We start from the raw sequence: 55,503 nt of genomic DNA on the forward strand, positions 1-55,503 counted from the left end.
GTTGTAAACTTCCCCTGAGCAATTGCTAGTATTTTGCTTACATTCTGGCAAAAACCATGTGATAATCTTGAACACAATGAAAGAGACAAGATGGAGCCTCAAAAACAAAACAGATGGGACTCCTCTGAGGAAGATATCAAGTAATGTTGTTAATATATGGGTCTGGAACCAAAATCATTATTCAGAAAAGTCCTCCAAGTCCACATACACGACATATTCACTGAAAACTGTTTCACATGTAGTTGTCCTATGCACATTTGATTCTCTGTGAGCCAAGTTACTCCACATAAACTCTCTGTGAGCCAAGTTACTCCACATAAACTAAAAACTGTCTAAATATCATGTGATATGCCAGTCAAGAAATTGTGGGGTTTGCTGAATAATAATAAATATAGAGGGGGTGGGATTTGCACTATTTTTCTGCACCAGTTGCTGGTATTTAAAGTACCGGTAAGTCACTAAAAACTGCAAATCCATCTCTAAATTCATTGCACTGCTAAAAAGCATCTTGTTAATTGACAGACTACCAAATTACTTTAGCTGTAGTTAGGTAGACTACGATTTCTACAGGGACAACCAATAGGGCTTCTCCTAGCAGTTGCTCGTTTATTGGCCATGAATAGTACAGAAAAAAATAACCCCTTTCTTTCATTTACATTGTAAATTACCAAATAACCCCCACCCTGATGAATCTAAGCAGTACAAATGTTTCTGAGATTCAAAGTATCAAACCAATGCTAGCCTTGGCTGTTACGTGCACAGGAAGTGACTATTTGATAGTCTGAGACCATTAGCTACTTCCAGATCTCTTGGGTGTAAGTAAATTAACAAAGAATACACAAATGCTATAGTTTCTGAGAGTCACGGTCCAAGATGCCGCAACTTAAAGCAGCTGTTTCCTCGGGTTCATAATAATTATTTTTCACACAAGAGCCAGTGCCAGAGACATGAGTGTGCAGATGATGTCACCAATTAAACCATACTCTGTGAATAAGGATTCATGTTTACAGATCCTAATGATTTCTTCAGAAGTCATATCCAGTTGGAACTGGCAATACTGAGTAAAACACTTGTGAGGTTGTTCCTTGTACACAACGTCTCTGTTGCCTTGTATCATCAAGCAAATCGTTGTCTGCAGCGTCCATTCCAGAGAGAAGGGATTTTGCCAGGCTGCTCAAGGCTGAGTGCACTCCGGTTGTGATAGGATCCTAGGAGTACTACTCGCAGGCCAACTTCCCATCAAAGCTGGATAGAGCAATGGCAAAAGCTTGCACTGCACAGAGCGGGTAGTTGTAGTCCATGGTAAAAGCATCATCAGATACCCGGCCAAACTGCATGACGATATAGTCAACTATAAGAAAGTGGATAAGACACTATCAGTTCAGGAGATGATCAAGAACAGGTTCGGTTTTAATCTTAGATGAAGAGCAACAGTAATTACAGCTTTTGCTTCTCTCACTGCCTAACGCAGCACAGGTGGATGGAGATGAAGTACTAGATTGTGGTACCACAGTATACCTCTGCACAGGAACGTCACCCACACCTGATCAAATGCTTTGAGAAGCCACACTCCCATCCTAAAAGCAGGGATGATGCTACATGGAAGAGCTCTATGCCCACCTGAACATAGACTACATCACTATTGCAGACTCCACAATAATTCTCATAAGTGGAGCATACAAGTGGTAATCTAGCAAGGGCCCAAATACTAGCATCAGCCTTCACAAAAGTTGGTTGCACTAAGGAGACAAGGAGAAGAGTTTGGATTTATACACCACTTTTCTCAATGGTATCAAAGCAGCTTACAAACTCCTTCCCTTCCTCTCCCCACAACAGACACCTTGTGAAGTAGGTGTGGCCAAGGGAATTCTGAGAGAACTGTGACTAACCCAAGGCCACCCAGCAGGCTTCATGTGGAGGAGCAGGGAAACAAAACCAGTTCATCAGATTAGAGTCTGCCACTCTTAACCACTATACTATGCTGGCTCTCAAAGAGTGCTTGTGGTTTTCCAGAAATAAGTTGTGGAATTCTTACCAATGCTGTCCCATGTCAGTGACCTACTCTCCAGAGTGGGAGGCAGCAGAAAGCACAGCTCACAGAATACCTGAATATTTTTATTCCCACATCTGTAGGGAGGTGTTATAACTCAGTGGTAGGATATGAGCTTTGCACGATGAAGGGCCCCAATTCCTAGCATCCTCAGGTAGCTGGTGTTGGGAAAGATATTTCTCTGCAAGAAACCCTGGAGAGTCAGTTGCAACCAATATTAGTAGACAACAGGTGGACCAGGGATCTGATTTAGCAGAAGGCAGTTCCATGTGTTTACTTACCGTGTTTCCCCAAATATAAGACAGTATCTTATATTAATTTTTGCTCCCAAAGATGTGCTATGTCTTATTTTCAGGGGATGTCTTATTTTTCTGTGTCCTGTTCGTCGGGCATGCTTCCAAACAAAAACTTTGCTACGCCTTACTTTCGGGGGATGCCTTATATTTTGCACTTCAGCAAAACCTCTACTATGTCTTATTTTCAGGGGATGTCTTATATTCAGGGAAATAGGGTATTAGTTCCCTCTATATAACTGAGCGGAACCTGAGGTCACCAGAGGATCCTTTCCAGAGAAGTGCTGTCTCAAAAGAACCACTTTTACAATATGAATTGTATCTCTTTTTTCAGGACCAAAGCTGTGTTGCTAATACGAAGCTGAACAAAGCATTTTATCTAGTATACTCCTATTCAAATGCTAAGAAGAAGCGAGCATGAAGGGGAAAGGAAAGAGCACAGCAGAGTTCAGGAGGTGACCAGCCACCTGCTGAGCAACGAACTGCTGTTTCCTCAACAGAGCTACCAAGTAAGAACTTTTTTTTCCCAGCTGGGTGACAGGGCAGAAGAAGTAGTATGTGCTGCCTCCCCCAAGAGAACTGCCCCCTCACCAGAATTCCTCACCAAAGCATTTGTGGCATTCTAGAACTCTCTCTGATTTACTGTTTTGGCCATTACTCCCTTTGTTACAAGTGAGGGTAACAAGAAATCTGTAAAAATAACTGGGGCCCCTAGCAGGTTCTTTCTGTCCTGTAACCTTATACTCCAGACAGTAACATCTCCTGATTGGGCTGGACAGGTGGCAACCAGTCACTCTGCAAAACTGCTCTGCTGCTTCTGTTTGCTGTGCTGAGGTGGTTTCCACAGCGCCCACAGTCCCAGCACTGTTGAGTGAGATAAAAGTCCCACAGTTGCAATATTTTATCTTCTGATTGTACTCGAGTTTCTGATGAAATCAAAATTATCAAAATCAAAATTAACTACTCAAGATCTTGAGCCCAGATACTCAGAGTTGGTCAACACACACTAACCAATTTTGAAAGAGATATCACTAAGTGCCAAAGCAGATGCCCCAATTTCCAAATGTCTGACCCATGGATGGTGTTGCCATTTTAAAGAAGGATTTGGCCATTTAAAAATGGCATGAGGCTAGTGGTACCAGCAAATCTTGTCTCCCCTCCTATATCTTTTCAAGTGCTAAAACAGGGCTGTTTTGGCACATGAAATGTTTGCCGGGGGGGGGGGGGGGATAAGATCACCTGGTCCTTCTGTGCCACTCTCAGTATTTTTAAATGGCCAAATTCTTCTATAACATGGCATTGGCATCCATAGATTGGACCTGTATACATACCTGTATAGTACTTTCTCGTTTGGCTAGATTGGCAGATGCCCTCAGCAATGATGGATGCATACTGGGTGTTCATTGAACAATGTAGTTTGAGCTTTGTGATACACATGGCCTGAATATATGCTGTGACTAGGAGCAAGAGGCAAGTCTTAATTTTTTTCTGCTTAATTTTTTTTCTGCTTAATGCTTCAGCACTGCTTACAATCTCTTAAACTTCAGCATTTGATGTTGCACATTCATGGCACTAATCAGAAGCTGAACTGAGCTGCAAGGGAATCAGTGTTCCCTGGCAGAAGTGGGGCCTCTGTGACCTCAGGTTCCAGGTTCAATCACAGGTCCAATCCCTGGAATCTCCAGTTAAGGATCAGGTCATAGAAGATGTGAAAGACTGCCAGTCTGAGTAGACAATACTGGCCTTCACAGGTCAAGGGTTTGAATCTGTACAAGGTAGCTTCATATGTATGCATGCAACCAAGTAAAACAGCGAGTTGTTATCTCTGAAGGGTATTCATCATTTCTTTTACAGGTATCTTAGAGACAAACAATATATTATTCCAGCATAAACATCTACGAGCTAGAACTCTGAACTAGAATCTAGATTATGCTGGAATAATATTATTTTCAAGGTACCAGAAGACTCCTGTTTATTTTTGCTGCAACAGACTAACACAGATACCCATCTAGAATTCCTATCAAAGTGTGAATGACCTAGTGTTTCACAGCAATAGGGCATAGTTGAAACTTCCTGGGATGCCCAGTTTATGTAGACAAGTGTTGTGCTAGTCAAGATAGCAACTATGATAAAACCTTCTAAATCTTTTTTGGGTAAACAAGACTAACTGTACGTACACATCCCTCACCAGTGGCATTACTGCAGTCACTGACACCTTGTCTCTCTCCTCCTTTCCCTGGAAGTTATTCTTGTCCAGTGGGAAGTTCAGAGCAAATATTTTTGATTGGAGGACATAGCTGACCATTTTGAATGTACCCTGAGACTATATAGAGGAAGCAGGCACATCCAGTCTTCACACTTTACAAGTGCTTCATGTATTTATACCCAGCATTTTGTACTCTCTTAGGAGGAATTGTCAATGTAAAAAGCAAAACAAAAATTCTAACTCCAGACTCTTTTCAGGATCGATGGTACCTTGCAAATTGCCTAGAATCTCTCCTTGTAGTCTGTTTAGACTTATGCTCCCTCTGCTGGATCACTATCATATGACTGTCAAAGAACTTCAGGGTTCGGCAGATAGCTTATTAGTATAAGAGAGACTCCTGTACGGTAATATTCCACCCCCACCACCCCCCTCATGCCATGCTGTCCTCTAAAACTCTCTAAAGAATCTGGCTGCTTTTGGAGTTTTTGTTGCAAATTCTGTGCCTTCTCTTGTAGTGATCACTGTTTATAGATTGCAGAAGGGTCCTTTTGACTGCAAAAAGGAGTTCTGTGGTTAGTCAAATATATACTGATTTAGATTTCTGAACTTGCATTCGGTTTCTGTGCATATTACTGCCAGGGTGGTAAAATACTTAAAGCCTCTACATAGAAGAGCAATGCCCATTTGAACCTACCCTAAATTTATAGAGTTGGATCCTACCTTTCTACTAAGTGAAGAGTTTTGTTTCAGAGGAAGCAACCTTGTTCTGGAGGAAAAGTCACCTACCTTCAGAGTAAACTCCTTTCTCTAGAACAGACTCCCTCACTAAGAAGAAAGGAGTTGTAGGATCCACCTTGTGACCTTGAAAGATGTACCACCAACTTCAACTGAAATATATTTATGTAGGAAAAAAATGTGCCATCTTTTTAGGGCACCTCCCTGAATTGGTTGACAAAATCAGCCACCATAGGTACAAGTAAGTGGCCAGTATCCAGCCTTTCATCTACCAGAACAGCAGAAGAGGGTACATTTACAGAAGAGAGTACATTGCCCCTTCCACTGCAGATCCCTGCTTTGCCCCCACACTGTTCCTGACAAACCACTGACACCCCCCCATGGCTTTGTGAGTGACAGCAGGAAGGGAAGCTACTCTGTAAAATCCATGGCTGGTTGGATAGCTGCCATGTTTCAGAGAACTGCAGCCTCACTTTCTCACTGGTTATGTCCAATAGCAGCATCTGTGTGTGTGTGTATGTATGTATGTATGTATGTATGTATGTATGTATGTATGTATGTATGTATGTATGTATGTATGTATGTATGTATGTATGTATGTATGTATGTATGTATGTATGTATGTATGTATGTATGTATGTATGTATGTATGTATGTATGTATGTATGTATGTATGTATGTATGTATGTATAACTAGGGACCTAGGAAATATCTCTGCAAAAGATAGGAGCACTTTTCCTGGGGCAATCTTGTGTTCATTGTGAGAAACTAGAAGGGCAAACTGCACTGACCATGTCACTTTCCAGTTGAAGGAAGGAGACGAGTATGAGTGGTAGTGCAGACATTAGACAAGCTGAAGTTAAAAAAAAAAGTCTCTTCTCCTACCTCATCCCAGTTCTCTGCAGAGTTCATTTTTATTAAGGGCATATCTAGGTTAGCCATTGCAGGCACACACAAAAATGAAAAAATGGAAACATCTCTGAAATTTGGCACATGGTAAAGCCAGATTGGTGCACTGAAAGTAAGGTCAGTACTGTGAAGACTGGACGTGCCCCACTTTCAAGATAAGCTCAACTGTAGATTGCCACTAATTCAGCCCGCTCCAAGAGCTGCTCACCATGCAGGAGGGAAGTATCGATCTAAGTTGCCCTTCTGCTTTGCTGGCTCTATGTTTGAATGGAGCACGTGCCACAGGATTCTTTGTAGCACAGGAGAATGTTCCCAGCTGCACTCTCATGTTTGTGCAGGGACGTCCTTGCCCAGCCCTTGTGCTCTACTGCTCTGTCTAGAGCAGCAAATAATCTAGAGCAGTGGTTCTCAACCTTCCTAATACCACGACCCTTTAATACAGTTCCTCATGTTATGGTGACCCCCCAACCATAAAATTATTTGTGACTCAGTTCCTAAGACCATTGGAAATATGTGTTTTCCGATGTTCTTAGGCGACCCCTGTGAAAGGGTCATTTGACCCCCAAAGGGGTCGTGACCTACAGGTTGAGAACCACTGATCTAGAGGTACCCCTCTTAATATCCTGAATTACAGCCTTGTGGTAGCCCCAAACAGAGGCCATTCAAATCTCGGTGGCATCCATTCTAAAGAACTTACGGTCATTGCTGTGCACAATCTGGAAATTCTTGACGGAGGCATGGGTGACCCTGCCATGGAAGTTCAGCACATAGGACTGGGTCTCATCGTTCCATGCTGGGGATTTGTTGTGCAGTTCAATTAAGTTCTCCATTATCTTGTTTTGCCATCTCAGGAGCAGTCCATCATTATCCTGGGAACAAGTGAGAAAAGCTCTAGAGTGAGGCGTTCCAGAAAGACACCAACTTCTTCTATAAAAACAGTTGCAGAGGGAAACCATGGTTATCTGCAATAGGCCAGCTAGATTTGTGTCCAGTTATGCTTTAGAAACCAACAAGCTTTTTGGGGTGTGAGCTTTCAAGAATCAAAGCTACCTGACAAACTATCTTGAGAGCTTTGGCTCTTGAAAGCTCTTGAAAGCTCACGCCCCCAAACCCTTACTGGTCTCTAAGATGCTACTGGACTCGAATCTAGCTGTCTCTAGGAATCACACCATTTCTGTTCATGGATGTTATCTCCCTATCAGCACTATAAGAGAGGACTACAGTAATGGCTATTATGCCATTTGGCTGTTGTTAAGTTTAAGAAATATCCCAAATCTGGATCCTTACATGATAAGAACTCCAATCTTTCTGCATAGGAGGTGTAAATAGTATTTTAGTCTTGCCTCTGCTTGAGAGGAACCTGAGGCCTGCATACGGGACAGATGAAGTCTGCAACAAGGAACAAGATCTGCCAGACCACGGCCACAAAGCCCAGAAACCCCACCACAACCAGTCTGCAACAATTATTTATCTTTCATATTTCATTCTATTCTTCCTCAGGGTCACTAGTGAAGGTTTCCATTTTATCCTCAGAATGATCCAGGGGTGTGGGTTCTTTTCCTTCCCTTTCAGCCTGACTACTTACCAACCAACCTATACCTTTAATCCACTTTTCTCCCATGATAAAATCCAAGTAGCTTTACCACTATCCTCCCTAAAATGCCCTCCTGGGCATTTTACAGAGCTTTCTGAAGGCCATGGAGGATGGTTCATTTCTTATGAAGTATCTTTTGTGGTATGGGAGCCACCAAAGGAAAAACCTAAGACCAGGCCATGATCAACACACTTGCCTGCATTTGGAGACTTACTCAAGGAACTGCTGGGTGATCAGTATTTCCATACTTATTCATACAACCAAGTGAAGATTAAGTGAGGATCTGAACTTGGGTCTCTGATATCCAAGGCCAATGCTGTAGCCTAGAGGTTTTTAACCCATGGGTCGGAATCCTCAGGTAGATCATAACATCATACCTGTTGGGTGTCAAATCCCTATAAAATCAGCATCCCTCCTCCCCCCCTCCCCCCGGCCTGTTGGAAGATCCTGTTGTAATGCACATGCACAAAAAGCAGGGGTGCCTCGCCTCTTATCTCTTTAGGCATGCATGCAAAGGAGCAGCAGTTAAGACTGCAGAAGGAGAGAGGATTTGTCCATAGCTCTGTCTGATCTTTCTTTGTTCCTCACCTATCCTATGACTTTTGCTGCTTATCTTGTTTCCTGTCCCGAGCTCTTTTAGTCCACTACCCGTGAGCCTAACCTTGACACTGGTGAAGTCATTACTCCTCTCTTCCTGCCATGTGATCAATGCCATGTGATTTCTTATTGTGTTCTTGGAGCATAATTGTGTTGGGAGTGGAAAGGCCTGGGGCGTAACAAGGCAGCCCTGGGCAAACTGTAGCCCTGGGCAAAACCTGAGTTGGATGCCCCCCCCCCCATGAGTGGCCACTCCACCACAACCAAATTTTTTTTGCACCAGGACATTGGTGCCTGGAGGGGGTGCACTTTTAGACATATCAGTACCATGGGTACCCCATCCCACATTCTTTGCTAAGGAGATGGGGGCTACCCTTTTGAAGGTCCATAACTTTGGACCCCCTGAACCAAACTGCACCAAACATTGGGGCTGCCATCATGACAGTCTCCAGATGATACCCTGAAATTTTGGTGCTGATACGTCCAAGAATGCCCTCCCTGCAAGAACATCCCGATATTTGCCCAAGAAACTTTGTTCTGCATTGAGTTTTCTGTATTGCTGTCAATGGGGGTTGCAGGCTGGGGGGGGGGGCACATTTCTGAAGGCACAGTCTCAAAGCTTTCAGGGTCTCATCAGGAGACTGCCCTAATGATAAACCCCAGGTTTGGTGCAGTTTGGTTCAGGGGGGCCAAAGTTATGGACCCTCAAAACTGTAGCCCCCATCTCCTATTAGCTCCCATTGGAAACCACGGGGGATAGGGGCACCCCCTTTGGGAGTCCATAACTTTGGACTCCCTGAACCAAACTTCACCTAACTTGGGGGGTAGCATAAGGACAGTCCCCTGATGATATGCTGAAATTTTGGTGCTTCTAGCCTAAAAACTGCGCCCCCTGCAGGCCAAAAATGGAAAACCACTGAAATACCCAAAAACGAACTCAGCATTTTGATGCCCCCCACAAGGTGATGCCCTGGGCAGCTGCCCACCTTGCCCAATGGGCATTACGCCAGTGGGAAAGGCTGTCTGTTCTCGCAATTACTGCACAATGGCTCTATCTCATTTGAGAGACTGCACTCCCTTTAAAAAAAACTTGTACCTCACCCATCACTGGCCACAGCCAGGCTTGGGGTGGCTTACAGTCAATTAAAAACAGTACATAAAATCAGCATTAAAATAGATGAAACCAACCCAGTTCCCTCTTCCTAACCCTGAAGGCAATAATTATCCTTCAGCCTATTAATCACAATCCCAGATCTTAAAGGTAAGCCAGGGGGGACAAAGTAATTGTGAAGGGGAGTGTGCTATAAGTAGATGAAACAATGCGTGGACACTGCTGTCAATAACAATGGTCCAATTGACTGTTGATGGTAAGCGGTTGGGAGGCCAACTGGTGTTATAGCAGTGGATGGATGGGTTCAACCAAAGTCCTAGTGGAACACCTCTGTCTTACAGGCCCTGTGAAATTGAACAAGGTCCTGCTTGGCCCTGATGTCAGAGGACAGAGAATTCCACCAATCTGGAGCTAGGGCCGAAAAAGATCTGGCTCTGGTTGAGGCCAGCCTAATGTCCTTTTCACCTTTCCCACTTGCTTGTGGCTGAGCCCCTTGCAGAGGCTGGACCTTTTTATTTTTTCTTGGCTTCTGTGTGTGATCTTCCTCTCGAAATTATAAACTTACTGTTGAGGACTAGGGTAGAGCATGAGTATGACCAATCCCATTTCAATCTTCTCACATTTCCCCATTATTATTGTATGCATTGCCAACATTGGCAGTGTTACTCAAAATAAGCCTGTATCTTTGGTATAGACATATTGTCAGTGACTTACATTTCGGGGTCGGATTGGAATCCTGTCATTGTCTGAATTCATTCCAGGGATGACTACTGTCATTTTTCGAGGCCCCTTGAATCCCAGTACATTTGTTTCCTGAAACAGAAAACCCTCAAATCATCAAGAACTTGCATATCAATACCCAAAGCACCATCTGATTTTTAATAGTTTGAAGCACCAACTTTTTTTCCCTCCCAAGCATGTTAGTACCTTTTCCACAGCCATTGTGAACCCAATACTCAACCCCCATGCACCTATTAAACAATAATGATTTAGCACTGCAGCCAAAACTTTCACCTTTCACAGTTCTGACCATGTGCCATCCCTCTATGGCCCCCATTTCTCTGCTCCCATATACAAGTCCTAAACTATTCCTCCCCATGACCTTTGATCATCCAACTCTACCACCCACAGCTGTCCCAAAGTCCTCTCTTCCATCGAACAACTCCATCTTTTCCCCTTGTAGCCAGGAACTGCTTTTCAGATCTCCTAGGTGACTCTGTCACTTCCTTTACTCCAAATCTCTTGTCAAAATATACTTTCCTGTGGAGTCTTTGGAACAACCCCTCAGTCCTCATCCCCCCTTTAAAATAAGCCTAATAATGTATAACTGAAATGAACACAAATCCCTCCCCTGCTCTATCTGTGTTTGCACCTCTGTCCTTATAATTTTAAAGCCCCTCAAGGCAGGGATCTTTTTCACTGTAAAACATTGTGTGTATTGATGGTGATGAAGATGATGATAATGGTGATGAAATAGCAGTCATAGTAATGACCAAGGTTTTTTTCCATGTCTGGTGGTGACCCACAGGCACAGACAGCACATATCTCTGTGTTTTTACCCTTTTGCCTAAAACATGGAACATAAGACCATAAGAAAGAGCCTGCTGGATCAGACCAGAGTCCATCTGGTCCAGCACTCTGCTACTCGCAGTGGCCCACCAGGTGCCTTTGGGAGCTCTCATGCAGGATGTGAAAGCAATGGCCTTCTGCTGCTGCTGCTGCTGCTCCTGAGCACCTGGTCTGCTAAGGCATTTGCAATCTCAGATCAAGGAGGATCAAGATTGGTAGCCATACATCAACTTCTCCTCCATAAAACTGTCCAAGCCCCTTTTAAGGCTATCCAGGTTAGTGGCCATCACCACCTTCTGTGGCAGCATATTCCAAACACCAATCATGCGTTGCGTGAAGAAGTGTTTCCTTGTATTAGTCCTAATTCTTCCCACCAGCATTTTCAATGTATGCCTGCTGGTTTTAGTACTGTGAGATTGAGAGAAAAAATTATCTCTGTTAACATTTTCTAACCCATGAATAATTTTATAGACTTCAATCATATCCCCCCTCAGACATCTCCTCTCCAAACTAGAGTCCCAAAATGCTGCAGCCTCTCCTCCTAAAGAAGATGCTCCAGTCCCTCAATCATCCTCATTGCCCTTCTCTGCACTTTTTCTATCTCTTCGATATCCTTTTTGAGATGTGGCAACCAGAACTGAACACAGTACTCCAAGTGCAGTCGCACCACTGCTTTATATAAGGGCATGACAATCTTTGCAGTTTTATTATCAATTCATTTCCTAATTATTCCCAGCATAGAGTTTGCCTTTTTTCTTGAAGAGATCTTGAAGAGGGCATGATATTGTAAGAGACATTCCCTTGCATACAGAGGTAATCCACAAGGCATGAGAGGAAGTCTGCCTTATCACAAGCATGAGAAGAGCCAGGTCAGAATGAAGGGGGTAAGGGAGTAAAGCAAGATTTTTTTTCAGTTCAAACCTTTACTTCATGTAACTGTGGATACACATTCTTGTTATCTTTTTAAATTTTAAATACCGGTAGGTACGTAATAGGTGAGGCACTATATTTCATTACACTGTGGTTTAAGAAGTATGCAAGTTTGGAGAACTCCTGCATTTGAAGCCACGAGATACGTTCATGGCTGCTTTGGATAAATATTTGGAAACCTCAGTGGCTCCAGAGTATAGTGACAAGGCTCCCTACTAGAATTGGTTGCATAGAATATACAGAACCCATTCTCAAAGTTTTCCACTTTCTGGGCATATTTCAAAGGTCTGAGGAACTACCACCTCCCAATATTTTCATCTTTTACACAGGTCCTGCTTAAAGTGCCCCTGAGTATATAATAAAGGGCCACAGGAAACAGGGCCTCCTTGATATTGCAGAATTGCCACAGAGAGTGGCTTACCAAGCTTATTCCAAATTGAAAATACTTGGCTGTTCAGGTAGACTTTGTTGTGTAGTATGCCAACTGATATTTTATAGAGTATATAATTTTGCAGTTTTATTAAGCGAATTGTGTTTTAATGCTATTTATTGTCATTTTTGTTTTATGCTTTTGTAAACCCTTTTGAAAGACTTAGCTATAATTTGAAAGACTTAGCTTTATTTAAGAATAAAGGAATTCACAAATTTTATACAAAAGTCATAATAAAGGAGTAAGAACAATAACATGAAGCATGCCTCCTCAAAGACTGCATTTTCCTTTGTCAACATAAGTGCATTACTCTTCTGACTCAGAAAAATGATAGCAGGTATGGTTGCTCCCCTCCCGAAGGTTACGCACTGCAGAGTGGACACTATATCACCTGTGATTCAAAGTATGCTTTGACTGACTACCTGGATGGACCTTTCAGCCTTGTTCCATTCAGGGGAAATTTCTATAATGGGCTGAAAGTGCTCAAAATCCCCCTGCTTACAGAGGTTCCCGTGAGGACTGAAAAAGAAAGCCAGTGCGGTATGCTGGTAAGTATACTGGAAAGTTCTGAGTTGAAATTCCCTCCAGGTGGCAGTTTATTCATTTCAGAGTTCTCAGGCTGAATCTGGATTCCCCGTCCTATGTCTTGTGCAATAATCAGATTTGAGTTGAGTTCTTCTAAGTTCCTGAGCATGTGGTGCCTGTGATTGCAGCTCACAGGGAGAGTGGGCTTCAATCCTAAAATGATCCTGATGGATTGTGGCCGAACAGCACTTCCCTCCCCACCCTCGAACCAGTTCAGGTTGGGTAAATGATGTGTGTTTGTGTGTGTGTGTGTGTGGGGGGGGGAATAAAACCCCTTCTTCACATACACCACAGGAATGATCTTTATCAGGCATTGCACCTGCAGGAACTGAGGAGAACACATACCTCATGTTACACAAGTCAAAAGGTAGACCTAGCCTGTGTACTTCATAATGTGTAAACTGGCTGCATGAATCATCCTGAATTACACTGGGTGTCCTGGGACAGTCACTCTCTGCCTAACCTGCCTTGTAGGGATGTTGTGATAAAATGAAGGTGGCAATTACCACATACATCACTCTGAGCTCATTGGAGGAACAGCAGAATAAAAATGTAGCAGACAGATAGACACATCTAGCCACTGCTAGGGCCTGCTCAGACTGCACCTGGAGAAAAGAAACTCAAAGGCTAGTCACTTACATAAATGACTGCTGCGAGTTCCTGGCGTACATTTGACCAGTCGGATGTTGCTCTGTCGGGATTTACACCATTATCAAACACCGTAAACCTTGTGCCCATCAAATTGGATCTAAAAACACAACAAACCAAAAAGCACAGAAATCATGGGTGTGGAAAGAAATGACATCAGCAGAGTTCCCCAGTTTTCTAATAAACACCATTCCATTCTCCAGGGCTGGATCTGGGGGTGGTGGTGAGGGGAGCAGGTGCCCGAGGCAGCCGGCAGAGAAGGGGTGGTGGCAGGAGGTGGGGTGGGTCAATTGCCAGGAAGAGTGTGTCCATTCACCCAATTCGACTGCTGCTAGAAGGTGGAGGAAGGGAGCAGAGATGGCTCATTCTGCAGCTTACATCCTCTTCCCCCAGTTAGGCTGCTGCTAGGAAGTGGAAGGGGGAGACCCTGAGCCTCAGAGTCACAGCCTTTGGTAAGACTGAAGCTGTGGCTGTTAGTTGGGCGAGACTATGGCAAATTAAGAGGAGGGGAAGCCAAAGGAGTATAGGGCTTGTTTGGTGTTTTTCATGTTACAATTATGCGTGCTATATTTTTAAAAAAATGTTTGGAAAAAGACTAGGCTGAAAAACTTTCTCCTTGGGTTGGTTTTTTATGCGTGTAGAGGGCCTGACGGAATATTCAAACACTATAGATGGATAAAATATTGTAAAAGTGTTATGATTCATTAGCAGTTCATAGAGGGCTACATAATTTATTCTATCAACATAATTTATTCTATCATTTAAAAGAATTGTTGACTATATATGTATATATGAAGAAAAGATATGTATATGATATATTGGGGTGTCATTTTGTACTTTTGTACAAAACAAATGTAGATTCAGGTCTGTCATTCTCTCATTACGCTTACGTAGGCTGCAGGGCAAGAGTTTGCATTTGTGAGTGGGATGGAATAAAAGAGGGCATGCAAGGGTCACTCAGGTTATCTGCAGTGTTTCCAGAAGCCCAGCCTTGTGATACTCCATGCCTTGGGACAGACGGCAGCAGCCAGGCTACTTCAGTCCTCCCTCCTCCCATGGACAAGCCTGAGACGACATCTGATAACAGGATGCTCTGCTTCTGGCTGATTAAACACTATCACAAAGTACATATCATAATAATCAACTGGGACTTTGAAAAATCACCTAACATCTAATGCCTATCTGAGCACAGGACACAGTCGGGCATTCACCTAGGCTCATAGGCTAAGGAGTCTTCCTTCCAGCTTCCAATTGCTACTACTGAGGGAGGGGAGAGGTTGAGGTCTCCTCCCCTCTGGCACAGAGCCAGAAGCCCCACCAGCACAGACACCAAGAGCACACAGCTGCTGAGTATAGGCTTGGCCACCTATTTCTGGAACGTGGGTATTTTTAGTTATCACCTCCACACACTGAAGGAGGAACAATAGCCAGAGCAGCTAAGGCAGGAAAAGCTGGAGAAAGGTCACTGAAACATCTGGCCACATGTGTGTATGATCTATTTGTCATATTCTTGATCTTTTTGGTGAATTGCCTCAAGGGTCGTATACAGAACTGTACAAAAAAAGTCCCTCATCATGCTGTTACACTAGCACTGCAAGCAGAATAACATGCTGCTTGCTGGTCTTGTTTCACTTGCCAAAGTATGTCAGAATAACTGTTTGACATCAATGTATGTGGTTGTAGAGCAGGCACACGTGACAGAGTATACAGGTGCCAGCCCTGTGACAGACACAATTGCACATGAGTTGCAGGTTCGCCTCAATTCCCATTTGTGTCCAATCAGGGTGAGGAGAACTGCAGTACATGTGGAGAAAGAAAGAGTTTCAAGTCTTCCCTCCAGGTCATTTCCCCAACCTGAAACATTCCCAGGAGGCGCTATTTGGGAAACCCACATGTTCCCTGGGACTTACATGGGCTTCCTCAATAGGCCTAGCAGTACCCAACCCCCAACCTGGACTGTTTCAGGCTGGGAAACAGACCACAGACCTAACTTGCTTACTCTGTATTTTGTGAAGAGTTATGCATGTATTTGCCCAAAAGCTTCTTGGTACTTCCTTTTAAAGTGCTCCCCAGGAATAGAACAGGTCATTGACAAGTGATCTCATGAATGCATCTGCACCCCCACAGTGCTCCAGCCTCTAGGCAAGAACAAAAGGACCAGCTCCCTACAAAAAAGAAATGCAGTACAGTACTTGTAAAAGAATGAATCAAGCACTGTAGTAATGCACTGCTGACCCAGCAGCACCGTGGTAGAACGTTGGCACACCAACGGACCTACGGCCTTCTGGTCGCACCGCACCCCCACTCCTCATCCCCCTATGAGTCACGGGTCATGAACTGTCTGGCTCAGTCACCGGGCGCAGGGACAATGGTCTTGCCCCCAGGTGAGGATTAGGCTCAGACGCTTACGCTCCTCTCCGCACGTAGCCAGGTGAGATCATGCATCACATGATGATCTCCCGCCTCCCGCTCTCCCGGAACTCCCCCCGTTCCTCCCTCCTACACGCCCCCGATAGAATAACAATAAAAGGTGCCAGGAACCAGCACGCGGGAGACTCGCTAGGAACACGGAGCTCCGCGCTCCCGCTGCTGGCGATCTCCACCAGATGTTATCTCCGCGTCTCGTCTCGTTCTTGCGGCGTGACCACGTGGAGTGCGACTACAAGCTGGTGCCGAAACCCGGGAATCCTCGAACCTCCACCCTGCTCACCGTCGCCGTACAGGAAAGGGCCGCGATACCGAAGTCCGCTGGATCAAGCGCATCCAGGGACCACCGTTTCGGTATCGCCCTGTCCCTCTGGATAAAACGCATCCAGAGACACGCGTCCTAGGACACTCTCTCGTCGGCCGGAACACCGGTGAGTATGGGAGCCCCTACCCAAAAAGCAGGGCTTATGGCAAAACACGTTGGCGAACTGAAAGCGTTAAGCGAAATGCGGCAAGGAGGTCCCCGTAAAGAGAAGGGAGCTGCGCAAATTGGTTGAGGAGATTGAAGCTCAATGTCCATGGTACCCAGAGGGGGGGGACATTGAATCTTAAGGACCCTGGGAAAACATCGAGCGCACTCTTAGCACAGAGCCTCGGCGTGCCGGAAGATGTCACTGCTACTGGCGTGGAGACAATGTTGTATGTCGCCATCAGCCTGCAGATCTATGGCTCCCTTGCCGTAGGCCGCCCTCCTTTCGATCTTTCACCCTCGAATTTCAGCCCCGGAATTTTTCTCTATCCGGCTTCATTGGGCGCCTGCAATCCTCCTTCTGCCCCCCTTGCTCCTCCAGCCCCTTTCAAATTCTCCAGCGGCTCAGCCGCCCCCTCCCTGCTCCGCCTTCATTTTCCGAAGCCACCGCACCTCCGTCAGCGCCACGTAATGGCGCGTTTCAAAGACCCTCGCAGAGCGCAAATATTAATCACGATCTGCTAAAGAAGGAAACCCTGGCGAGGAAGGCGATGCCTGATATCCTCGCATTGTGCCCGTCCACTTCACAGATACCGATGGGGAGGGATATGGCATAGTTTGACGGGTTTATGCCAGTACCGCCCTTGAGCTATAATATCCTCACCGAGCTCCATAAAAGCCATGCGGGACGTAGGAATCACTAGCCCCTCGTGAGAGGCATGCTGGAGGCAATCGCGAGGAATCACCTAATGGTTCGGGACGACTGGAAAACCACCTTTCGCATGCTCCTGAGCCCTGCACAATTTGTGATCTGGGAAGCGAGTTCGCCAGCAATGCATCAACAGGGCAGCAGCCTCGGCCTGGCGCCTACACAGCAGCTCAGCTTTCACGGTTTTACGATGCTTTTCGCCCAAGCCCCAGCGATCAGATTGTCCTGCCTGAAGAGGGCCCACCCTTACGGTAAGCCTCTGAGATGCGCCTATAAGGCATTTATCCAAAGTCCCCAATGCCGGCCAGCCAACCCAGAGTTTCTACTCCACCATCACGACAAAAAAAAGCCCCAAAGAGCCCTATGCCGAGTTTGTGAACAGGCTCCAGGAAGTGCTCAAGAGGCAGGTAGATATGGCGAAAGAGGCCCAAAGCGAGCTCCTCATGCGCCTCGCTAAAGAGAACGCCTCCGCAGTGCCGCAGAGCTGGCCAATCCCGCGAGGGCCTGGGCAAGATCCTGAACTGGCCGACATGCTTAAGGCTTGCCAGGACAGCCGGATCTTCCAGCCCACCAAGCTAACCTCCGCCGCAGCACTCTCCACGGCGGGGAGGCAGCCTCAAGAGATGAGCTGCTTTAACTTTCGCGGCAGAACCGGACACTTCCGAAGGGGGGGTAGGCAGCCCGGGGGGGGGGGCCTGCAACCCGATGGAGGAGGGTCCTCCCCAAGAGGAGAAGGCAGCCCAAGACCCGGATTGCCCACGCTGCCAGAGGCTTCCATTGGAGGCGACTGCCCGTCGGGGAGAGCTTCAGCGCCCAGGCGTCTCCCAGCCCAGGACCAAGGAGGAGAATATTAGAGGCAGACCCAGACACCAAGGCCCACACCCAGAACCAGCCCCCCACTCGTGGTATCTGCGCTCCGCGTGCACCCAGCCCATCTCCTTCAAGTTCCCCCACGGGGTCCTAATGCCCCAACCCAGTATGGCGACCCCATCCCTCACCGGAGACTATTGGGCTGGTGCTGCCTAAGGCCTCCGCCCGGCTGAGCAGGGGAAGTGTTCATCATTCCCGAGGAGTAATGCGACTCTCAGCACCGAGGGACCCATCCACCTCCAGATCTGGGCGAACATCCCGCAGGAGTTGCCCACCCGAACCAGCTGCGCGCAGGCTGATCCTCCTGCCCCATGCGCTGCCAGCTGCCGACCCAATAAAAGGCGATAAAGCCCGGCAGCCAACATGGGCGCAGCCAGCACCACCATCGCAGCGGTGGAAACACCCATCCCGAGGCTCCATGCCCATACCCTGGAGCTGCGCCATAGAGGGATGCATGTTTAAGGGCCTGGTGGACACCGGCTGATGTGACCCGTCATCAGGGCAGCCGAGTGGCCTGACCAGTGAGCTTGACGAGGCTTACCCGCACATCCTGGGGGGGGTGGGGGGAGACAAACCCGCTGAGGCCAGACATCCGCCCGCTCCACGGTCAACAGCCCAGGACTCGGCGGCAGCTCGTGAGTCCGCCCATCGTCTTAGACATCCATGTCAATCTCTGGGAAGGGACCTCTCGCCGAGGTCCAGGAGTCAAAGCGACTTTGGTCTGGGATGGGTAAAGAAGCCCATCACAGATCATTGATCCCAATTGTTGCCTTCCGAAATTCACTTTCCTACAATTTCCGTAAAGGAAACTGTTTCCCTCTCCCCTTCTCTTCTCCTTCTGTTTTTCGACCAGTAAAGGTGGGAGGGCCAATTGGCTGACTGGCCCTCCCTAGATTAAAATCTGGGCCCGTCCTGATACCGCCCAGCACTGCCAGGACAGGCCCCAGTTTAAAGGAGGGCTGCCGCGCAAATTCACCCACAAACCAGTTTGGAAAGCACTCCAGTGGTGATGGCATTATAGCACCATCATCACTTCTAAGGCAGCTTGGCAACCGGTGGTTTGCGGCCGGGCGGCATCTCCCAAAAGATAGTCGATCACAAAATTTGGCGCCACTCCAGCCTTCACTGCATTAGCCACCAAGGTCCGCGGTAGAGATTGCAACTCCCTTGCAAAGAAACCCCCCCCCCTTTTTCTTTTGTGTGCGAGGAATCTGCCCTCTAATCGCCCTGGTTAGCTTCATTCCCGGATGCACCCATCCCCCCCAAAAGGCGCTTCCAAAGCCTTTTGTGTTGCTGATTAAGCATGCATACCCACAATCCCCAGGACCCGCCTGCATCCCTTCCCCCCTCGAGGCTCGGACCCTAGCCTTGGCGCACCCTGATGGCAGCTCTGAAGCCAATTCCCACCAGGGTGCATACCTCCCTGCCCTCCCCTGTCAAACAATTAAAGAAGGAGGAGTAGGCGGCCCCCAGTAGGACTGCAGTAAAGCAACCTTCACGCCAGGCTGCAAAACAAGCCTTCTTATATTAAGCGGCTAAACCCCCAACTCAAACAAAACTTCGATCTTGATCTCCCACCATCGGCTCTAGAAGCCGAGCCTGAAGCGGGACCCGCCCCTCCATAACCTGGGGAAGGGGGTGTGTTTCAGTCCTTCTTCCTACAGGTCCCTGTGGACTCCGACCTTTCGCCATGACAGGCCAGCAGCCATGGAATGGCGCCAGGAGAAACCAACCCCATCGAGGAGATGGAACACATCTCTCTAAAGGATCCGCCCAGCGGTCTCAACAGGAGCAGCCGTCATGCGCTTAAGGCCCAAAGACCCGAATGACCTGGGGAGGCGATCAAAGCGACCGCCAGCCAAGCTCAAGAGCTGCTGCACCAAGCAAAGGCCACCCAGCGAGACACCCGAGAACCTCTGTGCGGCTCTCTTTGCGATCATCACCGCCAACTCGTAAGGCCACCATCCTTTGCCTGCTCTGCTTGCCTCCTACCGATGTGCAATCGGCCACACCCCTAATGAGCTTTCACCCAGACCAACATCTGGGGAGCAGTTTGCTGCCGCTGCCAGCGTCTCATCTTTCTGCCTGGGCCGAGGTACCTAGGAGTCGGAGGGCCTGCTAAGCTCCTGCCTGCTCCCCGTTTGCAAAAGCCCCTGGAGACTTCCTAAGCGGAGTCTGGCCCAAAGCCTTGCTTTATGAATGCCCGTCCATCCAAATTGCTCTATGAGCTGACTGGGGACCCGTCGCCCAAACCCTCCTTCGGCCGGGCAGCTCTCTCCCTTGTCACTCAAGAGCTGTCGCGTAATCCCACGGAAGCTCCAACACCTCGCCCGCGCATCTCCGGTAGCCGACGCAGGCGAGCTGAGAACCGACTCCGGCCCATTCACCCGGTTCGGCCAGCTGGAACTGCACACGCGCGGAGGACATTCCCCTGCCAGACGTCACGGGAACATCTTGGCTCCCCAAAGGGTTGGTTCTGGACTTGCGGGGAGAGAACTTTCAACTACATCCCTGCTTTCGGCTCCTCCTGCCAGGACTCTCCTGTTGCCTTAATTAAAAGCCTCTTTGCTCATCGATCTCCTGCCTCAGGCTCCACCCCTAGGAGCCCGGCCTGCGCCGCCCGGCTCGCTCTGCCCCTCGACCCCTCTTGCCGGGAGCGTGCGCAGTTGCCACCTCTCCGAAGCCGGGAGTTCTGTCTCCCTCGCGAACTTCCCTAGTGGGAGTTCCCGGACTCGCTTCTTATAGCAGCTGCTTAAGAACCATTGGCCGGGCTGGCCTGTGCCCACCATCGCGAAGTCCATCAACTCTACCTCCATTGCTCTGGATGCTCTGGCCTCCGGAAAGCAGCAGGAACTTCGTCAAGCGACCCTAGATAATCGTGCAGCTATTGATTACTTATTGCTATTACATCATGCCTAAGGTTGTGAGAATGTACATGTATGTGTTGTTTTAATCTTTCTGATAATTCCCTAATTGATTCATTATATGAAAGTACGCTGAGCTGCAGAAGTTGTATCTAATCTGAAATATGATGTTTTGCCCCATTGGTGGTCAGCCCTCTGGAGCTGGCTGCCGGGAGGATGGTTGAGTGCTATTGTGCAGGCTCTGCATTGGTTTAATTGTATGCCCTGCCGTTATCGGATCTTGTTTACGTTCAGTGTGTGTCTAATATTGCCTGTAACGTTATTGTAAGAAGCCCCTCGAATTTGACCCCTTTACCCCCGCATAACCAAAGGTTCTAATGTTACACAAGCTTGGCTCGGTCAGTCTTGACCAGGCGGCGAGAGGAGACAAGCCGTCCCTTTAAATCACCCCCCCAGCATTTCGGTCCCCTTCTAAAAAAATGTAAAAAAAGGAGGAGATGTAGTAATGCACTGCTGACCCAGCAGCAGCACCCGTGCGGTAGAACGTTGGCACCAAGCGGACTGGCCCCTACTGACCTTCTGGTCACCCGCACCCCCACTCCTCATCCCCATGAGTCACGGGTCCTGAGACTGTCACCGAGGCTCAGGTCACGAGGCGCAGGGACAATGGTCTTGCCCCCAGGTGAGGATTAGGCTCAGGCAGGCTTACGGCTCCTCTCCGCACGTAGCCAGGTGAGATCATGCATCACATGATGATCTCCCGACCTCCCGCCTCCCGCTCTCCCGGAACTCCCCCCGTTCCTCCCTCCTACACGCCCCCGATAGAATAACAATAAAAGGTGCCAGGAACCAGCACGCGGGAGACTCGCTAGGAACACGGAGCTCCGCGCTCCCGCTGCTGGCGATCTCCACCAGATGTTATCTCCGCGTCTCGTCTCGTTCTTACGCTGACCACGTGGGTCGACTACAAAGCACCACAAGTGACTGTCTTTTCCAGAAGCAGATAAATATCCTCACAGCAAAAACAGCATTGACAGGGATTGGCCAAGTGTACTAATAAGCATTTTGGGATGAGGTAGACACAGTGCAGGATATGGGATCTGCTGGTGTTTAGTTCCAATAGCAAGACAGCAAACAAGGAAGCTAACTGCAGACTCCTTTCCATTATTTGACAAGGCACAGCCAAGGGCAGCCATGTCAAGAAACAGGCCCAGAGCATGCGTTCACTATCACAGTCCTTGCAATCAGGAAACATTGCAAGCACATCAGACAAGAGGTTATGTGTTATTGACCAAAGGTGAAAAGATAGTCTTGGCCAATCTGCTGGTCTTGTTTCACTTGCCAATCTCAGAGGCCAGTGTTACTTTCCTTTTCCATTCTATGTCAAAAGAGGCCTTAGCACAAACCACCCTAGCAAACTCTCAGGGATAAGTCCCAGCCCTAGATAATGGGGTTGTTGATCCAAGCCTTGGATCCTCAAACATTTGTCCCCATTGCTAGATTTGGGAATCAAAAGTTTGTTCCATAAATGTTGCTGAAATTATCAGTGGGGTAACTAAAATATCCATTAGGTAAAGGCAGTCTCCTTGCAAACATCAGGTCATTAGTAACCCGTGGGGTGATGTCACATCACAACATTTACTGGGCAGACTATGCTTATGGGGTGGTCTGCCCATTGCCTTCCCCAATTGGCTACACTTTACCCCAACAATCTGGGTACATTACTTTAGCAGATATCTAATGTTTTTTCAAAAGACAAGATAATTATACCAGGCTGTCATAATTTATTTAGCATACGATGTAATCATACTTACATCTAAGTATTATATGGGAACTGGTGGCCATGTCCTCCTTTATTCCAGACAACACCAGAGAGTTCCTTAATTATGACAAAGTATAGAAAGACATCCTTCTCGGAACAGGTCACACATATCTGCCGTGGAGCAAGCACTGCTTTTTCTTGCCCCTTAAATCTGGCTCTAACTCTGATAATTTTTTGCCAGCAGGCTCCTGCATTTTCTTTTACAAAAACCCTCCATCTTGCATAATTATCCACTGTATTCGCCACCTTTATTTTTTAAGCCATGTGATGTTTTTTAAATTGGAGAGTGGCTTATGGGGATGTTCCTTCATGACTACGACAAGGGTCAGCCAATCAACATGCTGAACAGCCAGTTCCTCCAGGAAACTGCCCAGGTTGCTCTTAGGCTCAGTTCATTTTGTGAAGTTTGTCTGCCCAACAAGGGGTGATGACACAGCAGGCTCACTGCTCAAGCTTTTATATCTGTCTTCATTCATGGGGATCTGACAAATTAAAAGTTACCAAGTTGGCTTCAGTGTGTTGGTAACAGATTTTTTTTTCTTGCTCTGGAGTGTGAAGCATTTGCCAGGCAAGGAATGCATGGCAATACCAGCTGGTGGCACTGTGGAGCAGCTGAAGGAAACCATAGGCACGAAACTACACTGTAATAGCAGCCCTGTAGACTTCCCCAGTCCAGACTGTGCAATGTTTAAGAATGCTTAAGAATCCCAAAAGGGCTACCAGAATGGGAAGCAGCCATAAGTCTTTCCCAGACATCCAACTGGCAGGCCAACCACCTGGTAATACAAGGGATGCCTCATATTATTTGATGGCATTGTGTCAGGGTTTTGCAAGGGTCATCCCTTCACGTGTTGGGAATGAGTTGAGGTAAACACAGCAAGCTAACATAGAACCAGTTGGGTGTGGTTTAGAAGAAGAAGAAGAGTTTGGATTTATATCCCCCCTTTCTCTCCTGCAGGAGACTCAAAGGGGCTTACAATCTCCTTGCCCTTCCCCCCTCACAACAAACACCCTGTGAGGTAGGTGGGGCTGAGAGAGCTCCGAGAAGCTGTGACTAGCCCAAGTCTTCTTTGAGCTCGTCGGGGAAATGCAACTTTAGGATCAATCATATTGGAATCTAATTCATGATTGGGTTGAGCAAATACTTTATCTATGCTTGCCGGATCTGCAAATGTAACAAAACCAAAGCCTCTGGAACGTTTTGTAGTGGGGTCTCGCATCACCATACATTCTCTAATGTCTCCAAATTTGCTAAAATAATCTCTAAGGTTATCTGGCAAGGTCTGCCAACTCCAGCCGCCAATGAACATTTTGCCCGGGTCATGCTGTGAGTCGTTGGGGCCCCCCGAGATCGCCTGGCCCCCCTCGGCCTCCATGGCTGTGGAGACAGAGCGGCTCAGCAGCCGAGAGGGGAAGCCCTGCCCTGCCCTGCCTGCCCTCCCTCCTCCCGGCAGCTGGCGGCGGCGGTGAGCCCTGCTGGAGGAGGGCGGGAGCGAAGCCGGGCAGCGGCTTCTCTGTGATACACCTCTGAAGATGCCAGCCACAGATGCACGCAAAACGTTAGGAACAAAATCCACCAGACCACAGCCACACAGCCCGGAAAACCCACCAGAACTAAACTTCCATTTCTTTCTTCACTAGAGTTAGATTGCTAGAGTACTGTTATGGAGATTGTTAAAGAGAGCTGTTGCAACAAGAGAAAACTAGAATGTTGGAGGCTGCAAAGACAGAGGGCTGGAACATTGGAGTTGCAACCAGAATTAGAGAGAACAAGAAATAAGAGTTAGTTAAGCTGTTGTTTTTCTTCCTTGTAATCCTTTCCCTGTTTTTCAAAGTAAATTTTTCTCAGAAGTTTAATGCACTCATGTCTAAGCTGCATCATTTAAGCTGTGCTATACTCGATCAGCTAAACATCCGACAAATTGCCAACAAGAGTCCTGGATTTTAGAAATTTTGATAAGGCAGCTCCAACCTCAGCTTTCCAATGAAATTCCCTCCATCTCGAGTCAAGTCTGTTGGATCCACAGAAATCAAGTAATTAGAGGTCTTGCTCTTTTTGCGCTTCCGACCAGCCAGCAGGAAAACCTATGAGAAACAGGAGGAAAACTGCTTCAGAATCCATTCACCTAGCTGCAGTCCTTGAGTGCAAAGCACGCATGCACTCACAGGTTCCACATATTAGACAGACTCATCAAATACAGTGGTGGTCAAGGCTTTTTGAACAGCCCTGTTCCAGTGATCAAAGCTGAAATCTGCATGCACACACACAAACAAATTCCCATGCAAGCAGTGTGATAAAACAGCCACACACTCATCCAAGAGTTCAGCTCCTCTTTTGTGAACTGGGAAATCTGCTGTTTCTCCAGCTCACAAAAAATAATGGATGATCTTGCTTCAGCTGGCTACTCTCATGTCACACTGCTCAAGCCAAGAGCAGCAGTGGCGTAGTGGCTAAGAGCAGGTGTACTCTGATCTGGAGGAACCGGGTTTGATTCCCAGCTCTGCCGCTTGAGTTGTGGAGGCTTATCTGGGGAATTCAGATTAGCCTGTACACTCCCACACATGCCAGCTGGTGACCTTGGGCTAGTCACAGCTTCTCGGAGCTCTCTCAGCCCCACCCACCTCACAGGGTGTTTGTTGTGAGGGGGGAAGGGCAAGGAGATTGTAAGCCCCTTTGAGTCTCCTACAGGAGAGAAAGGGGGATATAAATCCAAACTCTTCTTCTTCTACTGTGTGCTGAACAGTCTTCGTGGAACAGAGGCTGGAGAGTTGGACTGGTCGTTCAGGCAAAGGAAAGAAGAGATGCTTTCCAGTTCAAGTTTTGGGTCTTAGTAAGTAACCTTTGCAAAATGCCAACACATGCCTGATGCCAAGTGCAGTCATTGGTAATCCCAGTTAGGAAGGCTCAAGACATTTAATTCCTACAACAACACTGCTTAGAGACCCGCTCATTTAATCTAGTTAGCCCAACTGGATGCTACATTTTTCACATGTATACTAACAGATAGATGTAAATATCATGCCTACCTGCTCACTGTTTAACCTGTTGCTGCACTGAAACATCATCTGTCCATATCCAGGTGTCTACTGGCTCCTTTTTGTCCCTTTCCTGCCCTCATTGAGTCAGGGAACTTCACTGCACAAAGAACTTCTCTTAGCAAACATTTTGTCCATTCCCAGAGTGATTTATCTACAAGGCATTCATTTCCCACAAGGCAAAGTTGCCCTTTAGCTTCTTACCTTTTTATCATTATCAAGGTGAAGGTAGTATGTAGGATAGAGGCCCCGATCCATCCCTTTCTTATCTCGAGTGACCCGACACTTTATAGTCACTCCCTGAGGAGCTGGTTGCAATACAAATTCCTCCAGATTGCCCACTTCGATGACAGGAGAGGGTGGTCTCTCTTCTTTCTAGTGTCCAGCAAAGGAAGAGAGTTGAACCATGAACACTCTTCCCTGATCATCACAAGACAAGCACACACAATTTCAGACTTTTTTACTTTCCCCCAAAATGAGGTTCATAAATAAAAGATCAGGTGCTTAAAAAATAAGAGACATGGAAAGGACACGAGAAAATAATAGCCAATTACACGTGGCAAGGCTCCTGTGACTTCAGAGAGAATTGGCCAGGGAGTCTTTGTTTCGAGGCATATTTTGCATTATTACCCACCGCCCAGTTTGCAGTAGGGCAGGCACCACCCATCAGTTAGCTTTTTGCTTACGTCGGGGGGGGGGGGGGAGGAATGTTCCACAGGTTTTATATCGCACATGTGTGCTTTAATTTTCAATATAATATTTAATTTTTAGTTTTAATATAAATAGATCGATATATCAATCTATTGATAGATCAATGCATTGATATAAAACAGGCAAACTATAAAAGAAAAGTCTTGAATACGGCGTCCGTACACTTCGCCCAAACACTATCTTTTATGGCAGGAAGGGGGGGGGGGTGTAATGGCAGTGTGCAGACTGCAAAAGGACAACATGAACTGACATTTGCTAAGCTCCCCAGATTCACGATCATCTATCTCCCAGTATGCTGTAAACCCAAACATCAAGACTGATGGGTTTTCCTGGTGTGGTCTGGAATCTCTGATTGCTTGTGTATAAAACTACAAGGTTGGAGACACATCAGTTTGTATTTCAAACGCAGGGGTAAATCAGGTGTTCGGACTGATTGACTACAGTTATTGTTTTTACATTTTTTAAATTGTTAGCATTGATTTATTGATTATCAATACAGTTAATTGATTTTTTTAAAAAAATCTAAAGATCTAAAGATATGTAGCAGTGAGGAGGCCACGGGCAAAGGAAATGATATGACAAGACAAGAAGCGGGAAGTAGCTGGCAACAGGGAGGAGGGCGACAGGGAAGTGTGCAAAGAAATGTGGGGGAGTAGGGGGGTAAGACTAGGTGGGCGGGCTGTGGTGAGAGTAAAGATGTCCAGGGCAAAGCTGTGTCCACTGACAAATCTGTCCTGCTCTGGCAGTGAAGCAAAATTAAAATTGTGATATAAGTGGATTTGCTTGCTGCGAAGAGAGTGGAAAGTGAAAGTGGGGCTAGAGGAAATACATCTGTACAAGAAATTTTGATGTGGTAGACATTTGCCTCCACCACGCAGGAACGTTGTGCGTGCTCAGCCGTTGAGATCTTTAAAAAAACATTTTTGTTTTGTTCAGGATACTTGTGCAAACCCTTTCCTCAGGATCTAAATCAAATTGCTTTCTTCCTGTGTGTGTCTGCAGTTATCATACAGCTAAGGTTGCCAGTGGGGTGTAAGGTATACTATGCGGGAAAAAGAGAAAGATTATAGGGACTGCTGGGGAAGGTAAAAAGAAAATAGTATGGGAGGAATAATAAGATGTCCCTCACAACTCCTTGAATGTCCCCAACTTGTACACTAATATTATTTAGAATGTCCACTCATCTCTCTGTCATTCTTCTGTCTCCAAATGAGGGAATTTACTGATGACCAGAGCCTTCCTGAGGTCTGACATTGACCAGAGAGTCCTGGGCAAGGCATGGGGAAAATCCAGGTGACAATGGATGTGCTCCAGGTGTAAATTCATTACCTGGGCCAGAAGCTTAGTCCTGTCTAAAGAGCAGTGGGGCAAAAAAACCTGTGAGAACAGGCTATGTGAATATGCAGTGATGTTTCCCTTCCCTTCTCAACCTTCTTGTTGAGTACACAGAGGTAGCTGGCACCATTAATATACTGTAGTCAGTCAACTTGCAAGTGCTCCTGTTTTAGGTAAGATGTGTAGTTGTTGCCTCACAAAGAAGGTGCACTTAATGCCCTCTTGGTTCATGCCACCAGAGCTGGAAAAGTATTGGGGGTTCCTGATTCCCATATATGAACACTCCCAGCAGCTACCTTTTTGGACTTCTTTCCTTTCCCTTTCTTGTTGGTGTTCTTCTGAGCTGTTTCTGCTGGGGGGTCTTCCTCACTTTCATTTTCAGCAGTTTTGGCAGCAGCTGAAAGCAAAAAAAAAAAAAATGCTGTGCTCAATATGAACCCAATATGACCTAAAGTTGTACCCATATTTGGCATGCAAGGAAAGAGTTAATAGGGTATAGTGGCCACAGTGCCCATCTAACCCCAGGGAGATGTAAGCTCAAATCCCCTGGGTGAAAGCTTGGGTCCCTGCGTGAACTTGGATCAGACACTCTCCCCCTTTCAGCCTTATGTACCTCATAGGGTTATTGTGAAGATATAGGGAGTAAGTAGAGGGAGAGCTACATATGAGGTCCTTGGAGAAAGGACAAACAATGAACAGACAGATAGACCTGTGACCAGACATACACATCACTATAATAATAACAACAACAATTGATTGCTGTCTATCAGAATTCACTTATTGTAACTCTCCATGGGGTTTTCAAGGCAAGAAATAGGCAGAGGTGGTTTGCCATTGCCTTCCTTGCATAGTAACAACAATAGTCTTCCTTAGAGGGCTACAGTGTTAATCCAGCTGCTTATACACCACTGCTGGCCAACAACTGGGTTCAAACATTTCTGTACAGCTTCTTCTTTCAGCCATTGCCTTTCTATCTCTTTTCTTTTTAGTACGGATGCAACCATGTACCCAGACAAATTGTTGTTTCATATGTTCATTTATCAGCACCTTTCAAGACCCCAACTCTCACAGTTAATCTCAAACTTCACAGCCCATCCCGAGGAATAAAAAGAATAAAAACTTTGGATGGAATTTCTTTAATTTGCTATATGTGTGCATGTGTGTAGGTGCAATGTGCAAAATTAGCATCTATCAAAAAATTAATCTGAAAAGTTTTTTTTTAAAAAAACCCTCATGCCTCTATCACACACACACACAATGAGCACCAGGGCAGTGAGGGACTATTTGAGATTAAATGAAACACAGCAGGAATTACTTGGACCCAAGATTAAAGCCTCTTCAGATGCTGCCCTTTTCTATGACATCATCCCACACCCCTCCCCTTCCCTCCCCTTCCCCTCCCTTGCATGCCACCCCTTACTCCCTCTCCTCCCTCACTCCACTTCCCTTGCATGCCTCCCCTCCTCCTCTCTCCTATCCCTTACGTGCCACCCTCCCTCCCCTTCCCCTCCCTCTGTTAGGATGGGTGGGCCATGTCCAGATGCTGGGTCCTTTCCCCCTCCCTCCCCTCCCTTGCATGCCACCCTTACTCCCTCCCTCCCCTCCCTCCCTCCACTTCCCTTGCATGCCTCCCCTCCCCTCCCCTTCCCCTCCCTTGCATGCCACCCCTTACTCCCTCCCCTCCCTCACTCCACTTCCCTTGCATGCCTCCCCTCCCCCTCTCTCCTATCCCTTACTTTCCACCCTCCCTCCCCTTCCCCTCCCTCTGTTAGGATGGGTGGGCCATGTCCAGATGCTGGGTCCTTTCCCCCTCCCTCCCCTCCCTTGCATGCCACCCTTACTCCCTCCCTCCCCTCCCTCACTCCACTTCCCTTGCATGCCTCCCCTCCCCTCCCCTTCCCCTCCCTCCCCTCCCTTGCATGCCACCCCTTACTCCCTCCCCTCCCTCACTCCCCTTCCCTTGCATGCCACCCCTCCCCTCACTCCCCTCCCCATCCCTCTGTTAGGGTGGGTGGGCCATGTCCAGATGCCGGGCTCCCTCCCTCCCCTCCCTTGCTTGTAGTTGTCCCAACTGCAACCCATTATGCATTTGCTGTGAGGAAAGGGCCTGAGTGATACTGCAGAGTAGTGAGTTCTCATAAATGAGTCTCTCTAAGGTTTTCCTTTCTCCATAGCTATTCTGCATCCCATTCATGGCAATCTAATGCGATCCAAAGTTATTTGAGGGTCAAGCCACATAGTCACGGCGGGGGGGGGGGGGGGTTAAAGAAAAAAACTCAGTACCGCTTGTTTTCTGGCAAAGCTTGAATGTGCAAGTGGCAAACTGGCCATGCACATGAACCCACAAGCACACACTGTGAACATGCCCACCACTATAAGCATTGGAAAGCTTCTTGCATTGGTGAGTAAGTGTACACAGTTGCCTTTTGTACCTTTGTGCAGGGGAAACAGGATTGGTTGAAAACCCCCAAGTAACATTTCAGATCAAGAACCAGTAGTAGAAACAGAAATCAGCTCCACTTAAGAGTAGACGGCATCAACAAAGACCTCAAACTCATCTAGGCATTGGGATCACAGTGCTCCTTCCACTCCCTAGCCTTGAGTCTCCTTTGCAAAGGACCTTTTGGAAATTCATCTTGGTGCTTTTTCTTTATGTGCCACCAGGGGCTGCAAGGAGGACTGGCTGTCAAGCATCTTCGGGCTCTGTTTCTTCTGGCCAGGGCTGCAGCTGTTCTTACCCTTCTTTATTGTTCTTTTCTCCTTAGGGCCTTCTCCCCCAGCATGAAACATGGATGCTGGGCTTTTCTTTTTCTCAGGTTTTTTGGGCCTGGAGCTGGAATCAGATTCATCTTCAGCCTCATTATTCTTCAGAACTGCAGGTATTAAGAGAAAGGTTTTGATCAAGAAAACAGTCAGGTCAGATTCTTGATAATAATATCTAAGAATATGGTCACAGAGTCAACTCTCAAACCCTCACTGAGTCTGGTTCCTCAGAACAGTGTTATTTAACAGCAGATCAGGCTAATGCAAAAACAAAACATTAGCACTGGGAACAATATCATGCACTAGTGTTCCCATGAGGACTGCAACCCTCCTTGTTCTTTTTAATCACGTTGCTTCTCTCACGCAGTCATATTTTCATGCAGCACTTTATGGCATAACTGACTAAAATGGCACCTGGGACTAGCACAACGGCTGGCCCTGTGTACCATTTGGCCAGGTCACATGGGGGGGATGCATTGCTGAGCCACCGCCCCTCCCCCAACTGTGCCCCCCACCTGAACCCTACATGGAGTTTGGGAGCAGGGGGCGCAGTTGAATGCTGAGCTGGGCAGAGTGGGCTCACCCGCCCCAAACTCCATCTGAGCTTGGGGAAAAGAGGACAGAACCAACAGTATAAAGCTGGAGCTGGTCAGCCTGGCTGCTCAGTTCAGTCCTAGGCTCAGCATGACTTGGGTTGAGCTTTAAACAGTATGACTTGGGTTGAGCTTTAAACTTGAAGCTGAACCTGAGCAAGCCAAGCCCAGCATTGTATGGGCCCGCCCCACTCACAACTGGACATGGAGTTTAAGGGAGGGTGAGCTTGCGCAGGCTGGCTCAGCATTTTAGCTGCGTTCTTGCTTCCAAACTCCATGTACAGTTCAGGTGAAGCACAGTTGGGGGGGAGCAGCTTAGCAACGTACCCCCCATGTGACCTGGCTATCCTGTAGGGCCCCTGTGAACCCAAATTGGGAGTGTTCTAGCACCACTTTTTTGGTCATCTTTATGGTTGGAGGCCAAAGGGTTTTTTTGTGTGTAGGGGGAGCAGAGAGGTAGAAGGCAGAGGGCACAACTCACTCCATACCTGTCTTTCCGCCATTCCAAATTCCTATCTTCAGTCACTTTCTTCCCACAGAGTTGTAAACATAAACACATGTGCAGTTTGGGTTTGAAAAGGAACGCTCCGTGTACAGGGTAACACTCACAGCTAATGACAGTGTCTGCACCCTCCCCTTTGCTGTCTTTGTGGGGAAAGGAGCTGAGGGAATGATTGCTCATTTCTGACAAACTCTCTCTTTCATCCTTCACACACAAATAATGGCGTCCTTTCAGCAGGTTGGGAAAGAATCATGCTATTGACTGTTTCCACTTGCATGATAGTTGCAAGTTGCCTCTTCCAGATAAAACCTTGTAGTATTTTCCCTGCAGTTCAAATTACAATTGTGTGGTGGTGGTTTGTTTTGGTTGGCAACAAATATACTGAATATCTGTTCTACATGGATACCTAATTTCAGCCAAGAGAACGATTTGCCTCCAGGACAGCAATAACCTGGGAAAACAATGCTTCCAGAAGGTAATAATGACCCAGTTCAACTTCAGTTTGATATAGTTCATGAACCATTTTCAATTTATCTCATCTATTGTTCTCTCATATACGCTACTACATATTTCCATGTGTAAGGAAATTGTACTTCCTTGCTAGACTGCTTTTTTTCAAATGAGGTGAGCTTCCATTGTTTGCTTCTTTTCCCCAGAATGTGAGTGCTGTAATCTTACATCTACAACATCTGAATTCTGAATTTCTTAGCATCTTAGCATGAACTGTGAGGTTTTTTTGCTGACAAGACTGGTGGACTTCAAGAGCTTGATCTGGATAATCTACATTTTTTCTTCCTTCTAATTTTTGTAACATGTAGTCTGAAGAAGTGTTCTGATAAGCTTAAAGGCTTACATAATATTGGCCCTAATAAAAGATATTGCATGGTGTTTGTTTCTGCCTCTACTCTGAAACTCTGCAGTTGTTGCTATGGTGAAGGTAGTGGAAAGGGCTAAGTCACAGCTGACTTATGGTAACCCCATAGGATTTTCAAAGCAAGAAAGATTCAGAGGTGTTTTTCATTCCTTGAAAGTCTCCCATTCAAATACTGACCAGAGCTAACCCTGCTTATCTTCTGAGATCTGACAAAATCAGGCTAGCCTGGGCTATCCAAGCTAATTGTTGTACAAGCTACCATTTTATGACAGGCTCCACCTATAAAGTCACCAGAAGTGGACTGGCTGTTATGGCCACCATAACCTATCCTGGTGGCCTGATGGCCCAAGGAACCTCCTCTACTTAACCACCCCTGTCTGGGCCAAGTTCCATGTGGCAATGGCAATATGCGGGGGGCAAAGGCACCTCCCACTGAGCTGAGTCACATGGGGTGCAGCAAAGGTGCTGTGGAGCCAGCAGAGTCACGCATGAAAGACACTGCCCAGCTGAATCGCATGCATGAAAGGTGCTGCCTGGCTGAGTCAGGGTAAAGTGTGGCCAGCTGAGCAAGCACCAAAAGAAACTTGCTGGTGGTAAGTGGCAGCGGCAGCCCTAAACAGTGCCCCCACCCGAGCGATGCTGCCCTGGCTGACTTGCTTGCCTTCCCCACAGTGACCCCATGAAAGAGGGAGGGAGTTAAAACAGGCAGCCATTCTCTTCCTTCTTTGTGGTGTCTTGGAGCACGCCCAGGCCATTGACAGGGGATGGGGACAGTAGGCTAGCAGCTGGCCAAGGACACTGAAACCTTTTGGCCCAGCCTCACCCATTAAACAAGAAGGAATCTGAACACAGACCGAGTCCAGTACTCTAACCAGTAGTCTATTCTGACTCTCACCTTTCTTTTTGACCTTCTTATCTTTGTCTTTCTTGTCCCCATTAACTTGGAACACAGAAGTTGGCTCCTTCTTCAGTGACTTTGCAGTTTTGGCCTTGGCATCAGGTTCAGCTTTGTCTCCTATTAAGACACACAGTGAGTGGAAAGAATTAGAGTGTTATGAATAGCTGAGGGCGGCAGGGGGTGGGGGGGGAGGGGCTGTGGAAGAGACAATAGCGAACAAAATGAAGGTAGAAGGAGACCAAAGAAGAGAAGAACAGGCAAGACAGGATGAATGAAGGGATGGCTCAAGGAAGGAAAGGATAAAAGTGAGTTTCAATGAATGAGAATAAAAGGGAGAAATGGAGCAAAAATGCAGGAGACAGACCATAGAGCTTAGGTGTTGAAGGTGGTATGGCAGGCTCACTCTTGTTGCTTGCCTGCTGCAATTGTGTTTGCAGGTTATTGAAGAACAACAAAAGCCTACAGAATCTGTTTGAGAAGGAAAATGAGGCCAAAAAAGGAAGCTGCTTAACACAGGACGGAAAGAGCTCTTTACTGACTTTCAAAGTATGTTTGTGACAAAAAGAAAGCAAGAGAAGGAGGGAAGGATAATTATAGGAAAGGGCAGGAGAGATGATTGCAAAATAACAGCTAAGAAGAGCCTCTGTGTAATCCTCTGCTATCAGAGCAGGGGTTCCTTCTTAGGTGCAGTTCTATAACCACCTTCGCCATAGTGTAAATCTCTTCACACTATGACAACCACCATTTGCTAGAGTTTCTCTTGACCCACTTCAACCCTACTCCGAAACTCTCTTCAGTCCAGATATGGTGTCTCAGAACCTGGTCCCAAATGTACTGGCAGGACCTCAGCTGCACCTCACCCTGCCTTAACATTTTATCTCTGTCCATCCCTGTTCTCTTACCTGAGGACTCCACCGCCCTTAAAACTACCTCCTGTCCTTCCTTCTCATTGCATGTACCTCTTCCTGTGAGGTAGGGCAGACTGATTTTGTCCATTTTCCAGTGATCAAGTGAGGCTCAGAGACTAATGAGAATTAGGCAGGGTGAGGTGCAGCTGAGGCACTCCACAGCAGAGAAGGGTATTTTGACTCATGATGCTGCTGTAATCCTGGCTGTTCTTGTCTGGCCGTGCATCAGTAGCCTAATGGTTGAAAGTTTTGTAGCTCATGAGGGAGTAAAGGACTTTGGTTCCTGGTCCCACATGGAATCAAGTTAGTCCTCAAGGAAAATTCCAAGACTGCTAAGAGCTGGGCTATGGATGAATTGACCCCCCTTCCCTCCCCTTATTTCATAGCCTCCTAGTCACAGTGTCAGTGGCTGTGACCTTTTTCATAAGCTGCACAGAATTCTCATGCAGGTGTTCTAATGTGTCATAATGATGTGGGGAAATTGTAACTAAGGAGGCAAAATAGGCAGGTTACCAATGACAACATTTAACCAGGAATAGATAATGAAGTCTGCAAACACACCAGTCCCAATACTGATGTCCTCCATTAGAATATAGAAATAGCTAAAGAATAATGGACCAAGGGCTTCCAAGATATCCCAACACATCCCATACACCTTTTTGTTCTGGGTATACCACCTTCAAATATTTGCAAGCCCTGTCATTGTATGATTGCAGGGGCTTCTCCTGAAGTCTTTTTTTAGGGGGTGGGAGGGTGGAATTGAACACATGAAGCTATCTTACATTGTGTCAGACTCTTCGTTTGTCAAGGTCAGTACTGTGTACTCTGACAGTGATTCTGCAAGGTCTCTGTCTAAGGTTTCCACATTACTTATCACCAGATCCTTTTAACTGAAGATGGTGAGGAATGAATTTGCTGCAGAGTAGACGCTCTGTCCATCACGAATCTACAGCCCCTCTCCATGGAATTTCATGAAGATGTTGAGAATCCTCGATTCCTAGCTCTTTTAACAACAATATAGTTCTCCAAACCAATATGTTTTTAGTACACCAGAAATTTCTCATTATTTCCCTAATTAGGATCTTCACTCCTCCTTCAGATAATTAAAGGTTTCTTAAACGACCCAGTTCTCTCTCTCTTGTGGCTCATTTTGTGCTGGATCCCTTGCTTGAAAGCATAACTGGTGTTACCTCAAAGACATCTTTCTCACACAACCTTTGCCATGTCCTTTAACTTTCAAGCCCAAATGTGAGTCAGCATGGGCCAGCATCCATCCCAGCCCTTGTGTTTTTCTCTATTTGGGTTATCTCAGTGTCACAACACAGCACAGAAGGCACCTGAGTTTCAGTCTCTGATCACGTCAGCAAAGGGATCTCAGTTAGCAGGTGTTGGAAAAGACCTTTCTCTGCTGAGATTCTGGGGATGTACTACCTGTCAGAGTGGCTTATGTGAGGAAGAAGGGTCAGTAATCTGTCTTGTTTTATTTATTATTTAGATTTATTCCCCACCCTTTATTACAGTCTCAGGAAACTCCATGTGGATTGCACAGGTTAGACTGATCTTGTCAGTTCTTGGAAACTAAGCAGGCTAAGCCCTGGTTAATACTTGAATAGGAGACCACCAAGGAAGACCAGGGTTGTTATGCGTGGGCAGGCAATGGCAAACCACCTCTGAACATCTTTTGCCTATAAAACCCTAAAGGGGTGGGGTAGTCCCCATGCTGTGGATTGACAGCAAAAAGAAACAAACAAGATATGTTTTCTCCATTATCTCTTTAGACTGTAAAGAGCTATTTTTACATACATATCTCTGCCAAAATATACTACTAGTACCTCTACAACCACCACCACCACCACCACCACCAACCATAGCTTGTCACTGACCTTTACTTTTGAACTTCTTTTCCTTACTATCACTAGCTGGAATATCTTTATGAACCTTTCTTTTTGGCTTTTTGGGGGGATCTTCACTTTCTACCTCTTCCTCCTCCTCTTCTTCATCTTCCTCCTCTTCAGAGTCCTCTGAAAATTTGGGGTTTGGAAAAAACCAACAATTAAAAGGAGGAAAGGAGAAGAAACAACCATGTGAGTGAATACAACAAAAGCTTTAAAAGTAAGAGGCAGGCAAAAGTATTTCTTTAGTTCTGGAACAGGTGAACTCTGCTACCTGGATTGTACAGTTTATTTCTCATTTACCCAAGTTTGCAATGTGTGGCCAACTGCATTTCTTCCATTTTCACAATTCTCTTACAATTCCATCATGGTGCTAGGTAGATTAGGGAACTTCCTTGCTGGGGAGTGTTGTTAGTTTCACCAAATGGAAGAAATGAACTAGACCAGGTGCCTTTTCTTATTTAAGGAGGGTGGGAATTCTACAGAGTTTTCTGCAGTTCTACAGAGGCACACAGGCCGCAAGCTCAAATCTGTGGCTGCTAGTACAAAATGTTCATATGTTAAAGCAGCTTGATTTTGGACTGCCAAGGACTTGTAACACTACAAAAGTATAGCTTTAGGAATCAGTTGCACTAACAGTTCCAATTGGCTGTGGTCTTGCATAGCAGCTTCCTAAAAGGCCTTGCGGGCAATCTCTCCATGATGCCTTCAGTCATATATAGCTTATTTCTAGTGGAAATACGTTTTTCCCTCCATGGTTTGTTTTGCAAAATGTAGCTGTTGAGGTTGCAAACTAGCAGAAGACAGGAGGGGTTTCTAATTCTTTCCTCTTGTGTTGCTGATCAACTAAAATTGCCCTTCCCTAAGTTGCTTTTTGCCCTGCAAAGTAGCCATATCTTTTCCTTTGTGGAGCAACTAGCAACATGTGGGATGATTCGTAATAGGAGAACAGCACAAAGGGAAGAGCCCTTTCTCCACTACACTCTAGCTTGCAAATGCCACTGCTGTATTCTAAAAAAAGTTAAGCGCACGGACTAATAACCTCAAGAAAGAGCTAAAAGAGCTAGGAGACAGAGAGTTGCAGTAATGCAAACTGTGTTTAGGTGCATGATGAAGCAACTGGGTGATTGTTTTTGCACACACTGCTGTTCCTGCCTATCAGTCAGGTTTGTATTTGAAAATACCATTGATGAACAATGCAAAGATCTTGTTAGAATGGTAAATGGCAGCTGCCATTGAAACAGCTCTGGCAGACCTTTGACCCTGCTTCCACTTCTCACCCACATATTAAGTCCTTTCCTTTCAGCTGATGGTCACTTCAAAAAATCAGCATAGAGATGGAGATCAAAGAGTGATGGACCCACTAGACCAGTGGTTCTCAACCTTCCTAATGCCACGACCCTTTAATACAGTCCCTCGTGTTGTGGTGACCCCCAACCCTAACATTTATCCATTTTACAGAGGGAGAACACTGATGCAGAGAGTCTTAGGCGACCCCTGTGAAAGGGTCGTTCAACCCGCAAAGGAGTCCCAACCCCCAGGTTGAGAACCATTGCACTAGAATCTGTGGACTGAATCAGATTGCAGTCCTGGGGTGGGGTGGGGAATACAAATGCACAACTAAGGTCGTTTCCCCACTTACCTTTTGTTGCGCACTACTTGCGGCAAGTAACGTGGGGTCCCGCTGCACTCACCACTGTGCCAGTGGCGACAGCACAGCAACCCCAAATCTGCCGCTCTCCTTTCCCCTCAGCAAGCGGTATTTCTGTTCCTGTATGGAACAGCACCTTTTTGAACACCCCACACTCTGCATGGGGGAGGGGGGAAGCGCTGGGGTGCGACTGCCAGTTTCAAGACAGAAGCTTCAGAGGTTGCCACCAAATGCTCCCTTCCCTGCCTCTGCCCTTGTGCCCTGCTGCAAAAACGGGGACAGAAAAGGGTTTTTTAAAAAGAAGACAGGAGGCGCGTTCCTGCGGTGGGCAGTAAGACTTTGCGCTCAAAAGCGGCGATTCAAAGGAGAGCGGTTTGCCTCAGAGTTTTTTTTTAAGTGGAGAATCAGCCTAAGGGAGGGGAAGGGAGGGGAGGGGAGGTGACAGGGCCCTCACCTTGTCTCTTTTTCTGGCTCCTGGCCACATTGAAATGAGTGGATGGGTTTTCCTTTTTTCTCTTGGGATCTCTAATGAATTTGGCATATGGGTCCTTCTCATTCACTTCTTCTGACTTTTCCTCCTTCTTCTTTCTCACTTTTTTGACAGCAGCTTGTGACAAAAAAACAAAAAACAGTCAGAATGGACAAAAGGGAAAACCGGGGAGGTACATATAATAGGACTTTGCACAGCTAGGAACAAAGGCTTGTATAAAAGCAGCTTCGAGGATTTGTTTTTGGGGGGACTGGGTAAACTCACAAGGAGTTTTGGGAGAAAGGGCACTAATAACTAGATGTTTTGGAAAGAAACAGGCAATTTGTTCTTTTTGAGGCCAAAAAAGGCGGCCTCAATGTCTGGAAGATCTGTTCACCAGTAGGAAAAGAACGACACGGGGGGCCATCCCTAAAACTCTGTCTTCAGTAACTGCTTCAGACTGCCCTTGGGCCCTGTTGCAGTCTTAAGGTTGAATTCGATTTTAAAAATATGCCTGGGAGATTGTTAGGTTTAAATCATTAGATGAGCAGGGGCTGTGGTGCAGTGGAAGAGTTTCTGCTGTGCATGTGGAAGTTTTCTGGTTCAGTCCCTAGCATCTCCAGTTGAAAAGGCATCATGTAGTCAGTGAAAGGAAAGACCTCTACCTGACACCCTGGACAGCTGCTGTGTCTGAGTAGACCAGGGGTCTGCAACCTGCGGCTCTCCAGATGTTCATGGACTACATGGCCAATTGGCCATGCTGGCAGGGGCTGATGGGAATTGTAGTCCATGAACATCTGGAGAGCTGCAGGTTGCAGACCCCTGGAGTAGACATTACTGACTTTGATGGACTGATGATTTGATTCTGAATAAGGCAGCTTCCTGTGTGTTCATGTATGTGTGTATTTCCCAGCCCTGTGTTCCCACCTCCCTCTTGGATGATCCTGACTAGAATACTACTATTATGATATGGGTGTGAGGTGCATGCCATGGCCAAATCAGATATGACCATGGCACCATTTAATTTGCACTGTGCTGAATTCCTGTACAATGTATGTAAAAATTAAAGCACGGTGGGCCAGGATAGTGTGCTGAGCTCATTCGCCACCCATACTCTGCTCTCTGAAACAGATCCCCACCCCCACAATTGTTTTGATTGCAGCATGTTTTACTCTAGTCTTAAAGATCAAGAGACAATTCCATGGGGAAGAGAACGGGCAGCCAAAGGACTTATTCCACCCCCCACCCCCTACATACATCCATATTGCATTTTCAGTTGCTGTCACCTCACATGATAGGGATTCGGTAGCAACCCCTTTCAGACCCACAAACCTGCTGCCATCAATTCTAATTTAACCCCTAGGATGCAGTTCTCAAAATCTATATATACTAAAAACATAAGGTAAGTTCTGCTGAGTCAGACCAGTGGTCCATGTAGTCCAGCATCTTATATCGTATAGTGGCCAACCAGTTGCCCTCAAGGGCCAACAAACAGGATCTAGAGATCAAGAACTCTTCATAATGTTTCCTTCTATGCTGTTCCTCAAAGATTTACTGCCACTGAATATGGATGTTCCCTTGTGTCACTACTATGGCTAGTAGCTATTAATAGACCTGTCCTCCATATAAATATAAAACTTATATTGGATGTAAAATACATTAGATTTCTCTTCTGTGTTCCACCCACAATGAGCAACATTCATTCTCAACACAACGAGCACAAGGCAGGTCTTAGTCTAGGAAAACGTGTAAGATCATCTTGACCCACCAATTCTTGCAGCTTCTCACAAAATTACCTTTATAAGAGGCTCCTTTATGGCTGGTGGGGTTGTGGGCATTTCTAAGTGAGGGCACAGGAAGTCTGGATAAGATCATTACAGTCATTTATTTAGTTATATTGATGTACTAAATTGACACCAAGCCTTTTTGCCTGGTGGACCCATGAAACAAAAGAGCGGTGATTTCTAAAGTACTGAAATAAAACAAGGCTCATCCCTGCAATCCAGCAACTCCATCCTGTTTGTGTCTTTCTAAGAAGACATATACTGCTTACGTGCTGAAAACCCACCAGAGAGGACCTTTTTAGGGTGTGAATTCCAACCCCTGAGAAGACTAGATGAAGTCAGCATGGATTTGTCCCCAACAAGTCCTGCCAAATCAACCTCATTTTGCTCTTTGATTGAGTGACAATCTTACTGGATCCAAGGAACACCACTGATGTTGTTATCTGGATTTCAGTAAAGCTCTCGATAGGGTTCTCCATGATACTCTGATGGGTAAACTGGAGAACCATGGACTGAACTCTAGGATAGTTAAATGGAAAGGGAACTGGTTGGAGAACCATATTATTTGCTGGATGACTGCAAAGCACATGTTTTATCCCAGCTTCTTTTCTTGGCAAATGAAATGATCACGATCTTACAAGCCAGGTCTACAACAGATATTTGCCTGAGACCTTACACAGCCATTGTTAGTCAGAGCAGACAACACATCTGTTACAGATGGACAAGTCGTTGGATTCTGTATAAGGCAGCTCCATGTGCCACACAGCAACATTCCTGGTAGTCTAGTAGTTGTGTCCCTTACCCTGAGTGGGGGCAGTGGTCTCCCTTGTGGGGCTCAATACCTCTGGCTTCTTCACTCTGAGTTTCTTTGGTTTGGCTTCCAGTGTGGACTCCTCCTGTTTCTTTTTAGGCTTCTGCACCCGTGGATGTAACTGTAAGAGAAACCATGTGTTCTTTATGGATAATGAATAGCAAAGTAAGCTCTCTACTCTAGTATATTCCCAGATTTTAACAAAAGCACACATGAAACAGCATCCTAGTGACACACAATTCCTCATTCTCTGGTTCTGGGTTAGTGAAAACCAATAGTCTAAAAGTACATTTCCTGCCCTGCCACCATGGTCTCTATACAGACTATTCTGGAGCAAAAGGAACAGAATAAGGATGAACAAAGGGATGAGGAGGTATGAGATGCAGTACCGATGATGAAATGCCAGTGCAGCATTTTGGTGGCCTCCAGATAGGGTTCCAGCTTCAGGTTTGGAAATACCAGGATACTTTGGGGATAAAACCTGAGGAGGGAGGGGTTTGGGAAGGGGAGGAACTTAAGAGGGCACAATGCAATAAAGTCTACCTCCTAAACTGGCCATTTTTTCCAGGTGAACTGATCTCTGTCACCTGAGATCAGTTGTTATACCAGAGAACTCCGGTCACCACCTTGAAGTTGGCAACCCTATCCTCAGATGACCCCCCCATGGGTTGACTCAGAGGAAAACAGGGCAGGCCTTCCAGCAGCAACAAGGTCAGTGTCCTCTGCAGCTCCCTTTCCCCGTGGTCCTTATTCCCTTGCACTATTCACCCTGGATCCCCAGTCTTTGTGACTTTCTCCTGCTTCATTTCTCTGTAAAAGGAATGTGAATTTGCTAACTGTAAGAACAAACAGCAAACTGACTTACTGCTTTTACTGTTGTTTTGCTTGTTAGACCATGTGCCACATGTGCTACTTGCATGCTTATGCAACTAACCAGATGCCAGTTTAAAAAAGAAACCTAAAGTGAGAGCTCTGAGCAATAGTCCAGAATCAAAACTTTGAAACAAACAATTGTTTCATGTCTGTAAATTATGGAAAGATGTGGCAACTCTGGCCTGCTCTCTATTGAACAATACAGGGAGGAGCAGATGAGATGGCTCTGCTTAATTCAGAAAGGGTTCCTCCCCATTAGGAGAGTAACTGGATGTGCTACAACATAAACAAACAATATTTGGTTGCCAACATGCAAAATTAATCTACTACTACTGCCAATGATCTCACAAGACTGACTTTGAAACGGTGGGAAAATAATGAAATGAGAATTCTTGTTATATAAGTTCCTGTTTTTGTTTTGTGGTTTTAAGTAGGGTCTATTCCACAATCACACTTATGTATTAGATCTCCCATCCAGGCACAGGCCAGAGTCAGCAAGGGTCTTATGTCATGTGCCCTTCGGCCAGATAAGTACTGTGCATTGCAAGGACAAAACAAGAACTGGAGACAGGTGCAATGCCAATTAATTTAATAAATTGAGATTTAATTTTCAAAATATTGTTGTTATTTTCTGTTAACACGAGTAATTGTTTAGATGAGACCTCAAGATCACAATAATTAGGCTGAGTTGACCCTTTAAAACAAGCAGGTGGGTTCAGGCTCATCCTAAATGACACTCCTACCTTTGACCATACACTGGAATGGTTTTCGTTGAGCTCTGGGCTTTCTTCAGGCTGTACCACTAGATGGCTCAGCAATATACTTCAAATGAAGTTAAATTACCCAACTCAATCAGCATAGGAATAAAGTGATTAAGGAGGCTACTGGCCCCATTCAATCAACTGGAGTGCTACCATCAGATGTTTGCTGCAACTTAAGTATTTTGTATAAAACATTTATAAATATTTTGCCCTAGTATGTGGGAATTTGCCAGGCATTGATTTTGACAGAAATCTGTAGACTAAAACAATATCCCTGTATTGTCCAGGCTTTAGTTTAATATTCTCCTTGCCACTGTCTATGGTTCCCCTAAGCATCTCCCCTAAGCATTTCCATGTGCCATGGGTTCTAGCTCAGTGTCTACCATGCCATAATCCCCTGGGAGCCCTGTTTTGTGGAACAGTCCAGGGAGGTGTTTTTTATGAGAGAAGAGGGTTTTAGTCAATTGCCAAGTTTCTTACCTATATATATAAAAAACTAACTCTGAAAATTCCCAGCCACTATAGTCAGCCAGGCGAGAGTGTTTTTAGATGTTCACATACCTGAAATTTCACACCTGGCCCAGGGAAAACACCTTTTTCCTGGCACTCCATGGTGAAGGACATGCAGCTGTCTGTGTGTAACTGTCACCCTTAGAATGTTCGTGCTGCTTAGAATGTTCACTCAGATGGCCAGATAGGAGCAGTGGAAACAGTACATAGGCAGTAACTTGAGTGGAAGTGAAACACATACACACACATACACACGAAGGAGAGGGAAGGGAGGGAGAGGGAGGGGTGGCATGCAAGGGAAGAGAGGGAGGGAGAGGAAAGGGACGGAGGGGGAGGCATGCAAGGGAAGAGAAGTGAGAGAGGGGAGACAGTGAGGGGTGGCATGCAAGGGAGGGGAGGCAGGGGGCCCAGCATCTTGATATGACCCACCCACCCTAGCGGAGGGAAAGGGAAGTGAGGGAGGGGGAGGGGTGGCATGCAAGGGAAGAGAAGTGAGTGAGGGAAGAGAGTGAGGGGGAACATGCAAGGGAAGGGAGGGAGGGGCCAGGCACCCTACATTCCCTGAATACTGCGGTTACAGTTAAGAAAACCAGGCACACATTACTCAGGAGTAAACTCGGTACAGCAACCGTCACATACTTTGAATGGCTGCGTCGAGCTCCTCAGAGGGTTTCCTCAGAAGCGACACCCATTGCCACCAACCAAACTTACTCCCAGGTAAAGGATCATGACCAACCAGCCTAGATGTGTGGGAGGGGTGCCTTTCCATTCCCCCCCCCCCCCGGAATGCGGGCACACACATCAATGACATTGCACAGTATCAGGCTGCGTGTTTGCATGAGCACGTACTGCTGGCCTCTGCAATTGATTTGCTGCAACTGTTCCTTTTCCATTTCACCACAATAAGCCACAGCAACGCATGGCCAGGCCCCGCTAGTATGTAATATGTACCATCTTGCTTTCAGTTCTCTATCTTGTACCTTTGCAATCCACTCTTTGCCTTGTTTATGGTATGTCTTAGTTGCTCAGAAGCACTGTAGCATCAATCTAGATAGGGTCAAGTCCACTATATTTTCCCAACTAGCCAATGTTTGATGTTGTTGTAGAGGAAGCCCCATAGAGCGACCAGAGAGGAGGCAACCACATCTATACGAGTGCTAGAAATTCACTGTAGGAATCAGGAAATGAGTGTGGAGAGGATTTTCGTACCTGCTTATTAAGTCTCGGCTGCCGGGGGCTCTCAGAGTCTTCATTCACACTAGTAAAGACAAGAAATGTAGATATGAGGTATGTTTAATTTACACAAGAGTTAGATTAACTTGTATAGAGCGCTCCGAAGCAACAAGAGAGGGATCTAGAAATGTCTCTGCCAGCTGCAGAAGAATTGGGCTGAGCATCTGGCCTTTCTCTTTAATGTAGGCATCTGGGTTGGGCCACTGGACCACAGTAAGATTGCCATATGGTCACTGAAGAGCCATATGCTCCCCACCCGCACCCCCAAGCAGGGTTTGCCTGACAGCACTTCAGTAGCTGGTGAGAAGAAAGAAAACATAAAACAGTGGTCAGCAACAGTGTACCAGAAAATCCAGAAAAACTTGGAAGTGATGTCACACCTATTCTATGGTAAAGCCATAAAGTTAATGGCAATTCCTAGAGAAATGTACTATCACTAATGTCTGCCCCCGTCCAGTTCTATCCCTTCCCTTGTTCCTTTTCCCTGGCTCCCCTTCTCCCCTTTCACTTTCCTTCCATTTCTTCCACTCGTCCTTTTTGCTCCATCCTCTCTGCGTCTGCCCATCCCACCGGAATAGCTAGACCATTGCTGACTGGTGATTGCACATATACCATCTGTCTTGCTATATGTGGGAATGTCTTTCCTTAGGGGTGGTGGGATAATTAGGTTACATTTTTAGGGCACCCTGGAATGATAATACAGGACATATGTTTTAGCTAGATTAGACCTTATGTTTGTTTTTAATTGTAAATTGTATTGTAATATTTTATATATTTTTGTATTCATATCATATTACCTGTCCTGGCTTTGCCAGGGTGGGGTATAAATTGAAAAATAAATGAAATTTAAAAAATAAACATCAGTCCAGTTCTCAAGTGAGGCCTTTCTATAACTGGAAATTCAAATGTATATTGTAGCCTGCAAAAGCAGCCACAGCAAGACTGATATGGATAAGGGGAACACAGCACTTCAGAAAGGAGATGTAATTCCTCATTTGTTGTGCCATATCTTAGACCAAAAATCCACACACACCCCTCGCTTTAGGACTGGTACTGTGTTTCCCTGAAAATAAGTCAGTGTCTTAGGTTAATTTTCGCTCCCAAAGATGTGCTATGTCTTATTTTCAGGGGATGTCTTATTTTTCTGCTCCACAACTGCATGCTCTGGTGTTCTGTTTGATGGGCATGCTTCCAAACAAAAACTTTGCTACGTCTTACTTTAGGGGGATGCTTTATATTTAGCACTTCAGCAAAACCTCTACTACATCTTATTCTCAGGGGATGTCTTATTTTCAGGGAAACAGGGTAGCACTCATCAGATCTTGGCTGCTAAACAGGGTCAGCTCTGGTTATTATTTGGATGGGAGACCACCAAGGACTACCAGGGTTGCTTTGCAGAGGAAGGTAATGGCAGATCACCTGGTAGTCTCTTTCCTTGACAACCCCATAAGGAGTTGCTATAAGTCAGCTGCGACTTGACAGCACTTTACACACACATGCAGGCACGTACGCACGCACACACCGGGGGAAAACGAACAAACACGATATATGAGTGTCTGGGTATAAAAACAACATTTTAATTCAAGGAAGCAATATGAGAGGTGGGAACCCTTCTTCCATTCCCCAGCACCACAGACTTGATTCAGACCAAACTGCCGTCTTATATCTGCTTATGTGTTTGGGGTTCCAGTCATGAAACGCCAGCGCCACATGCCATTGAGTCCTCTGTCTCTTAACCTCTTGGTTATCTCTAGTCTCCACAAGTCAGCCTCACCCCCCGCAACAGAGTAACAGCATCATCCTAAGCAGAACTATACTCTTTTTATGTCCGATGAAATCAGTGATCTTTTGTGTGTAAAGTGCCATCAAGTTGCCTCTAGCTTTTGCAGACCCCTGGTGGGGGTTTCAAGGCAAGTGCTGACGCAGAGGTGGTTTGCTGTGGCCTTTCTTTTATAGAGTCCTCCTTGGAAGTCTCCCTTTCAAATACTGACCCAGCTTAGCTTCTGAGATCAGATGAGATCATCTTTGGAGGCTGTAATTCTGCTTGGGCTTGCTCTGTGAATTTCGTTGTGCTAAATTTTAGCTAATGGACTGGCAAGCCAGGTAACATTTTTCACCATTTGCATATCTTCTCCATTCCAATAAGAAAAACAACAACACTCTAATCTAACGTAGTCTAGGCCAGTACAAAGTTGGACCTAGAAAGAAAATATTTTCTTAGTGCTTTATGCTAAACGTTCAACATAGTTTTGCCCTGAAAAAGAACACTTCCTGTGTAGATACACCTCCAAATCCCTACATAGAAGTGTTTGGTTATGTTGGTCCTTGAGCACTATGGTGGCTTAACATTATGCTTGATATTTTTGCGGCAGCGTTGTGACTTAAATGACACATACCAAAAATACCTGGAGTTACCAACCAATGTGAGATGATGCTGAGATTCTGCTGCAGATTTTCGTACTTTAAATGCTCACATTGAAAAAATGGGAGACAGATCAAATCATGTCTTTTCACCCAAGGAGCAGCGGTGGCGTAGGAGGTTAAGAGCTCATGTATCTAATCTGGAGGAACCGGGTTTGATTCCCAGCTCTGCCGCCTGAGCTGTGGAGGCTTAGCTGGAGAATTCAGATTAGGCTGTACACTCCCACACACGCCAGCTGGGTGACCTTGGGCTAGTCACAGCTTCTCGGAGCTCTCTCAACCCCACCTACCTCACAGGGTGTTTGTTGTGAGGGGGGAAGGGCAAGGAGAATGTAAGCCCCTTTGAGTCTCCTGCAGGAGAGAAAGGGGGGATATAAATCCAAACTCTTCTTCTTCTTCTTCTTCTTTCTACCTGACAAAGTGTCCAGTTTTTCTTAAATGTTTCTAGCTGGCTTGCTCATTAACTGAGTCCAATGAAAGCAACAGGGTAGCACCCTCCAATCTGAAGAACAGAGCAGTCAAATGACCCTACTTTTATTGGTGACCAGGTTTCCCTTCTACATATCAGTTAAACAGAAGTCAAAATAATGACAACGCCAATACTACGCAGATATGAATGACTGAATTGCAGCCAGCCCTGACCTGGATGGTCCAGGCCATTCTGATCTCATCAGATCTTAGAAGCTAAGATAAGAGTAGGAGGAGAGCCAGCATAGCGTAGTGGTTAAGAGTGGCAGATTCTAATCTGGAGAACCAAGTTTGATTCCCCACTCCTCCACATGAAGCCTACTGGATGACCTTGGGCCAGTCACAGTTCTCTCAGAACTCTCTCAGCCCCACCTACCCTGCAAGATGCCTGTTGTGATGTAAGCTGATTTCACACTTCTTAAAGGTAGAGAAAAATGGGGTATAAAAACCAGCTCTTCTTGGATTGGAGACTACCAAGGAAGTGCAAATCATTTCTGTTTACCTCTACAGGACTGCCGTAAATCAGCTGTGACTTGACGGCATTGTCTACCTTCCTGCAGCCAAGCCAAAAGGTGTTTTCACACATGAGGCTGGGTGGACAGGTTGGGATGTTCAAATGAACTGGCCTCTGCCCAGTGGGAAAAACGACATCCATGGTCATTATCACTGCAGCCAAGGTCCAAACAAAGCAGACCCTGCAACTCAGCTTGGTCCTGGTCCCCAATAATTCTACAGGGCAGTAGCCCAACAAGCTAAAAGGCCAGTCTGGCCCCACATGAAGCTTAAGGTAGCTCCTGCTGTAATTAATTAATAATCAAGCCAGATATTGATGAGAAACTTCAGTCCATCTGTCGCAGGCCAGCTAATCCCACCCAGGCAAACAAGCACATTCTGCTTCCAGTGAAGGTGCTTAGTGTAAGGAACATAGGTGTCTTTCCTCTCTGTCTCCAGTGGATTGACCTTTTTTAGGGAAATTCCCCTCTAGAATGAACCTTTAGCAGGTCTCATAAAAAAATCTTCCCCCCCCCCTTCCAGTAATGGCTCCTATAGAATGGTGTAGGGGAGGCAAATCCAAGAAGCAGGACAAGCCCCAGTGTGCCAAAAATATGCCCTAGGCTAGGAGTGGAAGGTTCTTGCACTTACCCATCTGCTGTCCATACCTCTTGGAGGATCTCTGATTGAAGCGGCATTGCTGACCGCCAGTCTCTCTAATTCAGTGGCAACTGGGTCTTGCTGCTAGAGGGCAGGAATGCCTGTGCCAAACCACCCTTCCTGCAGATGGGTGAAAAAAAATCTCCTTCCTTCTTCCCGTTGGCATAAAGCAACGAAACCTTTGTGTGGCAGGCAGCAACAAAACGTAATCCAAGCAGGAGGCTTCAAAACATCTATCCTGTGTAGCTGTGGGTGCCCTTCTTTGGCTTTCGTATTCCTCTGCTCTTGCAAAACAGCTCTAGAACATTATGTTGGTAATCTTCACCAGGTTCTTTGATTCATGTACGTTCTGCAGTGGCAGATGACGTCCGCAGGGGCTTCTTTGGCTACCCAGCAGCGAGTGTGGTGTCTCAATGAAGCAGGTGAAAAGAGGGAGGCGGAGAGTCAGAGAGATGATTAACTTTTTATTTCTTCAAACTGGGTAATAGGATTTCAGGGACTGATGGACTGCCAGCTGAGCACCCTGGGAGATGCTGTAGGATGGAACATCTGTCACTGTAATTTGTTTCAACAGGGCCAAAGGAGAACTGACTGTAACAGTGTTCCTGGGTCTGCCATGACTGATTCAAACTGTTTGCAAATGTGTTATCTTGAGCTGGATATTGTGCCCTGGTGGGGTATCAGTGCCTGAACTCATAGGGTACAGGTCAATTTCTCAAGGCTCTCTTCACAGTAAGGCACAAACTTTAAGAGTGAGGAGGAGAAAGAAAAAGAAAACCAAAAACCTAAAAGCATAAAAGCATAAAAAGAAAACTCTTGGCAAGGCAAAGGTCAGCATGAAAGGTGAAATAATACGAGGTAGGTAATATAGTACAACATGACACAAAGTGATCAAGATTTATTCTTCACTCCTGCCAGTTTCTTGTTGTTGAAGCTGCTTTGAGATCAGTGATAGAATTGATCCCAACTTACCGTGGTGAAAGGGAATGAATAAAAGGCACAGTCTGACCTACTAGGTCATTGTTCCCTTTAATGTGGATATTCTGTGCCTGTTAAGAGCACATTGCAACAAGATTACCAGCTTCTCATTATTATCCTGGTCCCCATAATCTAGTAATCAATAAGAACTCTAATTTTTGTTGATTTTTCTACCCCACTTTTCTCTACCTTAAGGAGTCTCAATACATTTTACAATCGCCCTCCCTCCCCCACAACAGCTACCTTGTGAGGTAGATGAGGCTGAGAGGGGTTCTGATAGAACTGGGACTGCTGATGCTGTGGAGGCTGTTGTCCTCTCTGGACTGCTCCAAACACCCATTTGGGCCCCAGCTGGTTCTTCCACTTGCATCTGGAGTTGTTGTGCCAGCTGAGGACCCTGTGGCCAGGCTCTCTGTCAGCAGGGGTGGTGGGACCATTCCCACTGCAGCAGTGAAATGTCTGGTCCTGAGTATAACATATCTCCAGGGACTGGGCCTGCCTGAGGCCTTTAAATTGCTTCAGGAAACAGGCTTTTGTGGTGAAAATAAAAGTGATGGATGCACTTCTAGACCAACATGTAGGGTTGCCAGCTCCTTGTTGGGAAATTTGTGTGTGGGGGGGTGGGGCCTGAGGAGGGCAGGGTTTGGAGAGGGGAAGGACTTCAATGGGGTATATAAACCACAGAGTCCACTTTCCAAAGTAGCCATTTCTCCAAGTGAACTGATCTCTGTTGCCTGGAGATTGGCTGAAACAGCAGGAGATCTCCAACCACCACCTGGAGGCTGGCAACTCTATCAATGTGGTGCCAGCAGTCGATGGTTCCTGCCAATACATTTCCTGGTGCCCACTTTCTTCTTCTCCATAGCATCTATTCCCTAAAGTAATTGATTTAGTTTACTTTATCAATTAAATATGAGGCAGGTAATATAGCAAAATCTGGCTTTCCTTCACTTCACTCAGCAAGGTGGCACCAGTGGTGGGATTCAAATCATTTAACAACTGGTTGTTTACAAGCACCATTTTAACAACCGGTTCTGCCGAAGTGGTGCGAACCGGCTGAATCCCACCCCTGGGTAGCACCTTTGTGATAGCAGAAAGCACCCATTTAGAAACAGCAATTTACATCATGTGAGGCTAGCCATGCTGGCAGGGGCTGATGAGAATTGTAGTCCATGAACATCTGGAGCACTACAGGTTGGTCACCCCTAGGTTAGACAATTTCAGCCACCTGATCTTCCCCTTCTCCTGGCCTCTAGGCTGCTGCTAATGTCTTCCTTTCTTTCCATCCTTATGGCTCTTATGTGCATTTTCCCATCCATTTCCTGTTCACTTTCACAGTTTACTACTTTGAATAAGACTGAATTCCCAGGAAGGCTGTTGCTCCAGCATATATCATAGTGCTCGGGAGAAATGTTTCTAGACTGCTGGATTCCCCTGGGGAAGGAAGCCATTCCTGTGTTCCAGGTATAGTTGCCTGCTGTGGGTTAGAAAATTCCTGGAGATTTGGGGGCGGACCCTGAGGAGGGCAGAGCTTGGGAAACTGAGGCACTTCAGCAAGGATTAATGACATGTTCACCCTCCATAGCAATCATTTGCTCTGGGGGAATTTATTTCTGTATTGTCGAAGGCTTTCACGACTGGAATCGCTAGGGTATTGAGGGTTTTCCAGGTTGTATGGCCGGGTTCCAGTAGCATTTTATCTGATGTTTCACCTGCATCTGTGGCTGGCATCTTCAGAGGATTCAGCCACAGATGCAGGTGAAACATCAGGAGAAAATGCTACTGGAACATGGCCATACAGCCCGGAAAACCCACAACACCCTAGAATTCATTTCTGTTACCAGGAGAGTAGTTATTCTTGGGGATCTCCAGGCCCCACCTGGAGGCTGGCAACACTAGTTCTATGACCTAGGTGTAGAAGAGGTACCCCCGCCCCCAACTGCACACTAAGCAGTAGGCAGGTGAGTTACCTAGTAATTGGTAACCCCAGGACTCTTGCTGACATGGATTCTCAGGCCCTGCAAGTTGATCTCTAGAATCCAGTTGAACCAGGAGACTGAATACAGGTGTGGTGTGGATTGTGTGAATTGTATACATGTCACAGAACATCCAGACTTCGAAGCAGTCCAGCCTTAGCCTGGAGTAGCTTGGAGGTAGGACTGGAGGAATTGTTCTATGCATTACTGGAATCAGGAACTTTGCACACAAATCTCTCTGTGTGATCTGAGACTTCTCAGATACTGAAGTGAGTGTACCTGATGCATTTCTGCTGAACTAGCTCCATCTGTACCATGTACTGAGGGGATTAAAGAGCTATTCTGAGAGTCTCCAAGGCCTCTGATCGCCTTAGGAAGATGCAATTTGACTGGTGCATGGGCTACTCAGCCAGACTTCATCTGCGGGAGTAAAATGCCACTCTCTTATGTCACTGTTGAGGATAATGAACAGATCTGAGGCAGAATGCACAAATGATCTAAATGTGCCAATGGAAGGTTCAGAATTCAGAAATAAAGTGCACATGTTAATATTAAATTTTTAGATCTTAAAATACTTATTGGCATCTTGTTTTGACAGTGGCAGGCTTCTAATCCTGTAAACTGCCAACTGTCAAAGATGAATTACTATTATATGTGACATAAATTACTATTATACAGTTATATTTATTATACAGCGTATTTCCAGTTTCATTTCCAAATGATTGCCTGTATTCCAATGAGCATTTAGGTGTAAGCTGATTATTCCTTTGGATGCATCTTGAAGGCAGCTGTTCAATAGTGAGCTACGGATGGGTTAACAGCCTTATCTTTACCTGATAGCAAATGTATTTAATGATAATTGTGTGAAAGAGTGAGATCGATGGAATAATAAAAGAAGATATTATAGGAGAATATAAATCGCAACTGAATTAAAAAAATAAGTGTTTCTTCCTTTTCTTTTCCACGTGGGCAGACTCCCTGTTCAGCTAGACTGATAATCTGCCAAATAATTCGTTGAGGAGTAAGGCAGAAGAAAAATCTTTGAAAGGTTGAAATAGTTAAGAATTTTAAGTAATGTGGAAGCACTGGAAAAGATGGGCTGCCCAGTTCCCAGAAAGAAGGTGCACATTTCTTCCGGCATCACAATGTAATTCAAGATTTCTGTGTCTTCTGGGTGCTTGGATACCATGTTAATGATTCTCCACCAGCACCATCATTACCTACAGGTTTCAAGCGCAGCTTCTACTGTGATTGTATTTTTGAGACTCCTTGGAAGACGTGGTTTAGATGCATGTGGCCTATCATTTAAACAGACTTAACATCAGGCAAAGCCTAATCCGAATAAACCTCCTGTACTTGCATGTGTGCCACTCCACCCTCCTCCCATCACGCATCATCCTGTCTGCTGTCCATTACTGTCTGCTGCTCCCTTGTAGCAAATGGGGAGAGAGGCAAGCGACAGGGAAGTTAAGGCAGCCCAACAGGTAGCCGAGTTGAGTGCTGGTGATCGCAGTTGGCCATAGGCCTCTAGGGCACAGCAGGAGGGAATTTAGAAGCCTTCATTCATTGCCGCCACTGGCCAGGTCCTGGCTGATGAGCCTCTGCATCCATGTCAGAGTCTTGCTTCTGGCTGCTCCCAACCACTTGGCTTGCTTCTGGCTGCTCCCAACCTTTTAGGGCATTTGCCAATCTGAACTTCTCCATAAGGTTAAAGGGCCACTTTGTGTCCTGAGTAGGGGAGCCTAAATTTAGGATATTTTTCTGTCCTCTTTCTTTACATCACCAGCTGAGTGACCAGACTGATGTAAGCTGGGGTCTAGGTTTGGGCAATTCTGTCAAATGTATTTTTAAAGCTTTTGTTCCTTGGACAATCTGTGCACAATCTCTTTCCCATATACTTTTTGATCCAGTAGCCATTCTAAGGTCCACACAATATTCTGATGCAAGACTCAGCTAGACATTAGTGTGATATGAGTTGGGTCAGGAATCGCACTTGCATTCATATGTTATTTCAGGGAACCGAAGTTCTGAAATGATCTGAGGCCTGAAGAGCATGGTGTAGGGGAGGAGGGGCTTAGAAATGGCTATAGTCACCCAATTGCCACAGTGTAGGGCACCATATGCTGCCAACAGTACATATGCAGCCATTGTAGCCATTTCAACTCAAAAAAAGTGGCATGGGAAGGAATGAAAGAATGCTGATGCCATGCCATGTTCCTGAGCCAAATTGTGCCCCGGAATGCATTTTGAACAATGTTACTTGTGATTGTAATCATTGGTGTCACACGTATCATATAGTGCAGCCCACAATCTGCTATATTCTCTTTCTCTGTGTGTGTTTCTGGCACTTGCTTTGCCTGTTAAATCATTCTCTTCAAAATGTAATGTTTTCCAACCTGAAAGTTAGGTCTATCCAAGTAATTCACTGAATGAACTTCTAAAATAAAAACCTGTCAAATCTAGATCAGGCAGGATAAACAAGCCTCTATCATTACTTACATGTGTTACAAAAAGATCAGTAAAGAACTAGATGGTCTGGTTTCCCACCTCCCCACAGATCACACAGCTTCTAGATACCCCAGAGTGGCGCGATGGTCTACTATTATATCACAGGGTATTTGTTTGTGTAAACTGAACATTTTCTTTTGCACTTAAACTGAAAGGACTCAGCAGGGTCTCTTCCAAGCAGATCTGATGACAAGATCGGGCACTATTGTGCTATTAATTTGACCAGTTTGGAGTATGTGTTCTATTGTCTTCATGCAGCATGGAACAAAAATTCCCTTGCTACAGAATCCTTTTCATTTTGCTTTGTCCCTAATACGATGGAAATCACTGCATGTTAGAACAGTGCATCATCTCTGAGAACTATTTGGCTGAGGTCAGGAATGGATAAAGTAGAATTTACCAATGGCCAAGGCCTTGTGAATGGCCTTTGTGCTCCGGAAGGCTGCCAAAAATGTAGGCAAATTCTGAGTCGCTGGGGTGTGATCAGAGATCTCAGCGTCTCATTGGGATAATATTTCTTATGTCTATCAGTTACACACTGTGTAGCAGACTTCCCTCTGTGATACACCTCTGAAGATGCCAGCCACAGATGCAGGTGAAACATTAGGAACAAGATCCACCAGACCACAGCCACACAGCCTGGAAAACCCACCAGAACCACTTTCATTATTGTAGCTTAAGAGATAACAGTGCAGGAGAGGGGACAAGATCTGAGGACAAATGATGTGAATTTTTTTTGCAGCTTTAATGGCCCCATACTGCATTGTGGCTTGAGTGCCAACTGAAGGGGTGGGGAAGATAATGGGTTCACATCCCTGATTCACATTTTCAACACCCCTCCCCCCAAAAACTGAAACTGGGTGAGAACTTCGGAGCTAGTGTCCATCTTCAGCTTCTCTTGCTAGTTCAATTAACTTGCAACACTGTGTACTTGGCCTGTATCACAACTGATGCATCTTTGCCACTAGGTGGCATTTTATTACTATATATCCATATGGCTTTTTAAAGAATTAGTTGCTTACATTACAGGAAAGGAAATCAAGGGTGTGGGATGCCAGAGTGGGAGAGGATGAACATCTCATCTCTCTATTACACAACTGCAGAGTAGTCATTCCCTGTATTCTCTAAGGAGAACAATGGTTAGGTTGTGATTTTATTCTGAGCTGTGCCATGTACCTCAGGAACCACAAGTTATTGCCTCCAGATCTTGATCTCACCATTTCTTTCATAAGATTTGCTAGCCCAGGAAAATTGCTGTCTGCCCACAGTTTACTGCAGCAGATAAAACCTCTGTTCCTCCAGTCACCTAGCATATATATGTGCCAAAGGAAGGCTGATTTTTAAAACCAGCAGATTCAAGAATGGATAGCATGCTGTTGGGGAGGAGGCCAGATGTAGATTCTTATTCGCAGTCCGCCTTCATAGATCAGTTGCAAATTTTGGGTGGCTACATGTCATTGCGTCAATCACTCCAGACTTTTTCTTTTGAAAAAAAGGTGATCCTGAACTACAGCCCATATTGAGCCTGAATGGCCAGGGCAAAGGGGATCTATTGTCCATTTCACTTTCTTGCTTTTG

The 55,503-nt window shown here is 46.0% G+C and overlaps 1 protein-coding gene across 2 annotated transcripts; it reads right to left on the reverse strand.

Moving 5' to 3' along the window:
* Positions 1-589: 589 nt before the first annotated feature.
* TULP1 (TUB like protein 1) lies at positions 590-48,863 on the reverse strand. Of its 2 annotated transcripts, XM_048498666.1 has the most exons (14): positions 48,455-48,863; positions 44,399-44,447; positions 41,037-41,166; positions 38,436-38,588; positions 36,322-36,459; positions 33,528-33,647; positions 30,639-30,773; positions 28,197-28,297; positions 26,059-26,229; positions 24,791-24,903; positions 13,649-13,757; positions 10,210-10,308; positions 6,891-7,062; positions 590-1,351 (listed from the first exon to the last, which is right to left on the reverse strand). In XM_048498666.1, the coding sequence occupies exons 1-14, from the start codon at positions 48,499-48,501 to the stop codon at positions 1,218-1,220; spliced, it is 1,671 nt and encodes a 556-aa protein (XP_048354623.1). In that variant the 5' UTR covers positions 48,502-48,863; the 3' UTR covers positions 590-1,217. The 2 variants fall into 2 exon arrangements, with proteins under 2 accessions (XP_048354623.1, XP_048354624.1); XM_048498667.1 differs by lacking the exon at positions 33,528-33,647.
* Between the last annotated feature and the right edge of the window lie 6,640 nt (positions 48,864-55,503).

This window comes from Sphaerodactylus townsendi, linkage group LG05 (genome assembly GCF_021028975.2).
Source record: "Sphaerodactylus townsendi isolate TG3544 linkage group LG05, MPM_Stown_v2.3, whole genome shotgun sequence".
NCBI lineage: Eukaryota > Metazoa > Chordata > Lepidosauria > Squamata > Sphaerodactylidae > Sphaerodactylus > Sphaerodactylus townsendi.

Excerpts from the sequence above, each read along its gene's own strand:
- TULP1 (XM_048498666.1), bottom strand. The coding sequence starts at position 48,501 with ATGCCGCTTCAATCAGAGATCCTCCAAGAGGTATGGACAGCAGATGG. Across the intron at positions 44,448-48,454 it reads GAGGTATGGACAGCAGATGG|TGTGAATGAAGACTCTGAGA; the intron begins GTAAGTGCAAGA and ends TGTCTTTACTAG. Across the intron at positions 28,298-30,638 it reads GAAAAGAACAATAAAGAAGG|CTGCTGCCAAAACTGCTGAA; the intron begins GTAAGAACAGCT and ends TTTTGCTTTCAG.